Source organism: Aulonocara stuartgranti (assembly GCF_965226115.1).
Source record: "Aulonocara stuartgranti genome assembly, chromosome: 12".
Classification (NCBI taxonomy): domain Eukaryota; kingdom Metazoa; phylum Chordata; class Actinopteri; order Cichliformes; family Cichlidae; genus Aulonocara; species Aulonocara stuartgranti.
In genome coordinates, this window is record NC_138948.1 from 17,865,637 (window position 1) to 17,937,615 (window position 71,979).

Genomic DNA, 71,979 nt, shown 5'->3' on the forward strand with positions numbered 1-71,979 from the left:
ATGTGGATAAGTTTGCCGAGGCGCCTTCCTTGCAGCAGTTGAGTCGGTGTCGGAGGGAGGATTTGCTGCTTATTGCGGGCCGTTTTGATGTGCGAGCGCCGGCGGGGGTGAAAAAGGATGATTTGCGACAGCTTGTCACGGTGGCTTTGAGCGAGCGGGGTTTGCTGTCGAGCGTGCCGCTTGTTGGTGGGACGGGCGGGGCGGCTATGGAGCCGTTGGCTCCGTTGTCTGTTCCTCCTGTGGCCGCCCCCTCTGTGGCTCCTCCTGCTCCGGTGGTGGGGTCGTCGGCAGAGGAGCTCCAGTTGTTGCTCCGCATTAAGGAGGTGGAGTTGACTAGTCACCGGTTGGAGGTAGAAGCGATGCATTTGAGGGTGAGGGCGTTGGAGTTGGAGCGCGGACCTCCACCGTGTGCCCCTGACTCTACGCCGCCCACGCCTGCGCCCTCTGTGCTCCCTGCGCCGCCGGCGCCTGGTCCCGCCCCGGCTCTCCGTCAGGATTTTGATGTTGGGAGGCACATTAAATTGGTGCCGCCCTTTTGTGAATCAGAGGTGGAGTCGTTTTTTCCTGCTTTTGAGCGTGTGGCTGCCGCGTTAAAGTGGCCGGAGGAGGTCTGGGTTTTGCTGTTGCAGTGTCGGCTGGTGGGTAGGGCTCAGGAGGTGTGGGCTAGCCTGTCAGCATCTGAGAGCTTAGATTATGGTGTGGTTAAGGCTGCCGTATTGCGTGCTTTTGAGTTGGTGCCTGAAGCGTACCGTCAGAAGTTTCGGCAGTGTGTGAGGGGGGGGGATCAGACTTATGTGGCGTTTGCGCGCGAGAAGGGTTTGCTCTTTGATCGGTGGTGCCAGGCTAGTGAGGTTAAGGAGTTTGCACAGTTGAAGGAGTTGATGTTATTGGAGGATTTCAAGGGGTGTCTGCCGGAGCGGGTGGTTGTTTATTTGAACGAGCAGAAGGTCGTTTCCCTCGCGAAAGCGGCGGTTCTGGCAGATGAGTTTGCTTTGACGCACAAGAGGGGTTTTTCCCCTCCGTTACGTCGGGGTTCTAGAGTTTTGCTGGAGGTGGGGGGGGGGCGTTCTCCCCCGCTCTCGCGGCGTAGCCCTACGGTGGCCGCTGGGGACCGCCGATGTTTTTTTTGTCATGAGCTCGGTCATCTCGTTGCTTCTTGTCCCGTGCTGAGGGCGAGGGAGGGGGCGCGGGCCGACATTTCGGGGGGGGCCGTGCAGTGTTGCTCCGCGGTAACCCGCCCTAGCTTAATGCTGGTTGGCGTCGTTCCGCGGGGGATAGATGAGGTGTTTCGACCGTTTGTTTCGACGGGGTTTTTATCGTTGTCTGGTGATGCGGGGGACCGGGTTCCGATCACCATCTTGAGGGATACAGGGGCGAAGCATTCGGTGGCGCGACATGGAGTCGTGCCTTTCTCTCAGCAGTCGTACTGTGGTTCTGATTTGCTGGTGTGGGGTATCAAGGTGAGTCTTTTACGCATGCCTCTCCATACGGTTACTTTGACCTCGTCCTTCGTATCGGGCGCTGTGCGGGTGGGGGTTCGAGATCAGCTGCCAATTGAAGGCATTGATCTTGTTTTGGGAAATGACTTGGCCGGGGGAAAAGTGTTTCCGGCTATGCCGGAAGTTATTGAGTGTCCTACTTCGGATCGGTTATGCCAATTCCCGTCGGAGCTGGGTGACCCCACAGTTTATCCGGCATGTGTGGTTACTCGTGCTCAAGCTCGTCGCTTGGGTGGTGAGGTGGACATATCCGAAATGTTTCCGGACGGCTCTGAGCCGCATGATAGTTCTGTTCCGGGGGTAGATGGTGGGACGGCGAAGGTTTTTAGTATGGTGTCGGAGAAGGAGGCAGCAGGTATCCGCAGGTTTGTGTGTGGTCAACTCCGTGACGAGGCAGACCTGAGCACGCTGACCTTGGGAATTTTAAAAAAGAGATATCAGACACACAACAAATGTGACTCATTAAGGCCAGAAGTAAAAACTTTCATGAAACAGGTGGTGCAAGAGGAACTGATGAAAATGCAGGATAATGATGAAAGTGAAAGTGACTCAGAGACTAAGAAGCTCCAGAACACAAGGAAAAGAGAAAATGGAAATGACGAGGTCATGAGTGAGAGTGAAGATGAATCCTGGGCAAAGAAATCACAAAATAATCATTCAAGCTCATCATCAGAATCTGAGGTTCAAGAGGACAACAAAACAGAAAGTAAAGAAAGCAGCAATGATGAAGAAAATGCCAAATCTCAAGCTGATGGTGAAGAGCCAGAGGTGAAAAAATCACAACAAAAGAGAAATGAAAATCGTCAAATTGACAGTGACGAGTCTTCTGATGAGGAACTCAGTGAGGAAAGCAACTGCAGTGACAGTCCAAAGAAAATGGTGAGAATGAACGTCGAGACAGTAACCAGCAGTAAAGATGAAGGAAGGAGAACACCACTGAGTGATGCAGGAAACGAATCAGATGGAGACTGCAAGTCAGAAACGAGTGACAAAATTAGGAGCGACGAGTCTTCTGACAGTGAAAAAGAAGATACAAAAGTGGAAGAGAAAACCAGTGACCCAGACTCAGTTTCATCACTACCTTCTTTGGAAGATGAAAAAGAAAATAAGACTGTTAAAACAAATGATAAAAAGATGAAGAAGAGTGTGAAGAAAGATGAGAGCACCAGAAAACCAAAGTCTGATGACAAATCGGTGGCGAGGCTTGAACGTTATATTGCCCTCTGCGGCGTGAGGAGAAATTACAAGAAGCTGCTGGAGGACTGCCGCTCCCAGGTGGCTGTTCTGAAGAAGGAGCTTGAAGAGCTTGGTGTACATGGTCAGCCAACTATTCAGAAATGGAAAAAGGTCAGAATGAAGAGAGAGCAAGCTCAAGAACTGGCTGCTCTTGATGTCAACAACATCATTACCACACAAGGTCGACCTACACGCAGGGGTGCCTCAGCAAGTCAGAAACAACAGGACTGTCCGTCCTCTGAATATCAGCGCACTCTAAACTCGGAATCAGACAGCGATCAGGAAAACAATACCCACAGAGGTCGCAGGAAAATGTCCGAATGGGCCAACCTGCAGGGGATCATCAGTGATGACACAGACAGTGACTGATGAGTCTGGTTTCCCCCTAGGTGTCACGGTGTGGCATGGCACACCGTGGAAAGAGTGGGGAAGGAGGACCCAGGCGCGGTGCTCTACGTATAGACAGTGTTTATTTACAGAGGGTGATATCAAACAACAATAAATCCCCGTGTTTCTCCCCAGACTCCCGTGTCGTGTCCTCCAAGTGCTCTCTGCTCCCGTGTCTGCACTCCCGGTGCTCGCTGCTCCTTAAGCCCTCCACGCTCCTCCTGCGGGAAACAATAGCGGCAGCAGTCAGGACACTGAACAATGGCAGGCATACACTACACGACCAAAACCTAAACTGGGTAACTAACGTGGAGTCCCAAGCAATGATCCCGCGTCGGTGGGAGCTCCAAGACTCTCCTAAGTAGCTCCCCCGACGAGCCCTGATCAGCGGCAGGTGTGTGGCTTCGGGTGTGGCCAGTCCTTCCGCAGGGCCACACCCCTCAGGCCTGCAGGTGGCTGAGCTCCATCCTCCAAGCATCCCCACAGACATAAACACACACACTCACATCTACAATCATGGAGGAGAGCAGCAGCAATACCAAAATACATATAATAATAATAATAATAATATAATACATAACTGCTCAGGGATCCTGGGTCGCCCAGTCCCAGGACCCTGACAGTACCCCCCCCTCTAAGGGTCGGCTCCCGACGACCCCAAAACCAAAACAAAAAACAGCACAACCAACCCAGGGCGGGCGGCTGGGGGAACCAGGACGGAGGGCCAGAACCAAAACAAGCAAAAACAACAAAACAACAAACCGACCCAGTCCACAGTCTCAGAGTCAGACCACGCATCCCGCAGCGGTGCAAAAAGAAAACGAAAAGACGCCACAAACAGTCACAGGCTGCCCATCAACACAACAAGAGAGTTCAGGGGGCCTACCTCGAGCCCAACGGCGGCGACGTAGCAGTTCAGGGGGCCTGCCACGGGTCCGGTGGCGGCGGCGCTGCTCCTCCGGCGGCCAGCCACGGGTCCGGTGGCGGCAGAACGGTTCTGGTGGCCTGCCACGGGTCTGGTGGCGGCAGAACGGTTCTGGTGGCCTGCCACGGGTCCGGTGGCAGCAGAACGGTTCTGGTAGCCTGCCACGGGTCCGGTGGCGGCGGCGCTGCTCCTCCGGCGGCCTGCCACGGGTCCGATGGCAACGTCGCTGCTCCGGTGAGCAAAAAGCTCCACAGCTGGCAGAGCGGGCTCCTCCAGCTCGCTGAGCTCCTGCTCGGGCATGCTGAGCTCCTCCGGCTCGCTGAGCTCCTCAGCTGGCGGTGCGGGCTCCTCCGGCTCGCTGAGCTCCTGCTCGGGCATGCTGAGCTCCACAGCTGGCGATGCGGGCTCCTCCGGCTCACTGAGCTCCTGCTCGGGCATGCCGAGCTCCTCCGGCTCGCTGAGCTCCTCAGCTGGCGGTGCGGGCTCCTCCGGCTCGCTGAGCTCCTGCTCGGGCATGCTGAGCTCCTCCGGCTCGCTGAGCGCCTCAGCTGGCGGTGCGGGCTCCTCCGGCTCACTGAGCTCCTGCTCGGGCATGCTGAGCTCCTGCTGCAGCTGGACGAAGTCTGAGGTTTCCCGAGCTTGCACTACCCCCCGGGCTTTACGCAGGGTGCAAAGGCAGGCGGAAACTCCCTTGAGCTGGCCGAGGTAGGGGTTTCCCTCCAGGATTGCCTCGATGGCGTTTAACCCCACCACTCTTGCCCTTGTGTTGGTGGTGTGAGTTACCCAGTCCATCAGGCGTTGGACGCGGGTGAGGTCGCTCTCTCCGGACAAGGCCGCTGGAGTGGGCAGTGGAATGGAGGCTGCTGCTGGTGGAGAAGATGGCTGAGCGTGTGATGTGGATGGTGAACAGGATGAAACGGTAAGCGGTGAGGTAGCAGGTGACGGCTGGATCACTAGCCGGGCGATAGGCTGAGGTACAGCGACCAGCTGGGCCGCGGGCTGCGCTTTGGCTACCGGCTGGGCAGCTGACCGTATAAACATAGCCCCAGAGTAAACAGTTGAGGTGAGTGACGATGAATTGTCCATATGACTCACCACAGCCGGCTGTTGAGATGTCTGTGGATTTAGCTGCGGTGAGGAACGCTGGCGGCGCGAACGTCGTTTCCGTGTCGGCGTCGGGGCCGGCGTCTCAGGCAGTGAATCCACCAGCTGTCCGAGCTGGTGGGCAGCCTGAGGAGGAGAGTGGAGGTGGAGGGTGGAAAGTAGGAAGTCCAGGACCACCGCATTAAGGGAGTCCACCAGCCAGGGGAATTTAAAAAGCATCTCCTGCAGCCGCCTCTCCACGGCGTGACGCAAACCTTCCGCAGGCTTCTCCCACCATAATTCACACATGCGGTACACTTTGTCCATAATTTCCCTCCTGAGCCTCTCCTCGGAGACCGCTGGGTCCATAAGTGGCGGGATCATTCTGTCACGGTGTGGCATGGCACACCGTGGAAGGAGTGGGGAAGGAGGACCCAGGCGCGGTGCTCTACGTATAGACAGTGTTTATTTACAGAGGGTGATATCAAACAACAATAAATCCCCGTGTTTCTCCCCAGACTCCCGTGTCGTGTCCTCCAAGTGCTCTCTGCTCCCGTGTCTGCACTCCCGGTGCTCGCTGCTCCTTAAGCCCTCCACGCTCCTCCTGCGGGAAACAATAGCGGCAGCAGTCAGGACACTGAACAATGGCAGGCATACACTACACGACCAAAACCTAAACTGGGTAACTAACGTGGAGTCCCAAGCAATGATCCCGCGTCGGTGGGAGCTCCAAGACTCTCCTAAGTAGCTCCCCCGACGAGCCCTGATCAGCGGCAGGTGTGTGGCTTCGGGTGTGGCCAGTCCTTCCGCAGGGCCACACCCCTCAGGCCTGCAGGTGGCTGAGCTCCATCCTCCAAGCATCCCCACAGACATAAACACACACACTCACATCTACAATCATGGAGGAGAGCAGCAGCAATACCAAAATACATATAATAATAATAATAATAATATAATACATAACTGCTCAGGGATCCTGGGTCGCCCAGTCCCAGGACCCTGAAAGTAGGAAGTGTTCGATTTGTTTGTTTGTTTTAATGTTTTTGATACTAGGTCTAGCATCTCTCTAATGAGATGCTTGATTTTAGGTGGGGGGGTGTTATGACCCAGGGTCATTATTTGCAGTACGGTGTTGTTATTGTTTGTATTTGTATTCAGTGTTGCTTGTTTCCAGGTGGAGGCCACCCATTGGTGGAGGAAGGAAAGAGGCCAGCTACAAAAGGGGTTGGACTGGGTCGGCGAGCAGACTTCCTGGTTTCCCGTGAGCTGTGTGTCTGGGGACCGTCGTGGTGTGTGACTGCACGGGGCTGCAATATTAATGCTGAAAAAGGGGTTGTACCTGGGCTTGGTAGCTGTAGGGGTGGGAAGCCGTTTTCTTTTATTCCCCTCTTTTCTCCTGTTTCGGGTAGGGAGACAGGTTAGAGAATTGTATTTTGTTTTGGGATCGTGGGAGGTAAGTTAGCTCTGTTTTTCTTTCTAGTGTGTTTTGTTTGTTGTTTTGGCATCGCCCACCCTGAAGCTCGCTACCTGTTCAGTAAATAAATTAACCAACTCTCGTCATTCTGCCGTGGTGTGATTTTTTTTGTCGTTATTATGTATCGGGTTTATCTTTTTGTTGTGTTGCACCCCGGCTTCGGGCCGGTGTGTAACATAGGGGTCATATGATTGTTGGGCTTTTCTCTGTATATATTATTGTAGGGTCTACCTTACAATATAATATAGGCCCCATCTTATCTTAATGACCTTGTAGTACCATATCACCCTATTAGAGCACTTCGCTCTCACTCTGCAGGCCTACTTGTTGTTCCTAGAGTATTTAAAAGTAGAATGGGAGGGAGAGCCTTCAGTTTTCAGGCCCCTCTTCTGTGGAACCAGCTTCCAGTTTGGATTCGGGAGACAGACACTATCTCTACTTTCAAGATTAGGCTTAAAACTTTCCTTTTTGCTAAAGCATATAGCTAGGGCTGGACCAGATGACCCTGAATCCTCCCTTAGTTATGCTGCAATAGACATAGGCTGCCGGGGGATTCCCATGATGCATTGAGTTTTTCCTTTCCAGTCACCTTTCTCACTCACTATGTGTTAATATACCTCTCTGCATTGAATCATATCTGTTATTAACCTCTGTCTCTCTTCCACAGCATGTCTTTTATCCTGTCTTCCTTCTCTCACCCCAACCGGTCGCAGCAGATGGCCCCGCCCCTCCCTGAGCCTGGTTCTGCCGGAGGTTTCTTCCTGTTAAAAGGGAGTTTTTCCTTCCCACTGTTGCCAAAGTGCTTGCTCATAGGGGGTCATATGATTGTTGGGTTTTTCTCTGTATCTATGAAGCGCCTTGAGGCGACTTATGTTGTGATTTGGCGCTATATAAATAAAATTGAATTGAATTGAATTGAATATAAAACACCTTGAGGCGACTCTTGCTGTGGTTTGGCGCTGAATAAATAAAATTGGATTACTTGAATTGTTTTATCATGGATAGTGCTTCTGACACTCACTAGTCATTGGCCTCCTTCCTTGCACTTAGCACAAGGGCTCAGGGTGCTGGTGTCAGAGATGTGAAAGTAGGACCCAAATGCAAGACATCCTGTGTAGAATACAGTGGGTTTTATTTACAGTGAAACAATGACAAGTGCAAACAATCCTGTGTGTGTGTGATTTTCTTCATGTGCTCACTCCCTGCTCCCGTGCTGTGACTTCTCCAGTGTCTGTGGTGATTATTCTTATCCTTTCGGTGCCTATGTACAAAACACGCTCCACTCCCTCCACTCGTTTCCCCAACACTCTGGAAACAATGTCAAGCTGCAGTTAGTGTACACAGTTGACTCAAACCAAGACATTGTCACACACAAGCTGGAAATTGACTGATTTCTCACAACAATCCAGCTTTGACTGAAGCTCGGCTCCTCTGTTAAGTGGCTCTTCTGATGTAGCTGATCAATCAGCAACAGGTGAGTGTGATTAACCTTCAGGTGTGGCTGGCTTAACGGTGGGGAACTCTCTGGGCCTGACATCTCTGGAAACCCCAGACACTGCCACACACACACACACACAGGCAGAAACAAGGTACGGAGAGAAAACACAACAAACATGCATGGCAGGTCTCCTGGCAGGGACTGTGGACAGTTGGACTTGGGGTAAGGAACTTCCTTGTCTTGATTTCAGTGTAGGTGTTGATTTCCCAGATCTTCTGGCTCCTCAGGACTTGCCTATCTCTCTGCAGGTATTTGGAACTTTCTGCTTTCCTAGCGGCCTCTTCATAGTTCCCATTTGCTTGTTAGATTCCTAGGTACTTGTAGCTGACCTATTTATATGTAATTTTGCCTTTTGGTAGCGCAATCTCAGTTCTGACTGCCTATTCTGTCCTTGTTACTATCTGACAACACCACTTGGAACATTTGGACATACACCTTACAATATAAAGTGCCTTGAGGCGACTGTTGTTGTGATTTAGCGCTGTATAAATAAAAGTGAATTGAATTCTGAAATCACTGATGTAGATCTTAGTGACATGGATCAGTGAATCAATGTCTCATTCACGCATGACATACAACATGATGTCATCTATGTAGAGGAGGTGGCTAATGATCGCTTCCATAGTCAGTATCCGTAGCCAGTCTTGTTAATGATCTGGCTGAGGGGGTTCAGGCGTATGCAGAACAGCGGCGGGGACAGAACATCTCCTTGGTAAATCCCATGCTTGATGGCAACTAGTGCTATTGGCTTGGAGTGCGTTGTCCACGGCAACTAGGTGACAAGAGACAGGTGAAAACATTCAGGGATAAAACGACAGGGGGAGTTAAACTCTAAAAAATGCACAGAAGAAACAGAGCTGCCAAAATAAAACAGTAAAGCATTCACTACACACAAAGACAAGACCCTAATAAGCTTGACACAGAGGGACATAAGATGGAAAGCTACGAAAATAACAAGCAACTATAAAAAATAAACCCTACATCAACAGGAACTGAACCAAAGAATTATAGTGAAAATCAAATGTAAACAAACAAACCATCAAATAAGAACTGAAAGGCCTAAAACTCTGGGTTTAGGGGCCATGACCACAAGAGCAATTGCTCCTCTAACATTGCTGATGCTTTTCCTCATTTGGAATGTTTTAACACACATCTGAGTGCACCAGACCAACAGATTTGTAAGACCTGATGACATAATTTAAAAACCTGCGGACCAGATGATTTTTCAATACATCCTGGCATGTAAAACTTTAAAACTGGGTGTACCTTCCTTCTCATATGACTGTATCTCCACAAAAGTTCACATGATAATGTGACCTCACTAGTGATCCTGAGTGAGTCCCTTAGTTCTTAGAAGCTTTGCACACACAGACCCAGATTTTCTGTGCTGCCTAAATCCTGCCTAGGCTCTCAGTCTGTAGGTCTTAGCATTTCAAGGATCTGGCTGTGAAGCTCAAAAGCTGAGCTTACTGATGTGAATCAGCACCATCTGGATAATGTGGGTCACAGCATTTTCAGGAGACACAATGTTTCTCTAGTCGGTAATGTAGTCAGGTCAAATCTGACTGTGTCAAGTGTCAGTGTCTATGTAAATAAAACATTTACTTATGCATTTATGCTGCATGTGCAAAAATTCCCTGAGCTACTTCCCATAATGTAGAGCAGAACATTTCCAAAAAAAAAATCCCTTTTCACATTCACACTCTCCATCAAACGCACACATACATTTTAGGAGAGTGCAAAAATGATATAGCTGGGTTATTGACAGAAAGAGCTGAGAGGTCATTTGACCTCAGCAGATTTTCCCTCATTCTCAGCATCAATGACAGTTAGTAATGAGAGAAGGGAAAAAATGTCACCGCTACAACTAGAACCTGAAAAAAAGGAAAGGAGGTAAAAACATAGGGGTATATGCACAGCAGCAGAAAAATGAGCATTTGTATCATTGTTTGTGTCCTTTCTGCATTGGTCAACCTCCAGTCTTGAAGTCAGCTTAGTTTTGTTCAAAGAATAAAGACTCAAACTGTCAATCACTGGCCCACAGACTGAATAATATTCAGTTCATAAAAGATGCAATAACTATTAGAAACACAGAATAATTAGAGGAGCAATTGTGTCAATCATTGAGCGAAGTCTGTCTTGCGCCATCTCAAAGCTGTAAATGGCACCATTTTCTTGATACTTAAAATGAAAGGGAACAGAAAGGTCAGCGTCATTTTCTGTGTCGTTCATCCATCCTTCTTTTCTCTTCTTGCTGCCTCATAAACAGAAAACAAGTCTAACACTTGATAAAAGAGGAGCTGAATAGAATACCAGTAAGTTTCTAAACACCACAAAGACAACTGATATGAGTAATGAGTGTGTGTGTTTGTTTGTTTTTAAGGGACAGTTTGCTCCAAAATCAAATTCTTTTTTTATTCTCCTGGTTTGTAGTTCTATTTATCGATTTGTGGTGACCTGACATGTCTGACTTATTTGGACTCAAAGGAATCAAAGTAACTAAAAACTACTGAGAAACTGTCTTTTTCTACAAACTTTGGCATGTGGTTACTCAAAAAAAAAAAAAAAATCAGAAATACTGAATATCGGAAGCACATAATGTGCCGATTTTTACCCCAAATAAGGTAAAGTTGTTTCTGTTGACAAACAGATTTACGGCATCTCTCACTATTGTCTATATCTTTAGTACAGTTGATTACATTTGCAATGGTCTGGTTGATTTTCTAAAGAATAATTTTCTGGTTTGTTTTGAAATCTCAACCACATCATATTCCCTTTGTTTTATTGAGACTTCCATTCGGAGGTCTGCTTCCTCACAAAAGACACTTTCAGAAGAAATAGTGGGTAAACACAGGTTATATGGATCACCATAATTAAGGTTCCCCATATAAATTCGAGCAGAAGCTTCATTCATGTTGTTAGAAGACCAGGACATATGTCAGAATATGTATTTGAGTCAGCTTTTGTTCAAGTTGCATGTTTTAGGATTAAGTAATGGTAAATGCAGTAATGAGAACAGGAAGTGTTTAAGTTTATAGACTTTGTAAACTGATTTGAAAAAAACTGCACATAGGCATCATTTTCTTTTCTTCAGATCACTTCCTGACTGCAAAAATATGTCTCCTGACATCAGTTCAGTGGTGTTTTTCAAAAGAAAAATTTAGTAAATGTTCTGTTTACACTGCAAATTAAAATTTTCAGACATTAAAACTTTATTCCAAATCATTCTTAAATAAGCATTCCTGAAAATGCCATTTTTAGATTTTTAACACAGACTATTGTGTTTAAAAAGCTATTATTCTATGTTGTGTATATGTGTGTGTATGTATGTGTATATATATATATATATATATATATATATATATATATATATATATATATATCATGTCAAAGTATAACTCGGTTTAGACTTATTACAGTGTGTGTTATTTGTCCTCCAGAAAACTGTGATGTCAAAGTGACGTCTCTTTTTAAACATTTGACACTGATGCTGAAATATATTAATCAATCATTTTAAATATATTCAATATATTAACTGATAATGAGATCATTATAGGCGTAGTTACTGCAAAAGCAGTTCAACTACTCCTCCACAATTTCGTTCATGTACTCTCAGTGTGCTAGTCTCCACTTTCAGGTCCAAAAGGGTTTCTCTCTCACACTTGTTTCCCTCTCTCATAGCTACTGTATAGATCACAATAATGTTAGTGGTGACACTCCCTTCCATGGTCATTCATCTGAAACAGAATTACATAAGCCATTTACCACCCGGTCTCCATGATGGATGGCAGGGCCTCCAGCCAAAGCACCCAGGCCTGATCGCTCCGCTTTTCTCAGTGACAAATGTCACGAAAAAGACATATGACACCTCTCGATTTCCTGCAGTTTTAAATGAGAATATGTTTGTGATAGGAAAAAGGAGATAAAAAAAACCAAACAAACAAAAAAAAACACATGGGGTTTTGTCATACAAAGAATTGCAAGAAGCAATATAGCAGTATCTTTTGTTTTTTAGCTCCTATCTTATTCGTGGTCTGTGTTGAAGTAATTTTGCCAGTCCTCCAGAGATCTGTGCAATTATCACATTTTGATTGATTTATCATAGAGAGAGAGAGGCAGAGAGAGAGAGAATAAAGGCGAGTGCACAAATTGCATGAATCAAGTGCTTCTCGTATTTCAGCTTTTACATTCAATGCACACCCACAAAAAAGTCAGCATGATGTCAATACAGTTGGTTTGTACAATACAGCTGCAAAGATGACAAGCAGTTCAGCAGGTTCTCAGTCATCATGGCAGCTTAACCTGGTCGTTTTAAAAGCAAGTCCATAACCATGGAAAGTCTCTTCGTGGTCAAATGATTGTTTCTGTTTTTGCTTGTTTGTTTTTTATAACCTCAGTGCCTATACACCAAGTTGCTAAGATTTTTTTAATATATGTCACAGTTTATGTATATGTGGAAATATTAAACATCCAGAGAAATATCATGTCGTATCAATTATTTTGTCATGACACACTTACATTTTCTGACATCCTCTCCCACAGTACTACCGGGCGACCGTGGCTCAGGGGGTTGGGAAGCGTATCTGTAACCGGAAGGTCGCCGGTTCGATCCCTGGGCTCTCTGTCCTGGTCGTTGTGTCCTTGGGCAAGACACTTTACCCTACTTGCCTACTGGTGCTGGCCAGAGGGGCCGATGGCGCGAAATGGCAGCCTCGCTTCTGTCAGTCTGCCCCAGGGCAGCTGTGGCTACAACCGTAGCTTGCCTCCACCAGTGTATGAATGCGAGAGTGAATGAATAGTGGCATTGTAAAGCGCTTTGGGTGCCTTGAAAAGCACTATATATATATATAAGATCTCAGCCTGGGCGTTTACTGTCTTATGTAGTCTGGAAGATGAGTGGATGGTGGGGTGGGTGCAGTTTTCTCTGTGGTGGGGTTGGGTGGACTGTCCCGGGCTCTGTGGGGCCGGGGGGCGCTGCTGCACTGGGCCCCGGTCTGGATGGGCCTGGGCCCCCTTTCCCTGGCGGGTCGCGGAGTATAGGAGTGCCTACTGGGGTCAGCGGGGGAGCTGGCCCCAGGGAGGGGTTACCTGCCCCTCCCTTCCTTCCCTCCCCATCACCAGCTGCCTCCCTCTTCCCGCTCCACCACAACCACCCACACATGCAGGGCCTTGGAGTAGGGGTATGTCACCAGGGTGCAGAGGAGGCTACCCCCCCCCCCCCCCTCTGTCCCCTTCTAGCTGCCTCTGCCTCAATTTTATCCCACAACTTAGACATTCACATTATTCACACTCTCATTACACATACATATAGGATCTTGGGGGTGGGCACAATCACGGAGTTCAAATTACCATCAGGGTGTACACCTCACCCCTGGCGTCGTTGCCCACCTCTCAATTTTAAATACACTTAGACATTGAGGGCTAGCAGGAGGGACTATGCGCTTACCTGCTGCTCCTTGGCAGGTAGCTCCATGCCCTCCTGGGTTTTAATTGCACCTTAGAACACACATGCATCAACACTACAATGAGCGGGTGGAGTGAGGTTTGGAGTCTTCTGCCACCCCCGTTCTCTGCGGCCTGCTGGAGCGGGAGGGCTAGGAGGAGTTGGCCGTCCGACTGCGGTCTGGGGTGTGGGGCCTCCCTGCTGCTACGGAGTCGGGGTGGTCTGCCTCTCCCCACCGCAGGGAAAAGGGTAACACCACCTGGGTCTGGGTGCAGTTCCCCCCTCCAGGGGCAAGGGTACCTAGACCCGGTTTGTAGAGTACGCTTGGGGAGTGTGATCGTGTGTACAGCGTCTCTTTATGTCTGTCTCCACGTTGGTTGAGTGTGGAGTGAGTGCATATGAGAGCTGTGTGTCTGTGTGTGCCTGTATGTCTGTGTCTACATGTCAGGTTGGGTATCAGACGCCACCTCTCTGGGGACACCTCAGGCCCACCACCACTTCCCCTGCCAGTGGCGGACTCCCTCAGGTGTCGGTGCGTTGGTGGTTCTTTGTGTCTGGGGGTGGGCGTCCAGGTACACACCGGCTCACTCCTTGGCGGTCGCTTATCGGGGCCTGGAGCCTAGGGCTCGCTTGGGCCCCTTCGGAGGTTGGGTGCCCCCGGCCTCTCGGCCTGGGGCTCGGTCACTCAGGCACAGCTGGGGGCCGGCGGAGCTCATGGGCGCGTCACTGCAACTCCCCCTGGCTTCTGCTCCGCGGCTGCTGAGTGAGCCCTCATCTGGGACTCTCCTCAGCTCTTACTGGAACAGTGGCACGGCTGCCCCTCTGTTGGTCTTCCATGGTCTCTTGTGTTCTGGGGGCCTCTGGATGTCTGGAGTTTTGATCTCCTCCATACCCGCTTCACACCCCGGAGGACGGGGCTGTGGCCCCCCCACACACTCCCTAGCAGATCATTACATGGAGAAACCTTTGGAATGCAAGCGCGCGGATCCACACAGGTATGCACACGGGTGTTCACTGCTCGTAGACCCAAATTACACCTTTCTTGGCTGCTACTTCGAAGCACATCTGTCCTGCGTGCTGCACAACAACATTGAATATTTAGTATTTACTGCTGTTTACACTTAGCTAGATTAATGCGATGGTGTTGTGTTTAGTATGTTGCTTTGTTTTTTTTTTCTGCTTGTTTTCTATTCTTCTCTCAACAGGTGATCCAGGAGATTTTTATTTTTTTTCTCCCCCCCTTTCTCACTGTCCCTCTCCCCTTCTGTTTTTCCTTTCCTTCCTCTTTCTTTCTCCCTTTCCTATCCCTCATTCATGTCTGTCCCGTCTGTAACATCTGAAAATAAAATATAATAAATAATAAAAACAAAGATCGACCAAATGGACCAATACGGCAATGCCACGATGATCCATTTGGCAAAGTAAATCCATTGGGTATCCTTGTTGGTCTTCAGACAACAATTCTGATGGCTAAAGAACCAAATGGGACAGGCAAAAAAAAAAAAAAAAAAAAAGCGCTATATAAATCCAATCCATTATTATTATTATTATTATTATTATTACCCAACCCGATATCACGGCCAAGTGTGTAATAGACACATTGGTCCACTGTGACCACTGGAAATGGACACACATGCAGAAATTGTATCATCAGAAAGGGGACATGATTTAGTTAAAGCCAAGAAGTCAGTAGTTAGCAAAAAAGGTATGAATTACATCGCCAGAAACACTTAAGTTAATCTGCACATATAATTGTGGTAAAAATGTCTGTTTAAACATTTTCCCATGATTACTTTCAAATTGTATTGAATTAAAATATTGTCGTCTGCTGTTACTGCAGCTTACTGCAACTTCTGCATGCGTGTCCATTTCACACTCTGGAGAGGCAAAGCGTGAAATGGACACTTTGGATGGGCGTGCCTATTACACGTTTTACTGTGATAGTGGGTTGCATTACCATTTACACTGTAGGGTTGTAGCTACTGGAGGATTCAGTGACAGGAAAACATGAAGACCGTAGAAAAAAATGTAGCTTGTAATATAAAATGGTTTGTTTGGATCAATGTGACAAGGATGCAGAGACAAAAGGTACTTTTTTTTTCTTATATAGCACTCACAAATTTTAACTATGATAAGCAAGAAATCAAGCTCATAGGGTGCTTTAATTCAGAGGCATGTCAGGAATCCATTGACAACTTGTCATAAAAAAAGTTTACATCGTGCAGCACATGTTCCAAAAGCTGCTTGCCCAAAAACATGTTGACATTACATGAAAACTGATGAGAAGAATATTAGACTGTGTCCAATCAAAGCACCCAGTTTAGGTCTAAAGGAGAATAAAACGCAAAAGAAGAAACTGTGTGTAAAGCTGTGGGTGTACACAGTTTTTGTGCTGGGCACTACTGATTTACTATTTACTGCAATGGTCTCTATTATGCACATCACAACAACCCTCACCCCTCATAAAATCATAGAACAACGTAATAATTAAAACTCTCCTCCAAGACAAAGGAATGAGTATGTAATGTGAGCAAGTAATGATGACTGCTGATATTCTGTGAAAAAATAATCCACACAATAGGCTATTGCTCATCTACAGATATTGATCACTGACAGACACCTCAAATCTTTATATTCACTTTTGTTCTTTTCTTACCAGATCCCTGTTTTTGGCAAAATAACTATGCTATTTGACAAACGGCACAATGTGCTATGTGTCACTTTTTTGTGCAGTCACAAGTCAGCCTCTATCGCAATTAAAATGTTATGCTTGGGGTGTTAAACAGATGATTGGTCAGAAGTTGTCTGGAGGGGTTTCAAGAGGAGAGGGAAGTTTTAATTATGTTCTGACATTTCATCAAACTCAGTGAAATATTTGTCCAAAGTGTCCTCAGGACAATCCAGAAGTTTTCAACATCCATGATGATTTTTAACTCCACAGCTGAAGACTGTGTAGAATACCAAGTTTCATCCCAGTAGTCTGTCCATAACATCCTAAACATTTATTTTGGTTGCTTTTATGGCATCCTGCGAAAGATTTAATGTCTACATCAACTGATGTTTGGACTTTAATGGGTTAGAAAGAAGGACCTCTGTGCCTCTCCTGTTGGTGCTTAGAGTAAAAATACAATCTTCACTTCCATCATTAAGTCTGTTGGTTTCTTGTCAGTTAGATGTGTCTACTAGCTGAAGAATATGTACTTTTTAAACCCAAAACTACTGTTGAGTCTTATTTTTTGGTGCTACATGAAAGTAACAACAAAAAGAAGAATGAATATATTGCTGCTACCCAGTACAATGGAAATCAAAAAAATACAGCAGTGTATGTCTCCAATGCCTCCAAGCACAACAGAAGAAAACAGTTAAGTCAAGTCATAAAAGGGAAATGAATGTGTGGCACGTTTTTGACCTGGTCAGGACAAGGCCCCATCATATAAAAGTCTGTGAATTTTGTTATACCCCCTATTGTGCCAAATGCTTAACAGCCACTATTCTGCAGCTTTGTGCCTGCTTAAAAATGGAGCCTTCCGTTTATGTGTTTATGAGAGGGAATTTGTCAGGTTAGTAGTTGCAGTATTGTTGGCAGATCCATCCATATATATAAATATATATATATATATATATATATATATATATATGCGAGTGTGTGCGTGTGGCTTTGGGGACAAATTTGAGTGCATGTATGGATGGCAGATAGAATTTAGACCAGTCTGACACATGATTTATAGGAGCAATTTTACCCAGCTGTCATTGCACTTTATTCAGTTTGACATGATGTTTGTGCAGTGTGTGTGTGTGTGTGTGTGTGTGTGTGTGTGTGTGTGTGTGTGTGTGTGTGTGTTTGTGTGCACGAGCATGCGACCGTGCCAGAGTGCATGCGTGGACACGCGTGTGTGTTTCCGTGCATGCATGTCACCTAAGCGAGCTAGCAGAAAAGTGATATGAGCAGAAGAACATTTACTAAACTGATCACTGCTTTATTTTAATGGACAGAAACGACTTGTGTCACGTAGAGCAGATCTCTATTAAATCATACATCACACTTTATCCATTTTTCTTCCACACTGTGTAACCATTCTTGTCATGAAAATCTCATTCACCTCACTTAATGTGGTGCTGTTACGTACAATTTCAATTCTCATCACCCGTTTTTGCTTTCTCGCTAACTGTTAATGACCGTGAATAGACAGAGCCTGGAGACAGCAAAGTAAATTAGTAGGATAAATTAAATAAGGTCATTTATTAAATCATAAATACTTGCTGGTTACACATGTTTCCATAAAAATATAAAGTTGCAACTGTTTTGTAAATATATTTGGAGAAATAAAAATGTAGTAATTCTAATGTAGAAATGTAAGTGCAACAAAGCTTCTGCAAAAGAGATGTCAATGTAAGGGAAAAATAACAAGAATAAAGTAAAAGACACATTTCCTTATTGTAAAAGACAAAGAGATTAATGAGGTGCTGCCTCACTTTCACCATTTTTAACATGAGAACCTTTGAAGGTGAAGCATTACTGCATGTTGTGTTCCTTCTTTACTGAACTGATCATGTCTTAAGCTTACTCTCAAACAAGAACCAGATACTAATGCTTTTGCTGAATATATAAATACCTTTGAATTATTGAATCATATATTGCCGTTGGCATATACTCAACTGTTTCTCATCTTTGAGACATTCTCTGATGAGGAAGGAAATCATCTTATTTTGTATTCACATTACATATGTAGGCAGTATTTAACTATAATAGACCAACTCTAGGCCTGTCTGTTTCTTTCTTTCTGTGCAAACTCTTCCTGCACAATCAAGAGTTGTGCAACCAAATGGCACAGGCAGACATCTTATCCAGTTGTTAAGAGATGGCGTATGAACCCTGCTTCCAGGTCCAAACTACTCTGTGTTTATTAAGGCTGCTTTGCTTTTAACATGTTTTAATGCTTTGTATCTTGTTCTGTTTAATCTGAACAAGCCCCTAAAAACAGTCAGTGATCACTATCGGCCTCTATCGGTTTTTATTACCGCTATTCATCAGCAGCATGTTTTAAAGCTCAGTTTTAAAACCTTATGATGTAACTACAGCCCAGACCATGCAGCAGTAAATTAATGACTAGCCTCATATTTTGGATGGATTATCTCAGTTGTTCTCCTGACTGAAGTTTGGTCCATTTACAGCATCCTGCCATGCAATTGCATTTGTCCCCAACCATCGGGAACACTTGTGTTAACTTTTATTGAGTGGAAAAACGTTAGCATTCCTCTTCCAGCTTCACTGTGCAAACGTGTTTATATTATGCTAACCATAGCTGTGTAGCTAGCCACATTGTTATATACTAGCTAGTCCAACTTCAGTGACCCTACAAACATTACTACTGATTAGTTTTCTGTCTTCATTTATGCAGGAAGTGTTGGCAGAGCTGTACGTTAAACTCAATTGTTACCCCTGGTAGAGCAGCCACACTGATCATTTTTTTTAAAGATGAAAGAATTTAGACAGTTTGTAACTCTCGGTAATGCCACAGTGTTTGTTTGACTCTGGGACCTGAAGAAGAGTTTGGACCTGGACTTACATTACGTCGGACTTAAAGACCGGATACCCCCTAAAGGTTTATATCTATATTAGATATTGTGTTGTCATCATGTTGCCTAGCAACCACCAAGGGCTAAAATGATACGTTTTAAACATTTATGCACCTATAGCACCTTAACAAAAAAACATTATATAATGTACAATACATGGCAATAACATCTAATTTATGCTGATACAACTTTGGTAATAAAAGATATATTATAACATCATCAGGTTGCCTGGCAACCACCTACCAAAAGACTAACAAGAGACATTTTTGGCAATTATGAACCTACAACAATATATGAAAGCCATGTATCATTTTCATCCCTTGGCAACAATACTGTAAAATGCACACATATTAGTATGTAGAAATGTCACGGCACTCTTAGTGTTACACAACAGTGCTGTGACACTCCTGACTGTCACAGCACTCAGGAAATTGTGCAGTCGTTATCACTTAGGTAAAAAGCAAACATTTATTAGTGCAAAATATGTGTTGTTTCACAGAATAACTGAGTTGTTCCACCTCACCATTTTCCACTGTATTCTAAAATTTACAGTTTGTAACAAACTAAATTAATCCTGTTAATAAAGTACTCTGATTCTGATGATTCCAGTACTGACTAAGTAGATTATCTAAATAATAAGAATACACTTTTTTTCCTGTTAAGACTTATGTACACTGCATTTTGACCTGCACTTTCTGGTTTGTACACAGATGCTCTTACATCCACTCTGCACAATATTCACAGTTTTTCTGAAGTTACTCCTTCTTTTTCTTGGTAGTTTGCTTTGAACGTTGTCATGGTGAAATATAAACCTTCACCTGAGATGCTCCACAGGGAAGTATTCACCACAATAGGAGTATTCACTTCTATTGTACTTCTAGGTGCTGACTAATATTAGCCTTGTTCACTTCTTTAAGACAATGACTGTATGAGATGGCAGCAGTGCTTGATCATCGAGTTGTGTAAGATTGTATTTTGCACTGTCTTTAAAGACAGAGTGATGAAGAATAATCTACAGTTCGGACAGAAAAGAGAAATAAAACAATAAACAACATAAAATAATAAATAAAAAACATTAGCATCAGCTATCAGCCAGACTCTTCTATTGCACAGTAGTGGCTCAGAATATCAAGACAGTGCATCTCTATGCTTTATATTTAACACTGAAAATTCAACCCTATAGGTGCAACCTTTATCCAATAAAACTGAATACACGTGTCACCAGTGCAACAAAAGTCTGAACCTGAACAAGTAAAAACTAGACAAACATAAAGATCAAAGGGTACAAGAGTCTTAGTGAGCTTTTGAACATAAGCTGAAACATTTGGAGCAGTGTTGAGGATGCTCCAATGAGATACAATGCTAACAATTTAAATAAATAAATGGAACTAGAGATGTGGAGCTTGTTCGTTTTGTATGTAAGAACTATGGAAGAAATATAGTATCATCAGAATTCAAGTATTTTTAGACATTGAATTTATGACACTGAATTTTTATCCTCCAAATTTCCCTGCAAAAATATTCACCTGCAAAAATTCACCTGCAAAAATTCACCTGCAAAAATTCACCTGAAAAAAATTCACCTGCAAAAAATTCACCTGCAAAAAATTCACCTGCAAAAATTCACCTGAAAAAAATTCACCTGCAAAAATTCACCTGCAAAAGTGATGAACTTTAATGACCCAAGCCAGAGCAATCAGCACCAGATCGAGTCGAGTGGCTCTCAGCCAATTAAATTACGCTGTTTGATCACATGACACCGTTAGCCAGCAGTGTGTCTCCTAAAAGAGAGCTGTTTAAAGGTGAGTGATTAAGTTTTTCTCCTAAATAGAGATCATTACAGAACGCCTAGTCCTACTTAAAATCCCATTTATTATTATTATTTTTTATCATCTACTCGAACTAAGGAAAACGTTTGACTAACTCAAAGACAATTTCCACGCCTCCCCTGCCTGACTGCAGAGGCAGTTTTGAATTTAGGAGCGCCAAGATGGCAGCGGCAAACCCTGGTGGCTCTCCGGTGAGTATATATATTTTTTTATCTTCAAGTTTGTCTTTTGAAACCTTAATTTTATTTAAATCCGTTGCTCACGTATAAAGTACACAGACGGGGTCTTTGCTCAACTCGTCTGAGGCGTGTCTCACTAAGCGCTACATGCTAGCATCCTGCTAACCGAGCTACCCTTTACATGCTGTGCTTTAGAAAATGGGATACTCGTTAAAAAAAATACTCCGCAGATATTGATAGATAGACGAACACTGCAAATATAATGTTGGAAACGAGAACGGCCTTTGGTGAAGGGGTAAAATACACCATGAATAGAGCCATAGAGTGAATGGCTGCCATGGTTGCAGAACAGCCTGATTTAATGACAAGAATGGGGAAGAGTGAGGTGAAGTGAACCAAAGCCACAAAACACGGTCAGACAAGGCGGCAAAAGGGCAGTGATCTGTCCGTCAGTATGAAGTTGGTGTGTGCTTTGGTGAACAAAAACTCCAGACCGGTAGCAGGAAGATGGGAGACTCGTGTTTCACTGGAATAGTGGTGAATTAAAACATCCTTTGTTGGGGACATTTCGGTGTAAATGCATCCATACAGGCAAGACAGAGGCAGACTAGACAGTGAAGAAAACAAGGCAAACATTAGAAATATAAAAACGGAAATATAGGATGAGTCGGGGATGAGTTCCTGCCCCAAGTGGAGGAGTTCAAGTATCTCGGGGTCTTGTTCGCGAGTGATGGGAGAAGGGAGCCGGAGATCGACAGACGGATTGGGGCTGCAGCTGCAGTAATGCGGACGCTGCACCGGTCCGTCGTGGTGAAGAGGGAGCTGAGTGTAAAAGTGAAGCTCTCAATTTACCGGTCGATCTACGTCCCTACCCTCACCTATGGCCACGAGCTGTGGGTAGTGACCAAAAGAACGAGATCGCGGATACAAGCGGCAGAAATGAGCTTCCTCCGAAGGGTGGCTGGCCTCTCCCTTAGAGATAGGGTGAGAAGGTCGGCCATCCGGGAGGGGCTCAGAGTAGAGCAGCTGCTGCTCCACATCGAAAGGAGCCAGCTGAGGTGGTTCGGGCATCTGACAAGGATGCCCCCTGGGCGCCTCCTGGGTGAGGTGTTCTAGGCATGTCCCACCGGGAGGAGGCCCCGGGGCAGACCCAGGACACGCTGGAGAGATTATATCTCTCGGCTGGCCTGGGAACGCCTTGGTATTCCCCCGGATAAGCTGGAGGAGGTGGCTGGGCAGAGGGAGGTCTGGGCCCCCGCGACCCGGCCTCGGATAAAGCGGATGAAGATGGATGGATGGAAATATAGGATTAATATAACATACAATTAGGGAAAATGTAAGGAACACAATGTAAATGATATTGTAAAGTCATTAAAACAGCATACTCTGATTAAAAGAAACACATAATTGGGTAGGATAATAATAATAATAATAACAAAAATAATAATTAAAAAAAACTAAAAAAAAAACATGTACAAGATGGGTATGTATACTTGTAGCCAGAATACTATAAAGTTGTAGCATGCCAGACCATCTTGATTGAATGTAACTTCGCTCCACACAAGTTTTATGGTAGACATATTCATATTGGTATCTAATAAATGATTAATTCTTAGATTTTATCGAACGTTAATTTATAAATTGTTTCTGTCTTTATGTGTTTGTTTCAGATTATGCAAGATGAAATTATTCAGTCAGCAAGACACTTGCTGCAGTTGCTGACATCATCCAACTGAACTGCTGCTGTGATGAATCAGAATACAAGGTTTACTTTAGCAAGACTTATGAGTTAATGCTACATTTAACTAAATTGTTATATATTTTTTGTGTCCAATATTGTCTCCATATGATTTTGTTTTTTGCAACATCTTGCAGAGAACAGAGTCAAGGTACCAGCTTGGTCAACCCTAAAAGACCATCTGTTCAATGACCAGGTGAAAAAGTCATAAACTAAACACTCTGCATGAGCATGGAATTTAGGATGCAACTTTATATCTTACCTGCTCTACACTCAGGGCTTGAATTACAACAACAGTCAATCACATAAAAAAATATACTTTTGGTAGTTCTGTGTCTGTCTCTCTCCTCCAAACCCAGATGGCTGCTGGTACTGAACCGGGTTCTGGTTCTGCTGGAGGTTTCTTCTTGTTAAAGGGGAGTTTTTCCTCTGCACTGTCACTTCATGCTGCTCAGTGTGAGGGATTGTTGAGGTTGAGTCCATATGTCCTGCGAACAACTGCTGGGCAATGACACCATGCAATCTTCTGGGATTCCTTGGATAAAAAACCTGTGAACTGCACTTGTCCTTGGTCTTCACAGCTCACCTTTTTACTGTTTATTGAATCAAAATGCTCCAGTGACATGGATTCTACATTGTAACTGATGTGATGTTCTATAAAGTGGTTTTAATAAAAAAAGGCAAAAATTAGTTTGTTTCTTTATTCAATTTTTGAACAGTGATACTCATTCAGTAAATGCAAATTATTTACATGGCAGTGCACTATAGGCATAAATCTAGACCCCTAGATAAAACATGATGGCATTATAGCAGTGACAACTCCTCCACAGTAGCAGGTGGGATTTCTTTTTTGAGGACGGCTCCTTTTACCTGTCACTACAGATGGTCTGTTTATGTTTTGATCAAGAGCCTTTTTTGGGCAGCTGAAGAGGAGAAGTCTATCTTATGGCCAACCTCTGACTGTATCTTGGTCACATTACCCAGCAAAACCCAGTATGCAGGTTCACCTGTAACAGTCCTTGTGCCACAGATCAACACTGTTGCTTCTACATTAAACAGAAGAGCAGTGACGTGGGTGCAGGTCTCCGTGACTCCGGCCTTACAGCTGCAGTGGGCGGCTTCAACCTTCCCTGTGATGCTCACGGTGACCCATGGCTGCAATGCTGGTTCATTCAGTCTTTGAGAGTGCAGGACCTGAAACACACACAAAGTTCTTGTCTTTAAATGAACTATGAGCCAAGGCTGACATAAATGTTTTATCTACTTAATCATTAATGTAACAGTGTTTAGAAAGTTAGCACATACATGTAATTTTTCATTTCTTTATGTGTCCATCTATAGAACGCTGCATGTTATATTCTAAATCTGCCTGTTCTGTCAGAAACCTGCCTGCAGAAAATGAACCTAAAGGATGTAATCACTTTCAAGATGGAGAAAGCATAAAGTGACAATTATGAATCACTTAATATGATAAGGAGATTCTGCAGGTCATTAATCAATGTGTAAAATTAAAATAAAATGCATTTTTAGTGACACAAGATACAAATATGGAAGCAAGATGTATAATCGCTCAGTTTGGGGAAATTGTGGGTAGCCTGCAAGAGCCTCAACTTCTCCATACCCACAATGTGCAACAAATGGGAACAGCTGATCTTCAACAGTGGAACATCAGCCAGTTACTTCCAACTTTAACACAGCTTGTAGTCTTGGAGAGCAGCACACCAAAACTGCATGCACAACTTCTGCTAACAGTGGAAACGGATTAAGAAATCCATGCAAACAGATTCATAAACCGAAAGAATATTATTTTACAGGATTAATGATCATATCAGCCGCTGGCTGATCACAAACCCTGAGGGTGTATACGAGAAGCAGAAGAAGCAGAGGGAATATCCCGTTTAAGTTTAGATAGTATTTGTAAAGATATTGACCATGTCCTTTTCTGAAAGTGTGGATATAATGGATGGGGTAAGGTACTGACATGCTACAACTTTATAGTTGTTAAATTCTGGCTACAAGTATACATACCCATCTTGTACATGTTTTTTTTTAGTTTTTTTTAATTATTATTATTGTTATTATTATTATTATTATTATCCTACCCAATTATGTGTTTCTTTTAATCAGAGTATGCCGTTTTAATGACTTTACAATATCATTTACATTGTGTTCCTTACATTTTCCCTAATTGTATGTTATATTAATCCTATATTTCCATCCATCCATCTTCATCCGCTTTATCCGAGGCCGGGTCGCGGGGGCCCAGACCTCCCTCTGCCCAGCCACCTCCTCCAGCTTATCCGGGGGAATACCAAGGCGTTCCCAGGCCAGCCGAGAGATATAATCTCTCCAGCGTGTCCTGGGTCTGCCCCGGGGCCTCCTCCCGGTGGGACATGCCTGGAACACCTCACCCAGAAGGCGCCCAGGGGGCATCCTTGTCAGATGCCCGAACCACCTCAGCTGGCTCCTTTCGATGTGGAGCAGCAGCTGCTCTACTCTGAGCCCCTCCCGGATGGCCGACCTTCTCACCCTATCTCTAAGGGAGAGGCCAGCCACCCTTCGGAGGAAGCTCATTTCTGCCGCTTGTATCCGCGATCTCGTTCTTTTGGTCACTACCCACAGCTCGTGGCCATAGGTGAGGGTAGGGACGTAGATCGACCGGTAAATTGAGAGCTTCACTTTTACACTCAGCTCCCTCTTCACCACGACGGACCGGTGCAGCGTCCGCATTACTGCAGCTGCAGCCCCAATCCGTCTGTCGATCTCCGGCTCCCTTCTCCCATCACTCGCGAACAAGACCCCGAGATACTTGAACTCCTCCACTTGGGGCAGGAACTCATCCCCGACTCATCCTATATTTCCGTTTTTATATTTCTAATGTTTGCCTTGTTTTCTTCACTGTCTAGTCTGCCTCTGTCTTGCCTGTATGGATGCATTTACACCGAAATGTCCCCAACAAAGGATGTTTTAATTCACCACTATTCCAGTGAAACACGAGTCTCCCATCTTCCTGCTACCGGTCTGGAGTTTTTGTTCACCAAAGCACACACCAACTTCATACTGACGGACAGATCACTGCCCTTTTGCCGCCTTGTCTGACCGTGTTTTGTGGCTTTGGTTCACTTCACCTCACTCTTCCCCATTCTTGTCATTAAATCAGGCTGTTCTGCAACCATGGCAGCCATTCACTCTATGGCTCTATTCATGGTGTATTTTACCCCTTCACCAAAGGCCGTTCTCGTTTCCAACATTATATTTGCAGTGTTCGTCTATCTATCAATATCTGCGGAGTATTTTTTTTAACGAGTATCCCATTTTCTAAAGCACAGCATGTAAAGGGTAGCTCGGTTAGCAGGATGCTAGCATGTAGCGCTTAGTGAGACACGCCTCAGACGAGTTGAGCAAAGACCCCGTCTGTGTACTTTATACGTGAGCAACGGATTTAAATAAAATTAAGGTTTCAAAAGACAAACTTGAAGATAAAAAAATATATATACTCACCGGAGAGCCGCCAGGGTTTGCCGCTGCCATCTTGGCGCTCCTAAATTCAAAACTGCCTCTGCAGTCAGGCAGGGGAGGCGTGGAAATTGTCTTTGAGTTAGTCAAACGTTTTCCTTAGTTCGAGTAGATGATAAAAAATAATAATAATAAATGGGATTTTAAGTAGGACTAGGCGTTCTGTAATGATCTCTATTTAGGAGAAAAACTTAATCACTCACCTTTAAACAGCTCTCTTTTAGGAGACACACTGCTGGCTAACGGTGTCATGTGATCAAACAGCGTAATTTAATTGGCTGAGAGCTACTCGACTCGATCTGGTGCTGATTGCTCTGGCTTGGGTCATTAAAGTTCATCACTTTTGCAGTTGAATTTTTGCAGGTGAATTTTTGCAGGTGAATTTTTTTCAGGTGAATTTTTGCAGGTGAATTTTTTTCAGGTGAATTTTTTGCAGGTGAATTTTTGCAGGTGAATTTTTGCAGGTGAATATTTTTGCAGGGAAATTTGGAGGATAAAAATTCAGTGTCATAAATTCAATGTCTAAAAATACTTGAATTCTGATGATACTATATTTCTTCCATAAAGAACGGGCAAATAAATGTCATCTTATTTTCTTTCAACCACTGGAGATTGTCATGGTTGCCTAGTTTGAATATTCCTTTGTACTAATCCCCATGGCCAAGGCTGGACTGGGACAAAAAATCGGCCCGGGCATTTTGACTAGAGACCGGCCCACCAGGATAAATGTGACGTCATTCAGGGGTAAAACCACAAAGGATTCTGGGAACTTGTGGCAAGCAGTAGTAGCGCACGCAGGCTTTCAATTGAACTCAGTTACACAGCGATAAAAAGAAACCCAAAAAATGGCAAGAAGCTCTTGTATTATTAACTGCAATAGCCGGTCGCATGACAGCCACGGGAAGCCGACGGGTAAAGAGATCGTTTTTTGTTTTTTTATCGGATTATGTCGTTGAAGAGAAATTTTTTAAGCCATGTTTCCGAAGTAAGAGCCGACGGATGGTCTGGATATACCAAATATAACGTCTCAGAACACTGCAGCTCACATGTTAGTCTGCTCCAAGCATTCCCACAAAGGTCAGAGTTTTGTACACCCCACACATACAAACACACAAATGTGCACTGCTATAGGACAGTAATCTCTGTGAAGCCCAGCTGGTGAAACTGATGTGGCTGTAGGCAAGGACATAAACACAAGGCTAGCAAATGGTGATGGGCAAGAGGTCCCTTTGTGTGTGTGTGTGTGTGTGTGTGTGTGTGTGTGTGTGTTACTTGGGGTGTGTATGTCATGTGGTATACATTGCAGTTCTTTTTTTTTTTTTTGCAAATTATTTTAATTATTTGTTCAGTTTTACATTTTAAAAAGAACACAATGTTTCTCTAAACGAGATAGATAGATAGATAGATAGATAGATAGATAGATAGATAGATAGATAGATAGATAGATAGATAGATAGATAGATAGATAGATAGATAGGTATCTTTCTATCTTCAACCACTGCTAGAGACCACCCTGAGAGTCATTCCACCTTCATTCACTGTTTCTTTACAGCAATGATCATGGAGCATCATACAATATAATATCAGCACACATGAATTAAATTTATTTGTGCATTAAAACACGTTTGTGAACACTCCACCAATGAAAATCATAAATGCACATGAATCAGCAAAACAGCTACGTATATTTTTTATACAGGGCTATAAATAGAGTCACGGCATATTTGAGAAGTCCTAAAATAATTTTTAGGGCCTTGTGGTCCTTTTGACTGTTACTACCTCTCTCTCAGCACAGGAAGATTCATCCTGAAGACTCACTGCATTGACCTCGAGATGTATCCAGTTTTTCAAGATGTGCCCACTTTCTTTATTTAATGATCAAAACATTTTTTTTCCCATTGGTCTGGTCTTTATTACAAGAAGAAAAATTTGGTGCAAATTTTGGTGCAAAATTTGGTTGAAATTTGGTGCATTTATTTGAGTGCTTTGCGTATTTATTGTTGTTTTTTAATCCATAGCTAAGATTTTTTTCTTAAGCTCTCTGTACATGTACACTCCTTTTCTCTGTGTGATTGGAGCATCCCCATGCAGCACAACAGAAGAGCCTGTGTACAAGAATAATAGTGAGGAAAGGACACAAACTGTGTGACATGTTATTGATTTTTCATAGTTTATTACAGATTAACATCATGAATTTATTGTGGTAATGAAATGCAAGGTTGCAAGGTAAAAGATAAAGCATAAATAAGAAATGTGTTTATATGTCTTTAATTGTGAAAAAACATAAATATGTTAAACATGTAAATAATACCACTAGCAAGCATCTTATAAAACGTAGTGAAAACATGCCTTGTGACACATGATACACAGTAAGATGAGCTTTACTGCAACCTGCTAATGTGTTCTAAAGCCAGATTTCTCTAAATGCATGTAACACAGAAAGTGAACAATGGTAACACATTTATGTATTGAGCAATACATTTCCTAAGCAGGACACTCAACTCATGCTAATATGCTGTTAGCTGACAGCTTCACTATATTGTTAGTAACCCCACAGTCTCCTTCTGTCCTATCTGAAAGACTTCAAAGTAATTTGTCATTAAGATTAGTGTCAGGTATCTTGGATTACTGAAATCACAATGAGAAAAAAAACAAGCTGAAATTAAATATTTACTCTATTTCTTCAAAATATACAAAGCAATTATTAAATAAGCATACAATTTTAAAAAACAAATTAGCCACAGCAGCGTGGTCTGACTTTGTAATGTAAGGTTACAATGGGTCACGAAAGCAGGTAAGGCTTGCTAACATTTGCAGTTAACACAAATCCTTGAATGTTTTACTTATATATATATATATACACGCGCGCGCACACACACACGCGCGCACACACACACACACACACACACACACAAAGATTAAACTACATGGACTTCACTGTGGTTTAAATGCTTTTGTACATCAATGTAAATATTGAATATTAATTAGCAAAAATGAAAGCAGAGCTCTGTCTGTCTATGGACACAATTACCCACTAAACACTTCTGGGAACAAGATGAAGTATATATGAGCCAGGGGATGATGTCATATCCTGGACCGGTTGAGGGCTCTGGCCACTGCATACCTGTGTTACATTTGAGCGGGGTGGGGTTATTTTGTTTGTTTTTTGTTTTTTTCTAAACAGTCTTTTCTGTCCTGACGTGTCATTTCATAACGGTGTGCTTTGCCTGAATCAGCAGCAAACCATTCATGCGCATTTCAGAGCACAGCAGTACCATTGTTGCATTCACTGTGAAGGGCCCTTCTGGTACAATTCAAACAGTGTCTTGAGTGCAGTCAATCAACTCTAGCAGTCGATTTGGAGTCACAAAACGATGTAGATGTACTGTATCTATTTAAGCCCTTAGAATTTCACTCTATTTGGCTCCGGGTATCTGAACATATTGCTGTCTAGAATAAGATATTAAATGTTTACATTCCAGCATGCCTTGTCCAGAGCAGTACAATATACTTTATCATAGCTGAAATCAAAATATTTAAGTTTAATGTCAGCTGCATAGGGATCTTCAACTTTACCTTTACTTGATTAACTCTGAAAACTATTACACCCACAAAGAAGAGTCGTAGCGATGATGCATCAGTTATTTATTTGAATGATACTTAAAGTTCACCAGCAGCTGCTGTTTTCTGTAAGAATGTTTTGGTGAGATGCCTCAAGCCCTTAAATACTTCTCCGTTTTCAGACAGCTTCAAAGAAACAAATTAGTTAACAGAATGAGTCTTTCGATTTGAGGTCTTGCAGGCAAAATTAGGGAGCTGAACCAATATGTCTTTACTTCTGCCTCTGTGTGTGTGTGTGTGTGTGTGTGGGGGGGGGGGGGTTGGTGTGTGTGTGTGCATGCACATGTCTGAGAATGGATGTGCCCTTTGAGCTCAGCTCTGCTGGTTGAGTGGACATTGTCCAGGATGATGAATTGAAAGTTCAGAAAAATATCTGTTAGAATTTAAAAGCCATCAAAGTAGAAAATTGGCAATATTGTCTACGGCAGAATCCTCCACGCCCTCCATTTATCATTTAGAGATAAAAGGTTAGCGCGGTAGCTATGGCCTGTTTGTGTGTGCATGTGTGAGGCGGGTTACATTGGAAGTGGACAGACATTTGCTCATATCAGGTTATTCTAGGGTAATTTTTTTGCCTTGGCGGTGTATGTGCATATACAGCCTACAGTGTGTTTGTGTGCTTCTAAATCAAAATGAAATGCACTGATGTGTCAGTCGGCACCAAAAACAGAAACGTTGTGTTATTACCGATCACAGCGGGGACACTGAAAAGCATTTGTTCTCCCGTTAGCCTTAGTTTATTTTGGGGGAAATTTGTGTTCAGCCTACTCTGCATGCATGTCAGGCTGTTTATGCAGACTGGGGTTTTCTATAGTGTGGAGGTCTTAAAATTCTCGCTGAGTGTGAGTGTAATTTGTAGGGAGTGGGATTTGTGTGTGAGTGGGGACACTGTTTGTGCGTGTACAATATGAGTACACAGCATTTCTGGCCCACTTCATTCAGCGACATAGTCTCACAGCAGGTGGTTCATTACACGGCCTGTAATTAGGTGGACTTGACTTTCTTCTGCTCCTGATTACAGATACATATTGGTTCCAGTGGAGCATGGAAACACAACTTTTTAATTATTTTTATTTCAGTAAATTATTTGTTGCTTTAGTCTACTGGGGTGCGTTTGTGAGTTGAGTCTGCAGTGTTGTGTTTTGTATGAGTCTACTGTGATTATAGTTCACTGAGCCAGAGGTGTGTCAAAATATTATTTTAAAGGTTTTCTGAAATTTGTATGCTAATGCAGATATATGCAGAGTGCGCCTTTCTGTTCTGCTCCTTTTGTATTAAAGACAAAAGTATATGCTTCCGAATGCCCCTTTTTTTATTATATGGCTTATGATTAGATCATTTAGAAACTGATTTAAGACAAATATCCCTGCTTCTCACTGCTGAACTGTAAAGTGTTCTTCTGTGTCTGTGTTAACTTCCCACAAACAACAATATTAATTCTGTGTCAACTGTTATTAGCCTTAACAAGCTGTATATACTGTATTATTAAAGGCTCTGAAGAGTTTCTAAGTCTCATGTGGTTTAACATTAGTCAGAAAATGTTGACATGATAAATGTGTCTTGCAACAGCCAAAGTAAAGAAAAAAGAGGGGTTTCCTTTCAGTTCGTCCATGATTCAGATTTTTATTTGCCTTTTGCGCATAGGACCAGCAGTCCATGCACATTGGAATTTCAGGTGAAGTTACATTTTTGAGAGGTATAAAGACAAAGAAAAATAAAGCAGAGAATGCAGCAATCTACTAATAATACTTACTATATGAAAACACTGTCCAGAGAGAGTTATATTACACTCTGGAAAGAATCTAAATGACATTCCAGGTATTGCACACATAGTATGTCTGCTTCGCAAATCTGTTTCAGTAAGTATATTGGACACTAAACAGACAGTGATCCACATATATGCTTTTCCATGTTTCTCCGTGAAAAGCCAAGAAGAGTGAATTTAAATCATAACCGTTGATATAAAATTACTAAAATATTATGCATGCAGTAATGAACTAGTACATTTAAATGTGGCTTCTAACTGAAAATCCATCTGGCTCCTGAGTTTTCCAAATAAGTTAATATTTCTCTTGAGCATGACTTTCTCCCATCAGCTCTGATTTTTCCATGTGATGGGTTGAGGGGAATGAGGATGGTGATCAGGTAACCTTTCTCCTCTGGCAATCACAGTCACGAGGTGACTCACTAAGTGCCGCCTGACCTAGATACAGTTATAGGCAAGAGCAGCTGGAGATAGAACAGTGAAGCGGATTAAGGGTATTTTGTGGAGAAGCTACACAAACTAATTTAGTAATGTGTGTGTTTTACTAGTAAAAAACAGTGTTGGATATACTCGTACAAATTTCAAAAATACAAATAAAAATACAATGTGACCAGATCTAGCTGAACCCACACTTTTGATTTGTGGCTGGAATTGATTTAATCAGCAGTGAAACTGGAAGCGTTCAGCACCTTGGACAGCGACATCACCCACCAACACCCACACGCTCAGACTGTTTCTCTCTAAGGACAGAGTCCCTGGGACAATTGTTCTCTCTGCAATTATCCTAGACTAGATCTATGATTACACAACAGTTCTCTTTCACCTTTTACCTTTGTTTGCATTTTTTTAAACCCCATCACACCTAAAAATTTTAATTACCCAAACTTTAGTTCTATTACATTACATGCATCTATTACATTACCTGTATCTCAGCCTTTGACTTAAACTGAGTGGTGTTTCAGGATTTGGTTGCTGAGTACAAGATGAAGAAACTGAGCTCTGAAGGAATCACACAGGGTTGTGCAAAACTCTTGAGCCACTGATTTATTGAAATGTGCAAATATACATGGAAATATTTTATATAAGCTAAAAACAGTGTACAGTTCTAACAAGCTTTAAAGTCCATATTTAGTATGACCAGCTTTAGTCTTCAACACAGTCTGAACTCTCTTAGACGAGCTTTCTTGTCATTTGTTTAAGTAGTCTCCAGGAATAGTTCTCCAGGCTTCTTGAAGAAAATTCAAAGGTTTTCTTTGGATATTTGCTGCCTTTTGTTCCATTCTCTGTCAAGATGATCCTACACTGATACAAGAATGTTGGAGTCTGGTCTCTGGAGAGGCCAATCTGACTGATAATTCTGTCCAGGTATGCTTTTGTTGCATTTGCAGTGTGCTGTGTTTGAAGCTATAGCCAATCAGACACTTTCCAGATGGTATTGCATGGTGGATTACCTTCCTGCATTCATAATTCCATCAATTTTGACAAGACCTGTGTCATGGTTTGAGGCTGTTGAAATAACCGGCACCATGTTTTTGGCTGAAGACACTCACTGTGTCACATGATCATATTTTTTAACTTCAATTTGAAGCAAAAATGCCAAATTTAGATCCATCACTCCATAAGACTTGTTGCCACTTTTAGTGCAGTTCTTGTGTAATTTTACAAACCCGAGCCTTCTCTCGGTGATTGTCTTCCTTAAAATGAGTTGATAGCCATTCTTCCACTGAGACCATTTCTGAGATCTGTGCCAGATCCTTGACAAATCTTTTCCAATTTCTTAAGGACATGATGTTCAGATACTGTTCATCTGCTGTAAATTGTTTTTCTAGACTTGCCTCTTCTTTTGTCCTCAGCTTGCCAGTTTCCCCAAATTAAAAATGCTATGCTGGTCACTATGCGGAAATGCACACATTTTCAGCTAAAAGCTCTTTGAGAATCAAGTCTCCAATCAGTTTTACCAAGCAAATGCTCAAAGTTTTGGAACAACGGAGACTAAGCTAAGAAGAAACATTGTTAAAATTCCCTTTTAATTAAAAATAGTTTTGCTTTTTCATGTTTGAACCTTGCCACACAGAGAGAGATGTGTGTGTGTGTGTGAAGTTTTTGCTCACCCAAAAAACAGAGCTTAAGTTTTGTCTGTGGGTAGGATTTATTTACATCCAGCTATAATTTGGAAGCCAGTCCTGATTTTATACATAAACTTTCTAAATGTGGAAACTTTAAGCAATCAAGAATGGTATTTTCAGCAAGAGTCATCTTTTGTTGAGTGGTAGAATTTTCAAAATTAAAGATTTTTGTATATTCAGAGTCTCGATTTTAAAGGTCACTTTAGGAATTTCAACAAGGTTTCAGAAACACATTGTTTCTGACTGTCTTATATGTTTTATACATCCTCTAACATACCAGGAGGGAATCTTAAAGTGGAAAGTGAGTTTTTATAACTATACAAAGGTATACTTGACACCAAGAATCTTACATGTTATTTCAAAAGAGAGTGGAAGGGTTTAGAAGAAAAATGCCACTGAAATTGTTAAAGCTGAATGACTGAGAAAACAGTGATGAAACAAGGCATAGCAGCATGGCAATATATTATATATATTTTTCATGTTTCTTTAGGGCTGATTTTACCTCTTGCTTGCTTTGGAGATTACTTCATTCAATTACGTGTAACTGATTAATTTGCTGCTGCTGTAAATATTTACATGACATACAAATATAAAAATGAAAATCAATATGAATCCAGTTATTTAAAAGTTATTTAATATGGTATTTTGAAAAGTACTGAACAATTTTCACACTGATTTTAAAACATTATAGGTTACGCTTACTCCTATATGCACAAAAGCAGCACCCTGTTCTCTTTAGGTTGCTGTTTTTCTCCATTTACTCTCACTGCAGTTTTTCCACAGTCTTGACATTTAAGGCATTGGGCACATAAGGCACATAAGGCTGATTATGTACTTGCAGCATTTTGCTTAAACCGTGGCCTTTAATGATTTTGTTTCCTCTTACCGGTCGATGAAGCTCAGAAAAAAAGCAGGCATATTGTGGATTAGTGGCTAGACAGACGGGGGGGAGAGAGAGAGAATAAGGCAGACCAAAAAAAGATTGAGTGACAGAGAAAGGAGTGTGAGTCAGAAGCAGTGAATCAGGAATTTAATGATACCAGATAATGCTGGGATGAGATATTCTGGGAACCGTAGCATAGATACCCACGAGAAACATCCACATTATAACAGTGAGAAGGGAGGAAGTCTGATTTGGCCAAAAATATGCTCTAACAGAATGATAAAAACTTTGTATGCAGTGAGTAAACTAGAATTAACTTAGTGAATTAAAATAAAGTGAATTTAAAAAAAAGAACCTTTTCCTAATCTGTCTATATATTTTTTTCTTCATTTACAAGGTGTAAGGACTAACTTTGTTGACATTTCTCAGAAAGACATCTCAACTGCTTTTTCTCCAAGTGTGACAAAAAGATGGCATTTCTGGATATGCTTAATATGCAGTCTGGATAATATTCACAGTTCTTTTGTGTTGCATTTTTTAAAACCAACCATTACAACCATTGCTCCCTACTTTGTTGAAGATCTTTTGGCAGCAATTACAGTCTCAAGTCTTTTGGAGTATGATGGTTTAAGCTTGGTACACCTATTTTCGGGCGGTTTCTCCCATTGTGTTTTGTGTTTGGTAACTTCTCAAGCCCCATCAAGTTGGATGGGAAGCGCCGGTACACGGTACAGATCTCTGCAGAGGTATTTACTTGGATTCAAGTCTGCGCTCTTGCTGGGTCACTTGAAGACAAAGCAGTCTCAAAGTCAGTCCTTCTTAATTTTGGCTGTGTGTTTAGGGTCATTGTCCTGTTGGAAGATAAACCTCTATCCCAGTCTAGGGTCCAAAGTGCTCTTGAGGAGGTTATCATCAAGGTACATTATGGATTTCATCTTTCCCTCAACCCTGACTACTCTCCCAGGTCCTGCTACTAAAAAACGTCCTCACAGCATGATACTACCAACAACATGGCACCCCTCGTTGGGGGCATTTCACATCGGGGACAAATGGTTAACCTTAATTTTCAGTGAAAGCCTAACAAAAGCCCGTCAAGATTTCTCTTTACAGCCAAACTTATAATTCACGACGCTGGAATTTTAAACTATGAGTTACTCAGTGTATCTGCTTCTCTTTCGTTCTCTTCTTCAAAAGCCTCCTGTCCCCTGAAAAGACACCAGCACTTACAAAAGGAAACACCTACGGACATGAAAAATGTTACCCCTGAAAGTGAGAAACATAAAACCTGAATTTAAAGAAAAGGGAAGGAGATGAGGCCAGAGGAGACATGTGAACACAAACACACGCACACATAAACATGCACGCAGGGGGGAGAAAGCAGAGATAGTGTTGCATGATATCACAGAGAATCATCCACTCATATGCGTCTTTTCTATCTTCACTCTGACTATGCCACAACTCAAGCTGATTTTCATGGTGGACAGGATTTGATTTTCCCTAACCAATCACTGGAGACCAAAGTGTCTGCCTGAATCTAAATTACTTTTCAGATCAACACTGATGCTTAGCCATGCAAACATGATGGTTTTGCTGGGGATTTGGGAGCAGAGTAAAGTCAAAACAAGCTACAAGTTCGGGGCAATAGTCAGGATACAGGTTGGCCATGTTTTGATTTCCAAAAAAGAGGACTCTTGGCCCACTCATGAAGAACTTTAATAATACTGTTTGCTTAAAGAAAATGTTAACATATTTAAACGATGCCTTCTCTGTGCGGTTAATGAATGGTGAAATAAAAAAAAATGTGATATAGGCTTTTACAAGTCAACAAGGGCAAAAAAATAACTTAAAAACCTCTGGAATTAAATAATGGTACAGAAATAAGGCCTCATCTGTATAAGAAAAATTCCCAGTTCGGGACGGTACGAGGGACTTTTTTTTTTGCAGTTTGTTTGAAAAGCTGCAGTTGCGCTTTGGCATCTTTTAAACATCACTAGGCGCTGCTGCGCGCTGTTTGTCCCGTCTATGAGCGCAGAACAACCGCTCACAAAGCAGCTGCTCAGGGATGAAGTCACACATATGGGTCCTCTGTAGAAAAATCCGGACATTTTCATTAATCTCGAAAATCCCCCCCCCCCCCGGATGCACCGGACAGAATGTGAAAAGTGGACATGTCCGGGGAAAAGAGGATGGTTGGTCACCCTACCCTGCGCATATACTGTAGTCCACATTGTTTTTGCTCTTTTGTGATATGAACAGCTTAACAACACTTGGCAACAGCTTGAAGGTGCTGTTAGTTCCACCCATCCTGCTGATTGGCTAATTATTAGGCCTCCTGTGGAGCTTATTGGACAGATTTCCAACAAAGACAGTGCTAGTTTATGTTTAGATGCCCCACAAATCAGTCACTGGATGGAGGGAACGGATTCAAAGGTCTGGCCCCGTGGCATGAGATGGTGGCTGTAAATGTGTCTTCCAGCATAAAATGCCACCAAATACAATGAGCTCTCTCTAGATGAGCAGTGTCAAAGGTTCCACTCCACTGAAGAAATGTACAATGCATTCAAAGCTTGGAACAGTACTCAACCATTATCAAGAGCCGCAGCACAATATGAACTCCGTATATCAGCACACCTCGTTAAGCTGTCATAAGCATGAGTTATAACAGTGCAGCAGACATGACAGAGGTCGTAAAGCTGTCTGCTAGTATAACTAGTATGTCATAAACTGTACTAGCCACTTAAGCTTGGCTGCTTCAATAGTAACATACGTCAGGGTAGCTGTACCACAAAATGTCAAGTGTGGGTAATGACCTCCCTCACAGTATAAAACAGGATTTAGCCTTTAAAATTGCAAGAATCAGTCAGCAGTTTTCTGATTTGTTCTCTGTAGCAGCTAATATTAGATCCAAGATCCAAAATCACAATGCTTCATTTATATTTGTGTATAATTTGAACGATATTTGAATTTAAAAACTGCGGTTCTGTTTGTTTGTATAGCTGCTGCGCCACGATTTGTTGAAAAGATCAGTGTAACAGTCTGCAGATATCACACCAGACTAGCACACAGCAGAAATGTGTTGTTGGTTTTAATTGAATTTGCCTTCATTTTAATGACTCAGCAGATGTTTCACTGCAGGTGAAATAGACAGTGTTATGTTGATTTAGAGACACACTGTGACAGGCTAACCTGACAAGTGAATGCAATACACGGGGGGGGGGGGAAACGTGGCTTTTTCACAAAACATTGATTTTTTTTACATTTTTTACATTCCAATGTCCTTGGAAAAAAATCAGTGTTAGTTTTAAAATATTTCTTAAAGGAGGTATAAAAAGTAATACCACAGATTTTTGGGAGGATTATCTGAAGTGCTTTTGTCTTGTTCTTTAATTTTGCTGTTTGAAATTTGAAGTTTCTGACTGAGCTGATGTACTGAAAAACTTCAAACTTCATTCCCTTTTTGAACTTCAAAATCTCAGTGTGAGTCCAGGGTACAATTACAGGTGATCAAATATCATTTTAATAATTAGCTTTAGTCAATACCTTTTTGATTGTTCATGCTCAAATGGCTTTTTTTTGGTTAAAGGTTAAGTGTGCGCCAGTTTGACTTTTGTATTGATATGCATGAGCTACTTAATGATAACAGTCCAGTTCAAACATGAGAGCCTACTTCTGCTCATTGAGAAACCGTAGCAAAGTATGTGTTGTTCCTTGCTGCAGTCTTTTTCTAGTCTGCTTGAACTGCACCCGAATCTAGCCAGAGGTAGGCTAATGCATAATGTTTAAAAATGTCCAATTATTTTTTTGTCTGACTGTCACTGCATCAGCAACACTTCTCTGAGCAGAAAGACCCCCTCTAACAGCCAGCAGGAGGGTGTAAGTGACAAACAGCAGCGTAGGGGGTCCAGTATCACTCATGGCCAAGATCATGATTTTTGCATTGAATCACAACATGAGCACAACAGTTCAGAATGGCCTGTGTGTGAAGCATCTCATCATGTTCGCCTGCTATTGCTGGACTTGTGTGTAGAGTGACTTTCTACAGAGTAAAAACCTCCCAGTTGAAACTGTGAAAAAGTTGATCTTGGCTGTGTGTCTCAAAAGTTGTACGGCTTTGTTGTCTGTAATTGTGTTTCTGTAGTGATGGCTGGAAATATCACTCTTGGGCTTCTATTAAAAAACTGACACCGGCTGGTCATTTGGTAAGAGCTTCTGTTATTTTTACAGACCATGAGATGTCTCTGGATGTTTTCTAACTCTGCTCTAATGTTAGTGCTGTTAAGGTGTTTGTTCAGTTTCCCCCTGCTTGCATTTGCAAACTCCTTAAAATCCCCTGCTGCTCTGATATTTACCATAGCTTATCAGCATTCTGTGTCTAAAAAAAAAACCATTTTTCACAAATTAAGGTCCAGTAAGCTATAAGACAACAGACTTTTATTTCTATTGATTTTCATAACAAATTCAAGTAGCAGTTCTAACAATTGATACAATTCTGCTTTTGCTGATGGCAGAAAACCTAAGACGGTAAGACTAGTTTGGATATGAATCATTACATAATTTTATCATGTCTTACTTCATTAAGTAACAGTCGCGTTTCAAAATAATTGGTGTTTATTCGATTCCAGCTGTTGCTAAGACACATCGAATGCAGAATTATGGTCTGTCTCCTCACCATTAACAGAGATTTCCATATGCTTGCTCCAGATGCCCAGTGTCTCTACTTCTCGCTCATTATCTGCTCTCTGTTTACAAGCTGGCAGAGAGGAAATCATATCTCATTCCAAGTGCAGCTGGAAACATTTTGATATTCAGCTGTCCATTTATTTTAAGTGTATGCTTTGCTCATTACAAACACCTCTTATTCTTTCATTATAGGTAATAAGATGTTATCAGATATTATCTGTGCAGAATACCAATGTACTCAATAAATGGATATCTGTTTCTCAGAGTTCTTCCATATTTCCATGTCAAACAGCAGCAATAATGAATAGGAAATGGGAAAAATTTACACTTAAATCACCCTTCGGATCGGCAGGAACAAAATATCCAAGTTGTAAATCTTTACAGATATACACTCTGTAATTTATTAAAGGAAAATGGCATAACAACAGTCACTGGAAACCAAAATCACCAAACCTTTGAAGGCCGGATTGAAAAACACACCAAAAATCAAAGCTGAAAACAGAATAAATTTCATAGTGTGGCTCAGTAATGTGTATGGCCTCCATTTGCACTTCCGACAGCATTTGGGCTTGCTCCTAATGTGATGGTATCGTGAAGGATCTCCTAGGCCTGGGTCAGTGCTAGGGATATTTCAATCTGATATTTGGATCAGCCATCAGTCAGATACTGACTCAAAAAGCTGCATTAAATATAAATATGACAACAAGCCAATCCACAGTCTGACACGTTCTCCATGGTTCTGTATACCTCTCGGTTTACTTTGAGCTACACCAGCATCAAGTGGCAGATGATCAGTTGATGCTAACAGCATGAAGCTAACAGCAATAATACAGCAGGGTGGGGGCTGTATTATTGCTGTTTAAACAGCTTCCATTTGTATGTTTTTGTGCAGGTTTTTTACTTACCTGCAACTTGTGGTCAAAGTGAGCGAACCAGAGTGAAAAGAACTGACAACAATGATGCTTTCTCTCACTCACTAGCTTGCATTAGCGCATTACTGCAAACAAGTTTAATGAAAAACACCAGTACATGTTTTATTTTTTAACTGCATTAATTCTTCCCTTTTTTTCATATATTATTTAACAAATACATATGAAAAAATTAAATATAATTTGATGTAGTTATTTATTACATTTTATTTTGTAAGTTAGAAACGTCATTTCAGGTGGAGTGTCAAGTTTCCTTACACATAAAATTATTAAATTAATAAATATAAAATTATTATTACTTGCGGCAACTAGTAAAATTTGGAATGGGATGTCCCTCGTTGGTGCTTCAGTGAGCTCCTGGACAGTCTGAACAATCAGCAGATGTACAAATCCATAACACAGCCGAGGTTATCAGGGTGGGTGAGTGCCATCAATATCTTTGTCATCCGGAAACTGCCAACAGACTTTGGCAACCCAGAACCCACTGCACCAGGTGTGACAGTGGGTCTGAGGATTTCATCCGTATACCTAAAAGCAATCATGGTTTTACAAGCTAGCACATGGAGACCTGTGTGGCCTTGAAGGATATGCCCCCGAGGCTTTTGCTGACCCACTGCCAAACTGGCCATGTTGGTTGCCACAGTGTCTCAAGAGTCGTTCAGGTCTTTAACATGCTTTCCTTCTGAACCTGCATTTATCTGTGGAAAGAACATGGGACCAGTGGTAGACATGCCAGTTCTGTGTTCTTGGACAAACACTGATCAAGCCATTCCTGGTGCTAGGCTGTGACCACAGATTCCAATAAATGATCGGTTACACACACCATACTCAATCTATTTCTGATAGTCTGGTCAGAAACAGATGCCATAAGTACTCTGCTGGAGGTCCTTTTGTAGGGTTCTGGTTGTGGCTGTTCTCCCTTGCACAAAGGAGCAGATAGTGTTCGTGTTGCAGGGTTCATGCCCTTCTGCTGGCCTGCATGTGTTAGGTAGTCATGTGATGGCAGATGACTGCCTGCCAGTACTGACAAAGATCCCAACAAAAACCAAAAACTAGAGAAAAATAAACTACTACCTCTTTTACGCTATGTCCACACCTACACGGGTATTTTTGAAAACGCAGCTTTTTCTATGGGTTTGGACATTTCGTTCACACGTAAACGGCATTTCGAATCACTGAAAACAGAGATTTTTTTAAAAACTCCTGTCAGGTTGGAGATTTTCAAAAACTCAGTTTACATGTGGACGAGGAATACGGAGCCTTTTTTCACGTCACGCTCTAAAGAGCTAACATCTGCAAAATGTCAGGAGTAGTTAGTCATTGTAAGAAGTGTTTGTAAACTAAAAATTAAAAATGTGGGATACTGTTTGTGCATGATTTTTTTTCTTATTCATACCACTGTGTGAAATTTGCTGAAAATTTGTAGTTGGAAGAAAAAGCCTATCAAACCTGCGAGAACTGGAGCTGAAGTTTGGTCAAGAGCAGTAAGAATACCTGCAGAGGTGCAGCCATCCCATTGATACATTCCAAATGTGATAACAGTGGATTATGATTATTCTAATAACTACTTAGATTTAACTTATTCAAGAGACCTATTTTTCCGTCATGACAAACCTGTTGGTTCAGCAAACAAAGGTGTTGATTTATTGTGCATAGTGAAAAGAACTTGGTTTACTGAGGAAGGCTAGTGCGTGCACACACACACACACGCACATGCAAAGGAAATTTTATCAATTAATTTGCAAGTTGAGGGGACTCTGACTAAAACATTTCATCAGATAATGATGGAACAACAATTAATATCTGCTGAATGTTTTTATTCTTTTCCCAAAATATTTTTTCCAATTACAGCCTGGAAACAGATTGGCATCTTTATCTACTTTAAAAAGTAACTGCGGAAAGTAAATTTATTAAAAGTTATGTTGTTGCTGAAGTTTAGATTTGTGACGAACAAATACAAATAAAATAAAAAAATCAGCGGGCAATTTTAAAGACTATCAAATTCTGGAGCTTCTCAGTTTTTTACCCTAAATAACCATGGACACAAAGCAACATTCATCAAACTGTCATTTTACAGTTACCTGCAATTTAATACATTTAAACCAATAAGACACCAAAGAAAAAATATAATCATTGTGTTTTAAAATAAATTCATGACATTTCTGCATGCATATTTTACAAATTTGTCATATTTGAAGCAATTGGACCTGTTTTTCATAATGGCTCCATTCTTCTTCCTTTTTTGTAAAAGCCTGCAAAGCCCATCATCAGTCCATTGCTTTTAAAGAGCATGTGACCAATAACAGGTCTGAGCTCTCTCTCTTTCTCCAAGCGAGGTGGATAAGTTTGACCCTGCTGTGAGCGAAATTAAAGGCCAGGGCTGTTAGTTTCCACTGCATTCGCTTCTTCATTGTATCCTTTGTTCGTGCATCCTTTTCTGCAGTAAGGAAAAGGATGCAGTATGCATTGCCTCGTTTCCCTCTATTTTTTATGCCTTTATCATTACTTTTTCTGCTCTTGTGCTTTATTTCATACTCTTCCATCCCTCCATCTCCCCTCCTCTTGCTTTTTTACCACTGCCTTTGTTTTGTTTTGCCTTTGAAATTTGCGCCTTAGAGTGTGATAATAAGCTGTCTGTCTAAGGGTGCAATGGCACCCAAGAGTCACTTTCGGTGCTTGTGCGCCTGTATGTGTGAGCTTGGGTATGTGCGACAAAAAAAGACAGCTGAGTATTTGTACGAAAGTGCCACAGTCCCTTTCTGTTTGTGCGTGTGAGTGTTTGTGTGAATGCAGACATATAATTGTCTGCAAATGTGTGTTGTGTGTGGACGTGAAGGAAAGTGACAATCAGCAAGTGTGAGCGTGTGTGTGTTTGCGTGGCATCTGTCAGTTTCCCTCAGACTGTGAAGGCAACCCACAGAGCAGGAAGCAGGGAAAGCGCCACACCCCCCGCTGGAGAAATAGAGAATGAGCAGGGCAGATAATGCCCTCTTATCTTCCCCACCAACCCCCTCACCTCCCTTTTCTCACTCTAACCCACCTCCCCCAACTCCCCAATACAGACACACACAAACTCCCCCTTCCTCTCCCAGCACACTCTCAGCAGGGGGAAAAGCTTTAAGTTGGATTTGGTAGTGGCAGCGGGAAGAGGAGGGGTACTCACGTTGCAAAGACGCCAACCTCATAACTCACACAAACAAGCATTCACATTTTAGCCAATTTGCACAAGAAATAAACCCGAGTGTACAGAAACATGCACACCATCTCAAATTTTAACTTGTGATAAAACTGCCTGTAGGAATCTTTATGTTTAATTTAAGCAGGCAACTTAATTAAGTGTAAAGTCTGTGTTTGTGTGTGTTCAGTTTGCATTCACTCAGCATTCATTTGTGTCAGTCAGGATTGACAGAATCTGAGGAATGTGCAGAAATTTGTCAGGATGATAGCAGACGTGGCACGAGGATTCATTCAGAATCTACGCAGGCAACACGAAAATCTTCCACTAAATGAGCAACTTGTTACAGATTTGAGAATTTGTTTGTGCTCGTCAGAAAGTTTTTTGTTTTCTGCATCTGAGGTTGTCATGGTAACAGTATGTACATAGTAATAGCGCTAACCATGCCCAAATGATCAAACTTGAGTCTTATGCAACTGTAAGCAATCACTGACATTGGTGATATCAGATTTAAAGCCTGGGGTTGGATTTTTTTGTGTTTAATTTGTTCAAAATTGATTAGATGATTGTTAGTATCACAAAAGTTTATTTTCCTTTTGTGATACTCCTCCTTTCTTTTTATGTCCATACATGTCTTCCTTTGACCACAAGGATCCATATGCATTAAGATAGCTGTCTATTAGCCTTGGCTTTCTGAACACGTTCAGATTGTTCCATCACTCACACTGGCTGATGCACTCACGCTTGCCTTATTTTACTTTGGGTTTCTATCTTAGACCTCCACTGGCTTTCAGATACCTAGACCCAGACCAAGTACCGGTATGTGGGATTCCACCATCCCCCATCTGCCCAACTACCAAAGCGTACCCTGGACTCTTGGCTGTACATCCAACGAAACCCACCCATGAAGCATACCTTTACTCCCTCTCAGTCCAGGCAGTTATTATCTTGTCAACTTGCAACCACTTTCAAGTTTGTAGTTAAATCTTACATCTTTTCTCTGAGTTACACTGTGGGCTCTGTGGTTAAAAGCTACCCTGGTGATACATTTCCCCTCTTTAAAAAAATCTTTACTTTTACCTTCCCTTTCAGATGATTTGTGACAGAAGTGTAGCAGCAAGAGTGAAAGGTAAAGGTGATAAGATGGTAGTTAGACCTGCTATGATGCTATGATGTATGGTTTGGAGATAGTTGCACTGACAAAAAGACAGGAGGTAGAGCTGGAGGAGATGGAGCTGAAGGTGCTAAAACTTTCACTGAGAGTGATGAGGATGGACAAGATTAGAAATGAGTACATTAGAGGGACAGCTCAGGCTGGGCTGTTTGGAGACAGAGTTAGGTTGAGAAGATTTAGGCATGTGCGGAGGGCAGTGGATGTAGTGAACCAATGATATGAAAGCTGGAGTTACTAGGCAGGAGGAAAAGAGGAAGAGCACAGAAGAAGGTTCATGGATGTAGTGAAGGAGGATATGTAGCTGGTGTGACAGAGGACAGGGTAAGATGGAGGCATTTGATTTTTCTATGGCGACCCCAAAAGGGAGCAGCCAAAAGAAACAGAAGAAGAATTGTTGGGTTGTATACATCTAGTATAATAGTTTCAATTTCCTGAATGATATGAATTATTCCATACCTGTGCAAGAAACGGATTCCTCCTCAACAAGCAGAGAGTGCCACATCGAGACAGCACCCATTATACTTGTGTTACAGCAATAAACTTCTGCACAACAACTGATAAGACACAACCAACTGTGCTTCACAATGCAAACTCTGTAGCATGCAAACAGGAATAAATACATTTAGACAGTTAAATTGCAAAAGCCCATAGTGGGGACCACTAGTTAGCCAGTTAGCACAACAATCTGTGAGTAGACAGGAAAGGCTCTGCCACTAACAACAGAAATGACGGAGGAGGAAAAAGAGAGGTCAAAGACACATCTAAAGAACCTGTGCAGGTCCTCCACACCCAGACAGGGGAGCATGCCATATTTAAGGCCAATAAGTGTTTTCCTGAGGGCTGCATATTTTCTGCCATGGGAACATTTTGAGTTTAAGCTGAGTGACAGATAAGATCCCATCAAGAGAATAAGCCACTAAGATGACTTGGTTTAAAAACAGTGGCAATTTTTGCCATTTCAGTCAGTCTGACAAAGTCAACAATTTTCCACTAAAATTTCTCCAGAAATGTCACTAGTTTATATAATTTAAGTACAGTTTGCTATAATACTAAAGTCAGAGAACCCATTTTATTTAATGTTTTGGATATGTGGTTCTATTTTATCTCTGTTTTGTTTATTTCATTAAGAGGGACTCTGTATTCTGGTGGCAAGTAGAAAAGCCACCAGAATGTTTAAAAATATCCCAGTTCAAATTTGTGGTGATACCACCCAGCGCTAATAGATACTGAACACCTTATCTTATTGTGTGCACTCTCTAATCTTTGGTAAATCCTTTATTGTTCTAATTTAGCTTGAGAAAGTCACAGATGATATGATTCTGATTCAGTTTTTGTTCCTGGAGCTACTGGCCATGAAACGTACCACAGACTGGTTTATAGTTCATCTAAGGTGATTGTCATCGTTAGTTGCAAACAAAAAGGCAAAGGCTTTTGATAATGTATCAAACTAATATCAGGCTTAATACAATCTCTCAGACATCAGTCACATACAATGGAACTGCACAGTATCAAATCAGGCAATCTGTGGATAAAATTAATAGCTTCAAGTCTGCTGATGATTATAATCTTCTGATTGTATTATCTTCACAAGCCCCCAGTGGGATTCTACGTGTATTATAACAGTCATTATTATGTTTATAACTGTAGTTGGGGGAGAGGTGTGTGTGTGTGTGTGTGTGTGTGTGTGTGTGTGTGTGTGTGTGTGTGTGTGTGTGTGTGTGTGTGTGTGTGTGTGTGTGTTTTTGCGTCTGTATCCCATTATCTCTGTCGTTAAGCACAATAATGGCACTCACTGTGGGCACCTCAGGCTATGTTTTGAAGATCTCTTGTGCACACACACCGAAGCTGTCTTCAGGCCTGCATCTCTGCCTAATTGGAAAGGGAATAGTTGCGGTGTGGGCGATCACACCAAAGCCCCTAGCTCATTGACACAAGGTTAAAGACCCATTAACTTGACCAGTAGAAAAATTGAGGAGAGGACAAAAGGGAGACCGGGTAGACGAGAGATAGCAAAAAGGAGAAAGAAACATGCAGAGAATCTCCAAGGCGGGCCTCTGCAAGCTCATTAATGTGAGCACCTGCAAGCCCGCCCAAAGCTTTGAAAACACCATCACGCAGCATGGAAGCCAGAGTAATGCTGTTTACAGGCCTGCTCATATTTGAGGTCTTTTCATAAAAGATCATGTTCGAGTTTTTGTCACAACACAATGTAGAACCGGGCCTGTGAAGAGGCAGTCTCCTAGTGTTTGCAATTACTATTAAAGAGGTTAGGTGCTACGGTTGCTAGAGTTTGGATGATTGCATTCATTATGTAACTAATAAGTAGTTTCCTTTAAGGAGACTCTGCAAAAGTCAAAAATACATATCACCTGGTTGACAGAGCACTTTATTTGCAAAAGCAAAGAAGAAGCAGTAACCACATAATAAGTTCACCACACATTATTTATTGAGTAAAATGGGGACTGCAGTGATCTGTTGAGGTTTTTCACTTTGTGTGTGTGTGTCTTTGTTTTCATGTGCGTTTGTAAATCAGTGGGCACATAGGGGTGTGTGTGTGTGTGTGTGTGTGTGTGTGTGTGTGTGTGTGTGTGTGTGTGTGTGTGTGTGTGTTATCATTCAGGGCACCACATCAATCTAAAAGTGTCGAGAATGGAACATCCTCTTTCCTGTTTTTGATTTTCTGAGAAGCACGGTGCTGAAAGTAGTGAAGTCCAGAGGGTGAAGGGCTGGGCAAATCAATTCTTTTTGAGCTGAGCTTTTGTCTGAACTCTAACGCGTGTTTTGCTTCTGAAATCGAATGAGAAGTCTTGTAAAAGGAATATTCATGTAAAGAGAATAATTAAGAAGGAAAAACAGTTTCTGGAATCTTAATATGGCCTTGCCAGCGTGGTGCCTTGACTTGATACACGTAGAGGTCGGCTGATGTTGAGTCAGTTTGATTATTATCACAAAATATTTGCACACATTTTCACTGAAATCACATGCCCTGCAACCTAGCAAGTGGATAAAAAAAATCTAGGGGGCAAGTTAAACTTGCCCACTCAATTTCTGTTTTTCCTTTGTACTTCTCACCTCACAGCTCCTATTTTTTACTTTTGAATCTGCCATCTTTTATTCTTTTTGATAATCCTCCTCCTCGCTCATTTGTTTCCCTACTTTTTTCTTTCACTTTTTTCGTTGAAACTATTTTACTGTGCGCATCTCATTATAGTGTACTTTTTTTCATGTCTTGTGCATGTCGATGGAGCATTCATTACTTCTTCCTAGCCCCACCTACCCTAACCTAAAACAAAGACTTGTCCTGATAATGAAAGAAATAGCAGTAAAACAGCACAGACAACACAGGAATAACACCTGTCCTGATCGTTTAGTCCTTATGTTGTCCTTGTAGAAAGTGGCATGTGTTGGTGTTTTGTCCCTGCACTCAGCACTGAGGTGCTAAACTCCCACTTAGCTCTCAAACACACAAGTCTTCCCTTCAGCTCGTTTGCATCATTTGAAGTGACAACATCCCATTGCAGCCATGCATACGGGCCAAAGTCTGTTAACCCAGCACACACCCTAATGTATGCAATCACAGATACACACACAAAACAATGAGTGCCAAGAAACAGCAAGTGTATCTGACATGAATGTTCGTAGTCTCTCGCCTCTTTCACAGGAAACAACTGTACCGCAACAGAGCGGTGACTCATAATACAAATAGCCTTCGTGTATTGTAAAGCCTCAAAAAAGACTATGACAGAAATAAAGAAAGAAATCAAGAACCTAAAAAAGGGAGAGGAAATGAGAACACGAAAGGAGATGAAGAGATTGACAATGAGTCTATGACTCTCTGCTCTGACACTTACTGCACACAGCATGTTGCACTGCCAAGCATTCTTTTGTTTGTAACGTGATTGTTCTTAGCTTGCTCTTCAGAAACAAATTACCTGAGGTTGAAAAAAACACAGAATTATTTCAGCTCAGTTTTATGGCGCTGCGATAGTGTATAGATACCAGGTGTTTGTTTTGTCACAGTCAGAGTGACTTTACAAGTAACATATTTCAGCCGAAAGCTGTTTAATTCCATCTATTCATTCATTAATTTCCAGCTGCTTACCTGAGTGTGTGTCGGGGGAGGAGCAATCTCTCCAGCCTGTCCTGGGTCTGCCCTGAGGCCTCCTTCCAGTAGACCATGCTTTCAGCCCCTCACTTAGGAGGTGCCCAGGAGGCATCCTGGTCAGTTGCCCGAACCACTTTAACTGACACAGAGTTATGGTTCTACTCTGAGACCTTTCCAAATGGCCAAGCACCTTATCCTATCTGTATGGAAGAGTCCAGTCACAGTCACGCTCATTTCCATCACTTGTATCCATAGTTTCATTCTTTTGGTTCCTATCCAGAGCTTGTGGCCATAGATGAGGGCAGGAATGTAGATTGACTGGTTAATCTCTCTTCACCACAACAGACCTGTACTGTATCCACATTATTGCAGGCGTTGCATCAATCTGTCTTTTAATCTCACTCTACCCTTAATACTTAAACATACAACAACAACTTATCCCCAACCTGGAGTTCATATCACCTTAGACCAGGGGTCGGCAACCTGCAGCTCTTTAGTCCTTTTAGTGCGGCTCCACGTGGTTTGGGAAAATAATTTGGGGGTTTTTAACCCTCAACGCAGGCGTTGCCGATCTGCAACAGTTAAAAACCAACAACCTGATTACCCCACATGCATATTTTATGAGTTTTTTTTACTCAGAAGTACCACTGCAGGACTTGGTTGTGCATTAGCAACAAAAAGTTTAATTTGAGCCTGAGAGGGTTAAGTAATTAGCTGAAGTGTATTTTATTTATGTTAGTTCTTTTTTTTAAACGTGTAGTTCTAAATTGGCCTTAGACCCATGTCTTCAGCTTTGGAGACGTTAGTTATCATTCCTCCTGCTTGACACTTACCTATGAACTGCTCCAGTCCGAGATGGAGGCTGTCCACTGATGAAGCAAAAAGAACTACATCATCTGCAAAAGAAGGAAAAAAAAGCAGAAAGGTGATCCTGGAGTCACCAAACGAGAGACACTCTGCTACTTGAGAAATTTTGTCCAGAAAAGTCATGAACAGAGTGGGTGACAAATGCTACACTACATATTTTTTGAGACGATACGTCAGAACTTGGTATCAAGGAAAACTAGAAATTTGATCAAATGTGATAAAAGACTAGAACTATGACTTTGTAAACCTTGCCATGTAGTTTTGCTGCATATACCTAAAAGAAGTGTAAAAATAATACAAAGGAAAATAAAATAAAAGTGTTATTTCCAATGCTTCATTCAAAATCCAGTCTCCTCTGAAAGTCCACCGACTTGTACTCTGCCGCTGCCTCCTTCCCTTTCAAGTGGATTTCGCAGCTTATTCAACCTGGAAGCCGCCAATTCATTCATGAACATGAATTGGAAGAAATAAGTTTTCCATTAACTGCTAAAACTAACTAACTCATAATACATCATAGGAGAAAAACTAAAAGAGAGGTATAGGGTGACTAGCAGAACATAGAGTCTGCGTGTTAATGAAACATTCACAAAATGTAGTCTATCATTCCTGGATGCAAATTTCATTTTCATTTTCATGAACAATTTTTTAATAGAAGGACTCACATGCATTGATTTTGTCCATGTTTTAAAGGGACAAAAAAGTAAGAATTTGGATGTTGGAGAAGTCATTACACCTTTTGTATCTGACACCACATTTTTCTTCTACTGTCATTTTCACTCATTATCCAGTAAAGTTTAGAACCAAAACTACTTGGTAATAGTCAGAAAAAGATGAAACTGAAACGTCTGGGGGGGGGGCATAACAATCCTTTTCTTTATATTCTTTGAAAGATATTTTCTAAGGGTGTTACTAGTCACAAGGGGATGCTCATAATCAAAACGCAGAAGCTAAGGCAAGCAGAAGAGCACAGCGAAAATAAGAGAGATATAATACTGGAAGATGTTAGGCAGAGTAAGAAATGCACTGAGCAGATGGTGGTGTGCTCTCAGGTGTATAAAGACCTGCAGAGAAAGATCTGTTGCACAGAGGGAAGGCGGTAGAGATCCAGAGATAGGTGAATGATGGGAGGTGCTGAACAGGAACGGAAGGTTGTGCGAAAGCTACAGAACATGGAAGTAAACTGAAAAAAAGAGCTTAGAGGAACTGGTTAACGGAGGCTGGCGTTCAAGATCGGAAGAGAGGATGAAGAGAACAGAAGCTGGGTGCAGTAAAGGCACGGATGGAGGCATGGTGAGCAGGTTAGAAGTTGAGGTGAGAGCCAGCAGGATACGAGGTGACCAAAGAGATGAAAGACAGGGTTAGAGGCAGTGAAAGTTAGAACAACTCAGATATGCTTCATAGGTGGAAAGAAGGGTGGATGGAGAGGAAGGAGAGTAATAAAGGATCAAAGAAAGATGTTTTACAGAGCAAATAGATGAAAAGGGGCAAAGATGGAGGGATGGAGAGACAGACCAATAAAAGGAAGAACGTATGGATGAAAGGGAAATAGATCACTTACAAAGTATAGAATGGAAGGAAATGAAAAGGGGGGGCAGGCAGATAAACGGAGAGAGAAAAATCTGCAGATATAGACAGATTACTTATGGAAAAGATAACAAAAGGCAAAATTTGGCTGTAAGGATGGAGAAACAGGATTCAGAAAATGCCAAGATATCAAGCCCTTCCTACTTGATCTTACATATATTGTTTTCTTATGTTTTTAAGCTTAGAAGGTGTTTTCTTTCTCCCTCATCTCTTTAACTCAACGGCCACTTTTCTTTTCTTACTCATACTTTTCTTATTTCTGTCTCAACATGTTAACATCAAGGGTGACCCTTTTAATTAATGAGCTCTTGAGCTGCTGGAGAGGTTACCTTATGACCGAGTAGGGCTTGATGTTCCCTTCTGCTCCCAGTCATTAAGGTTAAGTTAACTTAACCAGCTCTACTTCACACTTGCAATAAAGATATGTGAGTGGTTTAATTCCTCTCATTTGGCTTTTGGCAGGATAGCAATAAGAGTATGTTAAAGTATCTATCAAGCATGAGCTTTCCTTATCTTTAGCCAAGTGCTTTTCCTTGCGTTAAAGGAATAGCTAATAGTAGAAATATGCTTGCTTGGTTGCTTTCTTACCAAGATTGATTTCCCATCTTCAGGTAAAAGATTAAGCCTAGCTGCCTGTAGCCTTAACAATCTGTCTGGAGGCAACACAATGCTGCTACCTTTGTTTCTTTGTAAGCCACACTGATTTTATGAGGTCGCTTTTTTTTTTATTCTCAATTTCTCGGTGAAAACAAGACATCAGCATTGCTCAACCTAACCAAAGCTTCAATTTTACATGCCCTTGGTAATATATGCAAGAAATCTAGACTAATAATCTCCTCAAATGCCCAGAAAATTGCAAACCAAAATGTCTGACACACACACACAAACACACCAGTTGCAGCTTGTACATCACGTCTCCACCTTTTGTTCCCTCTTTCTCATCTACTCTCTTTCCCCCCCTCTCTTTTCGTTTTATACACATGATGACCTTATCAATGCAGCTGTCATAAATCCCTTCTACATGCTTGTTTTGTGTGTCATCGAGTTGAGGAAGAGTATGAGAGAGAAGGTTAGAGACAGACTGACAGAGAAATCCCATTCTGTGTTCAGCGTGAGTGCACCTTTTATCTTGTTCCCTCTCATTTGTGAGGGTTTGATCAAAACATTTACCGACGTGCCGATTGGTACAAAGACTAATCAAATTCGCACATAAAATTATGTCATAAAACTGGACTTCACAGACTGATAAACACACACTCAAACACCAAGCCTGTCCCACATGAAGTCTGTCTTTGAGCGTGAGGACATGCTGATTGATTGGTGCCTTGGGGGAGCTGTCCCTTCCCATTAACATCTATGTGACTGTGGGATTGTGTGGATTGTGTGGATTTTCTGCTAGCAGGGTCTGTGTGAGCATTTCTTTTGTGTTAGATGTTAGAATTTTAAAGGTTTTCCATTAACAGAAATATAAATCAAAGCAATGTCACCCCAAGATCCATTTATTAGCTGTTCTGGAAATTTTAATCAGATAACATGATGATGATGTTTGCTGAGAAATTAATGGATCTGTAAACAGATATATAGTACTATATTTGCCTATCAAATACAATATACATTATATTCGTACATGTACAGTCATTGTACACCCTCTTTCAGTTTTAAAGTTTTATGTATCAGGAAAAAAAACATCCCTAGCTGGTTTAAAAATGAGGTAAATACAACAATGTTACATGACATAATACATCGTCTCATTGTATTTTTATCAAAAATTAAGCCAAAACACAGAAGTGGTGTGCAGGAAAACTAAGTACAGCTTACTGCTTGCATTGGAATGAAGAGTGTAAGCAGAAGCCAGGTGCTGCTAATCAAATGCACTTGATTAAATGATCATCAGCAAGTGTGAGCCCCTCTATTAAGGCAGCAGTGTTGGCAGTTTGCTGGTCTAGAGTATTTAGGTGAGGAGAGACATCAGTAATGATCTCAGAGAAAGAACTGTTGCTGCCCATCAGTCTGGGGAGGGTCATAAGGGCATTTCCAAATAATTTAAAGTCCATCATTCTACAGTAAAAAGGATTATTTACAAGTTGAAAACATTCAACAGTGGCCAGTCTTCCCGGGACTAGATGTTCCAACAAATTCACCCCAATCAAGGTTATTATCATTAACGAAAACTAGCGAAATAACGAAAACTAGAAGTGAAAAAACATTTTCGTTAACGGAATTAAAAATAAAAACAACAAAAGGAAAACTAACTGAAACTGTAATGAGTGTTCACAAAACTAACTAAAATTACCTGAATTTATAGCAAAAATGTGTTTCGTTTTCGTTGATGTGTGCGTGTCCTACAATAGTCAAGAGTGAAAATGAAGTTTAGTTTCCAGATTTTTTTCTTGCTGTGTCTAATTATGCCAGCAGGTGGCAGTACGTTAGTCGAGTCGTCTGTGTTGTTGCTCCGTCCACGCGCAGAATCTTGTTGTCAGGAAAAGTCGGGAGAAAGCGCCAGAGTCCAATTTGGGATTACTTTGAATATGACTGTGTTTTGGATAAAGCAAGTGTCTTGTAGTGGAAAGAGACAAATTATGAGGGACATTTATAAAGGGAAAAAAAATCCCACAAACCTTAAAGTGCGCTTGAAAAGCTCACACAAGAAGGCTAACCTAGCTTACCTTGAGAAGGGAGCACACTCAACCCTCATCCCCAGAAAACAGAAGCTAACCCCAGGCAAGGCAGCGTGATGCATCCCGAGACAACAGGACGGGGACATCTACATAACTGTGTGAGTCAATTGCCTTCAAATAGTTTATCAATTCACTTGAACCAAAATTACAAACACCCGGTGCTGCAAGAGTTAATAGTCTCATTGGGGCCAAGTATATACATTTTATAGTTGCCTGGTATCAATGGTTGTTCATCTCCCTTTATTTATTTATTTATTTATTTATTTATTTAAAGAACCCATAGGTGGGAATGTGAGTTGTCTGTCTCTACGTGTTAGCCCTGCGACAGACAGGCGACCTGTCCAGGGTGCAGGGTATGGTAGCTGGAATAGCAACATACCCAAGGATAAGCAGAAGAGAATGACTGATATGATGAAACTGGGATTTTGTTACACTTAATTATTGCAAACACAACTAAAACTATAACTGAAACTAATCAAAACTAAACTGAAACTAAGGATTTTCAAAAAAATAAAAACTAAACTAAACTAGCAAACAATTGGTAAAAACTAATTAAAACTGAAATAAAATTGAAAATCTGAAGTCAAAACTAAATAAAAATAAAAACTAATGAAAATTGCAAAACTATTAAAACCCTGACCCCAATGTCAGGCCATGCACTGCTCAGAGAAACTGCAAAAAAAAACAAAAAACCAAGAGCTACATTTGAGATTCTACAGGCCTCAGCTGGCATGATAAATTTTAAAGTTCGTGACAGTACATTTAGAAAAAGACTGAACAAGTATGGCGTGTTTGGAGGGTCTAGCACAGTGGTGCAGGGGTGATGATTTAGGCTTTTTTTCTTTTGTTTGAACAACCATTCTACAGAGTGGCTAAAAAGAAAAGAGTCAAGGTGTTGAACACTTTAACCTGACTGAAATGCTCTGGTGGTAACTCAGCAGAGCTGTGCATAAACATATGTCTACCAACATCACTGACCAAAAACAATGTTGTGAAAACAAATCTCTCTGGTGAAAGCCATCTAGACAGACAGGCAGACAGACCAGGCTCTGTTTATGCATTAATATTTGACCTTGGAAACAGTGCTGTACTTGATGAACAATTTCACTGAAAGGCTTCAGAACACCTCCACCTACGTCAACTTTTTGGTTAAGTTGTTATGTCAACTTTTGTTTCCGAGGTCAAGAATGAACTGAAATCATAATCGTGTACTGAGCCAGTTAGATAAATCATCCTCCACTAAAGTACACTTTTGGCTTGAGTTCAAATTTGGTGCCTTTCGCCCATAAACAAACAAAAAAAAACCCATCTGCCATGCTCTAAAAGTATTTTTAGCAAAATCCTACAATCGTAAATTTCTTACACATTTGACATGTGGAATTATTTTGAGCCTGATAGTTAATGATAAATGACTTGTGCTCATATATAAGCAATTTATATATAAGCAATTTGTCCTCAAAGCATTAGCTGCAGTTGCATTTTAGCATAGCGCTGCTTTCTTATTATAAATGGATCTCTTAGATATAATAAGATTACCTCATTCCTTACTTTTGTTCTTCTCACCTCATCTTTCCTTTTCAGAGTTTGTATGCTACGCTGAATGCTAATTAAGTCTTCTTTGATTATCTTTGTTTACAAATGAAATAATTACAGGGTATGGATTACAAATTCATGCAATCAAATTGCTAATTACTTTGTTCTATATTTAAGAACTAATATTTAGTAACAAACAGCATGTCTTGTACTTCTTCTTCTTCTTCTCTAAACATGCTATGATCAAAACAACTTTCCCCAGAAAGCAAGGCTCCATTACTTTCTAAGTAACATCCACCAGACTATACCAAATGTATATAGCTTGCTTTCACTATATGACAGAAAATACTGCACACAACACTCTGCCCCGTGTAATGTGCAGAACTGTAGGAAAGAACACCCACACCCCCAGAAGCTAAACAAGCCCTTCCAATCTAGTTGTCAAAATTATATTGCTTTGACCTTTTCCCTTAGGTCTACCTATTTCCCAGTAGCTATATGCAGAGATTCACTGAACTGCTGATGTCTGCACCACCTTCCCTCTTTCTACACATTTGGATAAAAAGGTGATGTGGGGGGAGAAAATATCTACACCTGCAATTTCAGCTCTTAATTTATACAGACAGGACACACGAATGGCAAACTGAATTCCCTGGAGCGTTTTTCTTTACCACTCAGCTGTTCCAGTAAACAAATGGAAAAATATATGTGCTTTGAAAATTGACTCGCTGGTTTTTTTTAATGTTTGTGTGCTTACCATGTGGCTTTCCCCACATCAAGTAAATTTGTGTGAAGGACTTCAAAAAGGGCAGCTACAGAGAGCAGATACTTGTTTACCCTCTGTTATTATTTGTGAGGATGATGTTGTTGGTAGCAGGTCAAAGAAAATTACAGTTATCTAGCCGTGACCTTAAACAACATTGTACCAACGTTTCAAAGGTACCTTGTAAACAAGGTCAACAGATTTTAAGCTAAGTTGGTCATAACTTGTTTTTCAAAATGCAGTGTAATAATTGTACCGGTTTTACCATCTACACTTTGCCTTGCTGTTCATGATTGACATAACTCTTTATACTGAAAAGCTGTGACTGGGTTTGCAGTACATAGTCAGCTGCTTAGTACCAGCACTTTCCACACAGACCAAACCAAAGCAGGGGAATCTGCTTGTAAAACATCAATAATTACATGTATGCACTCTATAATCTATATGTACCTTTCAAAATTATGCAAGCTGCCAATTCCATTTCTATGTACCCCTATACCATCAGAGTCCAGAAGATGCAGGGTCATTGTTTTTCAAAAATTTCAACTTGTCTGACCACAGATCAGTTTGCCACTTTGCCTCGGTCCATGTTAGCTTAGCTTTGGCCCAGAGAAGACAGATACATTTCTCAATCATGTCTTCTTATTTCCATGGCAGCACTTTAGCCTGTATTTGAGGACAGCACCACAAGCTGTGTTTACAGACAATGATTTCTGGAAGTGTTCAGCTCATGCCGTGATTTCCACAATAGACTAATGCCTGTTTTTAATGCAGTGCTCCCTGAGGCCCTGAAGATGACGGGCATCTAATCCTGATTTTTGCGTACAGAGATTTCACCAGATCTGATGTTTTGATGATATTATGCACTGTAGATGATAAGATATTCAAAGTCTTTGCAATTATATTATTGTTTTACAATTTAAAGACACATTTGTCTGCTGATTAATTTCTGTGCCCATTGTTACTTCTGAGATGCTCTGCCATTCTTAGAAACTCTTTTTATTTGCAGATGCGTTTTTGACCTTCCACCAAATAATCTAATTAGTTTCACAATGTTCCAGCTGTTTCTTTTTAGTACCATGTACTTTCGCAGCCTTTTGTTGCCCTCATTCCAACGTTTTTGAGACAGACATGAAATTTAAAATGAGCAAATAATTTCTTTATGAAATTGAAAAATGTTGCAGGTTTTCTGTGTTCTGTTGTGAAGATAATATGGGTTTATTAGGTTTGCAAATCATTGTATTCTGTTTGGATTTACATTGTATACTTCATGATTGTAGCTCAGGGGTGGGCAACTCCAGGGCCGGTGTCCTGCAGGTTTTAGACGTGTCCTTGATTCAACACAGCTGATTCAAATGGTTAAATGACCTCCTCAACGTGTCCTGAAGTCCTCCAGAGGCTTGGTAACGAACTAATCACGTGTTTCAGGTGTGTTGACCCAGGGTAATACCTAAAACCTGCAGGACAGCGGCCCTCGAGGCCTGGAGTTGCCCACCCCTGTTGTAGTTGTATATTTTGTCCCTCCTGACAATGGGTTGTCACTACTTTACAGAAGCCTTGCCAGTTGTGACCCAAGCAAATTTTTTTCACCAGCAAGTTTTTTTTTTCACACTCTGAGCACTGTTAAAAGATCATCAGATACTTCAACTGTGAGCAGTGTAATGTTTGTGTATATGCAGCCTAACATCCGAAGCAGTGTAACACAAAGGTTATCCATTGTGTCACTAATTCATTTAAAACGAAGAGGATGGAAAGCAGGGTTGTCTGAGTCAATCTATGTCATAGATGACTGTTTCCCAGTGTCCTTTGATTCACTGTCCTCTTGTCACACCCTAAGGAACAAGTTAGCACTTTTATGCGTATGCATTTGTGTGTGTTTGAGTGTAACCCGAGGCAAGTGCCAGCTTCTACGACCAGATTCCCCCACCTCCAAGCGTGACACATTAGCTAGTGGCAGCTGAGGGCAAGGACATGATGTGAGGGTTAGATAAAGGTGTGTGTGTGTGTGTGTGTGTGTGTGTGTGTGTGTGTGCGCGCACTATTATTCACTTGCACTACTGCATATGCACTTTTACCTCTGTGTGCAAACAGTATACATCAGTAGTACATGACATAAAATCATTGACCATGATTTTTAAAACTTCCCTCATGCTGGAGTGATCGCTCAGGCTCTTGGCCAAACAGTCATAAAGTATGATTGACTTCCACCACTGAAGCTTTTATTTAAATGTGAAAAATCTCATGAAATTGTATAGCACTCCCCAGACTTGTTAGTCTGGATGATATCAAGTTGACATCACGTTACACATGAATTTAGCACTCATGTTTACTGTAATAATTTAGCGTATTGACAAGAAAGTATTTCAATAACTTAGTGCTTGCCCAAATGTGTTCAAAAGCATGTCTGTCTTCTATTCACAAAAAAGTCTTTCTTCAAATTAGTGCATAAAAAGTCAGCATTATAAAGGTACAATCTTCAGCTGACAGGTATTTATCATATTGGCATGTTTCAGCAAGACAGATTCAGATAATATAAATCCATATCTTAGAACAACTTAAACATGGAAGGAAGACATTAACAAATTTTTGGAGAAGCATTTAACAATACATAAAAGCTACACAAGTATTTTTCTTTTTTACTCCAAGCCTTTCATGATGACACATGTGATTCACTAAACATGAGGAAATTTTTAGCCAAGCTAAATCTGTGCTGAACAGGGATCACTTAAGCTGAAAAGGGGTCATTTGTTTGCCCTCTTTGGAGTACACTAAAGCCCACTCCACTTTACATTAATAATCCTCATTCCACCTGTTAAAAACTGCCGATCTGAATTTAAAGAGAGTGTTGGCTGACATTGACCACTGAGGACAAATACAGCCACTTTACCATATTTATTCACCTTCAAATAAAGAGACCTCTCTGCTGCAAACACTTCAAGTTTGCACAAAACAGCAGAAACAGCACAAAACAACTAAGTGCTGAAAGCTAGCCTAGTTCTAAATTATCGAACAACAAACATCCTCACTGCGTGGGAAAGAATTGATTTTATAAGTCCACACACACACACACACACACACACACACACACACACACACACACACACACACACACACACACACACACACACACACACACACACACACACACACACACACACACACACACACACACACACACACACACACACACACACACACACACGATGGTATAACAGTATATGTATTCCTGCCAGGTTTGACTCGTGCTTATATAGAAACTGCGATAGCTGCGAGTGTAAGTAGCATAAATGCTTGCTTGAAATGAAAAGATCAAAGTAAGTCGGTCTCAGCGATACCTATTTTGATCTATTGTTGTAATGAAACAACTTGCGAATACACGTTGAGGGCTGCTCAAAGACAAGCAAAGAGGAAGCAAAGGGCAAAGAAATATCCACAGAAAAGCTGCTGGAAAAAAGAAGTGAGGAGTGGAGAGAAGAGGATAAGGAAAGGGATATGCTGGGCAGGTTAAATGTGGTGTGGGGATACGGCGTGATAAAGACATCTTGCCTCGGAAGCTTTAGTGTTCTTGTGAGAGCTGCAGACACAAACAGCAGAGGGATTAAATACAAACCTTAGACCCTCCTTCTCCTCTCTGTTGTTGGTTTTATCACTTTATGGCTCTCAAATCCCTAGACGCACACTTGATACATGCTGTTTTTAAACGCCTTCTTCAAAATAAAACTAAGCTGTTATTTTTTGCCTCTAATTTGTGTTCTGGTATTTTTTTTATTTATTTTTTTCATTTTTCTTTCAGTATCCTTATACAGCCATACTCACTCACTCACTCCACTGAAGTTGAAGAAATGGCCATAAACATGAATGATCTACAGTCATTACAAAGTTTTCATCATTCCAAAAATGAATTTAGCCTCACAGACCTTAACAGTCATGTGATTACGTACACAAGCATCAAGGTGCACTGGTCACTTGGTCCAGACCAAAAAAAAACTACTCGGAGGAGCATTTACATTAGATTTATGATCTCTTACTCCTGAACCACTCTGATTTTTACAGATAAAGAGAAATTGAACTTCCCCTTCTGATGACTTGCAGTAAATGTCACACCATGTCACTCCTAAGACTACAGAGACTACAAAGCCGTGAATCTTTGTAGAGCTTACAACACTGTTTTGTTTTTGTTGTTGTCTTTTTCCTGTGTTTTACCACTGTTTTGTACTTTCCCTCACATCCACTCTGAGAGATTTTGCAGTCTCCCTACGGGAATTTGCCAACACGTGTCCTTATATTCTCAGTGAATATTATTCTCTCAAGTGAGTTTATCCTGAGTTTATCCAAGCACTTGATGTTGTCAAGTGCTTGCTCGTGGGAGTGGTTTAATTGTTGGAGTTTTCTCTGTATTATTGTAGGGTCTTTGCCTTACAGTATAAAGCACGACACAAGTCGAACTGATAAATTCAAAACCTTTGATGACAAACTAGCCAGAAATGCACAGAAGGAATCAAGGGCACTGAACAGGCCAATCACAACAGTTGTGGGCTGCACCAATGCAACAAGTATTATATTATGATGCAGGATTTAAGAGGGGTTCATACTTACAGCATAGATTTAACATAGAAGTATTAAGTCTGTGCTCAGTTAGTCTCAGCTATGTTTTGCTTGAGTAAAATTAGCAGTTGTTTCATTGTTTCATGCTAACGATAATATGAGAATCATAAAAGGTCCATTATACAACATAAAAAAACAGAAGTACAGAGTCTCATTATTAGCTGAAATATAACATGCACATAAATGTTTTTATTTCTTTGGATTTTTAATGGCACCAGCTCTAGACTGCTTCTCACCTTTTCAATGCAGTGTTAGATGTTGCTCTTTTTGTCACGGTCCGCTGTGACAGACCGTGTGGAGAGTGCGTGGAGGACTCAGGTGCGGACACGAGTGACACGGGAGTAAACTTTAAACAAAAGCGAGCCTTTTATTGTGGCTGGTAACGCAAGAGAAACAAACAAGAATAAGGGCAGCTCAAAAGCAATAACTAAACAGAAACCTAAACTGGGAATGAACTAAGGTAAGGCTATGAATACAACAGACCGGGCATGGAAACAGGGAGGGTGGGAACACAGACGACGCGACACAGACTGTATGAAACACAGAGACTAAATACACATGAGGGATGATCAGGGGAAGTGGATGCACACGGGGAACACAGGTGACACTGATAATCATAACAAGACACGGCAGGAGTGAACGTAACACTGATGGGAGACGGGCAAAGTAAAGCAGGAAGTACACAGAGGTTCAAACAGGAGGAGAGAGAGCACGGGGAGAACGCAGACATAACGGGCTGGGGAAAACATAGAATAAAACACAAAGAGAGACGAGGGCTCATAAATACACAGAGGGGCACACAGGGGGTAAGAGTCACGAAGGGAAAACACATAAGGAACAACGTAACAGATCAACCCAGGAAGCATGGCCTAAATAAAGAACAAAATACAAAAATACATGAAAACTAAGAATACTGGGCCCACATGGCCCAGGACCATGACACTTTTGGTCTATTTATAAACATGGGGAGCTCTGTTTTGTTTCAAAGGTAGGGAAATACACAGTCTGAATGCACAGTCAGTGTGGCTTGAATAGAGAACCTTGGATTACCACACACACACACACACACACACACACACACAGGGATGAGCAAAGGACAATGTTACAACACAGTATCTGTACATGGAAAACTGATTTTTGCTGTAATCTTCATGATTATAGGAGATTTAAAAAGAAAGTTATGCAACTCTGCACATAAAAAAGTCAAGGCCATGGCTGATTTAAATTTGAACGCTTTCTTCTTTCGTGGGGTGATCGTGGCTCAAGAGTTGGGAGTTCGCCTTGTAATCAGAAGGTTGCCGGTTCGAGCCCCGGCTTGGACAGTCTCGGTCGTTGTGTCCTTGGGCAAGACACTTCACCCGTTGCCTACTGGTGGTGGTCAGAGGGCCCGGTGGCGCCAGTGTCTGGCAGCCTCGCCTCTGTCAGTGCGCCCCAGGGTGGCTGTGGCTACAATGTAGCTTGCCATCACCAGTGTGTGAATGTGTGTGTGAATGGGTGGATGACTGGATATGTAAAGCGCTTTGGGGTCCTTAGGGACTAGTAAAAGCGCTATACAAATACAGGCCATTTACCATTTACCATTCTTTAAAGTAGTCTCCTTGTGCATCTCTGGACTGCTTCCAAAGTTGTTGTTGTGTGTATATCGATGGCATCAGCAAACTTAACTATAAAGGAAACATCGGTTTTGTGTCAAACTGACCCAGCCTTGATGTATAGGTCATCACAGAAGCAAGCTAGCTCCAACCACAAACAGGTTTTCGGTGGAAGAAGAGTGACCAGGAGCTTACTCGACAATATTATTTCATTGAACAGAATGAATTTGTACCCCAGGATGAGTCTGACAAAACTGAATTCTACTAGAACATCCTGAGATGTCTGTGGTGCATACCATTTTGTGATCCAATTTTCACTCTACCCCTGCTCTGCTTGTCAGATCTGACTCCCTGCAGCAGCTTTGTCCTCTTCTCCAAAATGAAATCTAGCATGCATGGCAGCTGCAAGTTCAACTGGTCAGAACAGCACTCTGGGGAGCAGTCTGAAAATAACAGAGGGACTGGAAGTGGTACAGTGGCACAGGAGGAAATATAGCGAGCCAATTTAAATAAGGTGAGGTTGGCTTTTAATGAGAAGAGTATCAGACAACAGCCTGTATATAGGTTGTGATCATCATGTAGCTATTATGAGTACTAGAGGCCACGGTCATTTAATATGGTCAGCTTGTTAACAGTACAATGCAAAAATTGCAATTTCATTTCATTTTTAGGAAGCACTCATTTAAGAACACATGCTTAGATGTGAAACTAACTGTAAGATATAGAGCATGCCAGCTTCATATTACAGAAAGCTTTTGCTTTCGTTGTTAATCTAGTAATTCAATAAAAACTAGTCTTTTTTTCCCCAGTCCCTGCCTAAAACATGAATTCATGAACCGCAACAGACATGAATCATAACAAATTAGCAATCAAAATCAGTTCATTATACCTTACTCCAGGAAAGCCCCTTAATTATCCACAGTGTCCCATCATCTTCACACCTCAGCACCTGGATTCTGGAAGAAAAGAGGAAGTACGACTGCACAGCAGACCGGCATTAAGAGGAACACCCAAAGTTAGCAAAGAAAGTTACTCCACTTTTCAACCAGATGGTTGATTAACAGGCTTACATGAACCTGGAGTAGGCTTAATGTTCTGGTTTGAATTACACAAGTATGATGTGTGTGTAATATGAGCAGCTCCATCATGCCCTAAAAAAAATGCTTTAATATTGTCCCCACATGCCAGAAAGTCCAGCTTGATCATAAGACAGATCAAAACCATATCACATAACCTAGTCAGCACCGACACTTGAGCAGTTGTGACAGCTCTGTTGGCCAAATTTACTCATGAGTAACTTTCACCGATGGAAATGTCTGTCATTAGGAGTTTCTGCTCGCTTACCAGAAAAAAAATGTAAAATGTAAACAATAAATAAAAAATAAACCTTGGACAAAAATGGTTCCACATGTCGCTCCTCCCTTATCTCAGATGGAGTAAAAATAAGACAGAGAAGCTACGTGCGTCTGGGACACGCCTGTGGTTGCTTGGCTGCATTGCTGTCCCAGCATCACAGTGACTCCAGGAGGGGTTGGTTCATCAGATCAAACTTTATTGCCAGCCAGATCATTACCCGAGGTTACAGATACCCTTAAACAGGGAGTGGAGGACACACCTCGCACATCTTCAGTAATACTTTTTATGTGTCAAAACATAATCATCTGTTTCCAGAATGCCTGTAATTTTACGCTCACTCACATAAGTGGCAACCTGATGGTTCCCGCTTCTCTAGGCTTGATGCATAATGGGCATTTGGCCAGTGAGACACAGAAAACGAAGCGATCCGTGTGATAACACTCACACACACTTTTTTTTTTTTTGATCAGAACAGCTTGTCTTAGTGACTAATACACAAGTCTTCACGGACCATTAACTTGCTCCAATTAAAACATGAAGCAATATGTTGTTTTCCTAGCGAGAGTTTTTAGATACTCCTTCATCAGCCCTCGGGGACGACACCTTGAGTCTATTTCTGCGTCTTATCCCTGTGGTCATTCACATATGGTTGTTTGAGGCTTCTGGGTACTTACAATATGGTCAAGGAAAAAGTGGTTACTTTGAAACATTTTTTTCTTGTGAGATACTTGTACATACATAATACTAACTTGAGAAAGAACTCTTTCTCCCAAATTTCTTTGCAGTGTCTAAGGATGAAAAAGGAACTTAGCATATAGCTAACTGTGACAAAATAACTCATTGCTATTGGTTCAAATTCCTTTGGAAATCTCTTTTAGACCTTTTGTCAGGGGCTGGGTTTGTGACCCAGCATTTTGAGTTCACTTTGTATTTTTTGATTTCTTATATGATATTGAATATATGCTTAGTTCTGGTGTTGCCATTATTAGTTAGGATTTAATTGAGTTTTATTCTAGTTTAGGTTTCCATCTATGTGAGTCTGTTCTTGTCTTCTGTGCTAGTTGTCATGTCTACGTCTCTCAGTGTTTCCTGTTTTATTTTGAAAGTCTTGTTTCTATGTTCATTGTGCTTAATGTACCTTTCCCTGTGGTGTCATGATGTTCATTTGTGTCAGCTGTTTTCCCCATACGTTTCCACTTCCCCTAATCACCTCTGTGTGTATTTAGTCTGTGTTTTCTTTTAGTCGCCGTCAGGTCGTCAAGTTTCACGTATTCTGCTCGGGTTATGTTCAGGTTTCATGTTCTTGTACATCATAGTTTCTCGCACGTCCCTGGTCAGGATAATGCTCATGTCGGTTATCATAGTTATCACAGTGTGGTCAAAGTAACAACAAAGTAACAATTGGAACTTTAAGAGAAAGGAAAAAATACATTTATTTCTGTACCTACAGGGTACAGTAATGGTAAACACAGCTAAACTCCTACAACATTTTGCACTACCTCCTACGTAAATATGGCAGCATATAACATATTTCTCACACAGCATATAAAAAATAAAGTGCAAGTACAACTGCTTTAGCCTTGGCAGTTGTGACAGCCACTTTTACAGCTTTTGATTCAACTCAAATGTTCATTTTAGGTTCTAGTTTATGTTGCTGTATTAGAGTGAAAAGTTGTTTTTTCCCACTGCAACTTAGGTGTTTTCCCCCTGCAGACATAGCAGCTTTGATAACTATTACTGTTCTAATTCTTTTGCAATATGAAATAACATGTGCATGGCAATAACGACAGTGCCTTACACCAGTACCTACCTCTTTATCAGAAATATTTATCTAGAAAATATAAATACTTAATCAGCCTTGGTGCATATTTGTGTTAACAAACAATCCTATAGCTATTTGACACAATGGATTCAAATTAAATTTCTCAAACTGATTTGAGATAAATATGGGAAACAAATTATAATATGTCAACTTTAAAATGACTAAAGCTGATCTAAAAGAGGTATTGGGGGAAAATAACAAATTAAACATTTTTAAACAATATAAATTAACTGAAATGTAAAACTTCACTCTTGTAACAAACTGACACTATACTGAACTTAAAATTTAAAATATATATATACGAAACTATCATAACAATGACATCCTTGTGGGTAATTCTAGACACAAAGCACAGGGTAGTTTCCATCTTTTCTATGTTGGGTGAAGTTTTATATTGTTTAAACTTATAACTGTTTATTTGAAAAACAAGTTTAATTTATTGATGACAGTTAATTCAGCAAAAGAAATTCATCTAAAATGTACAATTGTGTATAAGTGGTGATGCATTAAAACCTAGTCTGCTTTGTTTTTTATTGCTTTTCTGTATGGCTGTTTGTTGCATTTTATAGCTCATTAGTCATTATTGAGGCAACATTAAATCTCTTAGCCAACGACTGACTTGGGAACAATGCGTGGGTGTGTGAGCGTGGCTCCTTAGCCACATTAGACTGCTGTCTATCAGTGTGGGAATGCAGACAAGCTGAAGAGATTTAATGCATATACAGGAAACTCACTGCTGTCAGTGTGCATTAATTACTGTAATATTGAAGTTATGAGACAGATGCAGCCACCTAGGTACAGTTGTGTACTTATTAGATATGTTGCTAACTTTCAACTAGCACTTCTTCTTTCAGCTGCTTACTTTTAATTGGTTGTACCAGTGGATAACCTGCTTCCACCTCACCCTCTCCCTAGCATGCTCCTCAGTCACCAACCCTCTACCTCTCCTCCTTCACTACATCCATAATTCTTCTTTATAGTCTTCCTCTTTTCCTCCTGCCTGCCTGCTCCATAATCAAATTTTTTTTGTCCACCATATCCTCTATCCCTCCTCTGCACATGTCCAAAAAATTTCAGTCTTTGCTGTCCCATGATATAGTCACCTCTTACTGGACATCATTATAGGGTGACCACACAAAGCCCAGCTGGAATGAGGAGACATTCCTCATTTCATTTAATTACATATTTAAATGTTGATTTCAGTTCTGCTTGTTTAGGAAAAATAGTTATATATATATATATATATATATATATATATATATATATATATATATATATATATATATATATATATATATATTTATTTATTTTTTACAGCTCATTATATTTTAATAGCTGTATTACTTCAATGCAAAACTGTACATGCCATGGCCAGAAAAATAATTTTGTCTTATCAAATCAAATCTGAGATCTTTGTGACTCACCCAGGATGCCCCCTACCATGAAGTAAGCAAATGGCACACATTTAGTTCACTCTTCTTGCTCTCTTAGCTACAAGCCAGGTTAGCTTATCTCAGCTCTCTTCCATTTTTATTAACATGAGCTTTAACACTTTATGGCTGACTCAAGTAAGGTGACTACTGTTACTTTTCTGTGGTACTGGCAGCGCTGGTAGCTACTTCTCACACACCGGGGGAGACTCGCTGCCTACAACAAACCTGGCCGCTGAGTGAAGCACAGAAGGTGAGGACTTAATTTAGCAACCTATTTGTTGTCTGCTCTCTGCTGCTCTGGGCACTGTGAACTCCTGCTGGAGTTCCCCGTTAAACTGCTCCACTGTACACTGTGCTGTGATTCTCAATTTTTTCTATAGTTTCTGGATAGCCTGTAAAACTGAGTCACTGCATTTTGGCTCTCTAATTTAGCTTTGTGAACGAGCTGAGTACCGCATGTATGACGTCTGTGGATGTGGTGTATCCTGGTTTAGTCTAGACATTTTTTTCCCCCACTGAGCTGCCTGATTGGAAACACTGATGAATAACAAGGTATGCCTCTTTGGATGCACTCATTTCATTACATGGGTTTGTTTCATGTCTTGGGATTGATTTTTGTCAGATGACAGTGCCTAAATGTTGCATAAATTAATAAAAAAGGCAGTTTTCAGTTGTTCAAATAAAGAAACAATGAGTGATATGATGGCTATGACCTAAAAACATTGTTTTTGTTTGTACAATAAATGAATTGTCTCCCCAGCTCATCTACATATGCAATGGGAATCATATGCATGGGCATTAAATGGCATGAATCTGCAAGGATGTTTAAAGAATATGGAACAGAGCACAGCATGTAGTCCAAAGCTCTGTGTGTGTGTGTGTGTGTGTGTGTGTGTGTGTGTGTGTGTGTGTGTGTGTGTGTGAGAGAGAGAGAGAGAGAGAGAGTGTGAGAGAGAGTGTGAGAGAGAGAGAGAGAGAGAGAGAGATCATGTGTAGCATAATCTGTTTGAGAGAGCCAGGTCTGGGGATTTATTCCACACGAAACTTAGCCCTGCAGGGGTTTAGAGGGTGTATAGACACACTCCCTGCAGCATCACTGGTCATGATGAAGGAGGCAATTTGAAGTTATGCTCCTATTTTCCTGTATAATAGCTCAATATACAGAGCAAAACTGGACAGTCTAAAATATGCATAAATTGGGGTGTTATAGAGGCAGAAAGAAAAACAGGAATAGCAAAGGAGAGATATAAATCTTACTTAAAATGTTTTTCTTTTTTTTTTTTTTAATTTCTCCTTCACCTCTCACACTTTAGTGGTTCACACAAAACTACTTCAAGAAATAAAGCTCCACAAATTGTAAAATATTTCTCTCTGTAACTTCATCAAGCTACTTAATCATGGTAACCTTGCGTGGATCTTTTACTTCACTACTTTTATTTTTACTCAGTTGTATATAGTATTTGTATTTGTATTCTATTTTTATCTTATTGTATATTTATTTTATTTTATTCTACTGTATATAGTATTTTATTTTATTCTATTCTGTACAGTTGTGTACTGTATTTATTCTTATTGTATTCAAATTTTTGCCTCATAACTTTTGCACTGTCCACTTCCTGCTGTGACAAAACAAATTTCCCACGTGTGGGACTAATAAAGGTTATCTTATCTTATCTACATTACATTTTCAGAACGGCAGTGAACTAAAGGGACACTATTAGAGTCTTTAAGTGTCCTTATAGTGATATATATGGAAAAAGAGCAGCATAAAAGCCTCCCAGCCATTTCACAGTCGCGTAATCTCCGGTAAAACAAATATAATATCACAGTCTTGCATATAGACAAACAAGCCAATGGGCAGGAAGCACATAGAGTAAGATACAGCTATATTAATATGGAGCTTATGTGACAGCGATTTATTTTTGTCTATCTTTAAGCCTGTGTTCACAAAGTGATCATAATTAGCAGAGCGGTTATTAGCTGAAGAAATGTAATGTAAATTTGAGGCACACCAAAAGGCATCCAGCATGAATAGCAGTGACTGTTGTAATTGTATATTGCCTTTTAATTTCACAAAGCTGTAGGTTTGTTTATACTTACAGGTGTAAATGTAATAGGCTAAGGCAGAAAATGAAATTTTGAAACAGTACTGATAAGAGCAAAATTGGCTGCAGCTTTAGTAACGGAAAAAAACGCAGAGGTCACTGCACCAAACTATATCTGAAACAAAATATCATTATATTAGGTCCATTTATCAAATGTCAGCTAAAGCCAACACTGCTCGTTATCGCAGTTTCAAAATGGTCTTATGTATCCGCCTCTGTCAAACCTAAGGAATGTGGTTTGTATGTGGTGTATTGTTTACAATGCCTCTCGTACCACAATCTGTGACACAGTAGTGTTAAAATAGTCATATGTCGAAGTGTCAAAGGGTCGCTTCCCCGGTCAGATCATTAAATTTCCAGGTGCCCAAAAACACCTGGCTGGGGTTGAACAATGGGTGGCCCCACATCAGCTATTATTATTGCAAATGCTGTGTTACAGCTGGTTGGGGTAGTAAAGGGCAGATCCCATATCAGATCATTAATGCCTCCTGCAGAGCTGAAACTGAGAGAGGAGGGAGAGGCTGAGGAAGAGAAACGGAAAGAGTTAGTGAGGCAGATAGATAAGATGATGCCTCATGAAGTGTATTATCTCTAATCTAATTTTTTCTCCTCAACTCCACAACCAGTGTTGGGGAGTAACGGAATACATGTACCGCCGTTACGTATTTAAAATACAAAATATGAGTAACTGTATTCGTTACAGTTACCGTTTAAAAAGGTGGTATTTAGAATACAGTTACTTTGTTGAAATAAATGGATTACACGGCGGTACTTTCCCGTTTCATATTGTCGCGGACTGTTTGGGTTTTGTTTGACAGCTATGTTCTGTTGTTCCAGGCGGCAGCGTTACAGTTGCCATGGTTACAGGGTGATGCTCTCTCTGCGACTGTGTGTTTCCTAGGTGAGAGAGCGCCTTTTTGTTGTTGTTGTTGTTGTGCTAAGCTAATAGGCAGAATGCTACAGGCATAGCCCTAAAGAATGTAGCCTCATGGGCAGTGTAGTCCGTGCTGCAGGGAGAATGGACTGCCATACCGGTGATGTGTCTGTGAGCGCGAGGAGGGAGAAAAAGGAGAGTTGAAAAGTACGACTTGTCACCGAGCAGAAACGGGAGCTGGAAGCATGTAAATATAATAATAACCACTTCAGCCTGACGAGCCCAGTTGTAAGTACGCTATTAAGACTCGACTGTACACCGTGTTCATGTTTTCCTCCGAAACAATAAGTTCCGTTGCAGCAGCCTTTCAATGCCTCTCTCTGTCTCTCGCAAGCAAAGTTGACCCACACAACAAAGTAAAGCTAGTTTTCAGCTACGAGCCCGACACGGAACCCGACGTATTAGTCAGAGGTCCCTTTACTACCATTCGGAGCCGCGGACCTTCAGTAATAGTAACAAATCACATTCATGTAGTTGTAAACAGCATGATAATATATTAAGTAATCCAAAGTATTCAGAATACATTACTCTCATTTAGTAACGTAACAGAATACGTTACAAAATACATTTTGGGGCATGTATTCTGTAATCTGTAGTGGAATACATTTTAAAAGTAACCTTCCCAACACTGTCCACAACATAGCCGCAAAAAACTTGTTACCTGTGTAGCCATCAGACTAATTAAGAATGACCACCATTCTGAGATCCTACACAAAGATGGAACCACTGCATAAAATTAGAGTCACAGTTGACAAGAAGACTGGAAAGAACATGTGAACCTAGCTTGTGAACAACCAGGTGGTAGCCTTTGTGGTGTCCTCCTATTAAAACATTCTTATCAAGTGTTTATCTGTTTATTGACCGTACACAGCAGTGTCCAAATGAGAGTCCATTTACGATGGCATCTTTATGTTATCTAAAACTTGTGTTTCCACCGGTAAGAAACCTAATTTACGTGTAAGACTGAAAACTGTTCAGCTGTACATCGTAGCTACATAATTTACATGCCTGCCTTCCTACCTGACTTGCGCTCAAGTGCAACTACAAAAAGCCCTTCCAGTGATCACTTGGGGTCAATGAGCGTCTGCGTGTGGAAGTGTGAAAGATGAAAATGCAGAGGGAAAATGAGAGAAAGAAAAGGGAGTTGTGAAAGAGAGAGACATCAATCTTCCCTGTGCCCCCTGTGGTCCAAGGTACCTGTCCTGTTTCTGACATCAACAAAGCCAAGCCTTCTGGGTAGTAATCAATCAGTCACACTCCGACAAGCTGGCGGAACTGAATGGTCTGTTAGTGCGAATGTGTGTGTGTGCGCGCGTGTGTATGTGAGTATTCAAGTGTATGAATGAGTGAAGGGAGCACATTAGCCAGGCTAAAGATGTGTAGAAGGAGAGAGATAATGGAGTGTGGACGGTGTGGAGAGAAAAAAAACACAAGTGAGACCTGTGTGTGAAGGAAGAGCAATGAGGAAAAATTACAGTACAGAAAGCATGAATTTAACAAGATTATATAGAGAGTAAATGGCTGAGAAATGGAAAGGAATAAAGGGGGCTGGGCAGAACAAAAAGACTGAGACAAGCTATTTTTCATAAAATCACACAACCTTTCCTGTCTTTCACTATATGTAACTGGCCCACAAAATGAGAATGGCTGCATAAGCATGCAACTGTCTCTAACGCTAACAAAAATAAAAAGTCCTCTGTGAGAAGTCTCTATTTCTGTTGCCACATATGGATGCTAGGGTCAAAAGTTTGCAAAAACAACATGAAAGCATGGATCCATCCTTCCTTGTATTGATAATTTAGGCCCATGCTGCTGGTGATGTAACGGCATGGGCATTAGTTTCTTGGTGTACTTTGGGCCCTTTA

At 41.3% G+C, this 71,979-nt stretch overlaps 1 protein-coding gene and 3 long non-coding RNA genes across 4 annotated transcripts; 1 reads left to right on the top strand and 3 right to left on the bottom strand.

The window, feature by feature from the left end:
• Positions 1–1,065: 1,065 nt before the first annotated feature.
• On the top strand, positions 1,066–3,104 carry LOC309718174 (uncharacterized protein; the record flags this gene model as incomplete). Its single annotated transcript, XM_082553202.1, has 1 exon — positions 1,066–3,104. The coding sequence occupies exon 1, from the start codon at positions 1,248–1,250 to the stop codon at positions 3,102–3,104; it is 1,857 nt and encodes a 618-aa protein (XP_082409328.1). The 5' UTR covers positions 1,066–1,247.
• An 82-nt stretch (positions 3,105–3,186) lies between these two features.
• On the bottom strand, positions 3,187–3,793 carry LOC309718198. The gene is made up of 2 exons (XR_014279911.1): positions 3,431–3,793; positions 3,187–3,343 (listed from the first exon to the last, which is right to left on the bottom strand). It is a non-coding gene; the product is annotated as an uncharacterized lncRNA (long non-coding RNA).
• Positions 3,794–5,577: 1,784 nt separating this feature from the next.
• Positions 5,578–6,046, bottom strand: LOC309718289. The gene is made up of 2 exons (XR_014279941.1): positions 5,822–6,046; positions 5,578–5,734 (listed from the first exon to the last, which is right to left on the bottom strand). It is a non-coding gene; the product is annotated as an uncharacterized lncRNA (long non-coding RNA).
• A 17,503-nt stretch (positions 6,047–23,549) lies between these two features.
• On the bottom strand, positions 23,550–26,670 carry LOC309719772. Its single transcript, XR_014280314.1, has 3 exons — positions 26,588–26,670; positions 26,370–26,482; positions 23,550–24,062 (listed from the first exon to the last, which is right to left on the bottom strand). It is a non-coding gene; the product is annotated as an uncharacterized lncRNA (long non-coding RNA).
• Positions 26,671–71,979: the final 45,309 nt, after the last annotated feature.